The following is a 71,886-nucleotide window of genomic DNA, read 5'->3' as shown; positions in this document are numbered from 1 at the left end:
TCACAGGTTTCCTTGGTAGCCGACACTGCTGTTCCGAAGACGTACTTGCATTAGGGAACTGTTGGGAAGTTGGAGTTCTCCCCCTCTCCCTTCCCCCTCCAAACACTCCTCTAACTCAGTGAAAGCTGGTCACTTATAGTACAAGATAACTGGGGTTATCAGGCTTTTAGGACAATGTGTAAGAGCCAAATATGTTACTGTCACTATAAATAAGTAAAAGATTCAAACCAGTATGCCAGCTAACCTCTTGGTAAAATATAGCTTGGGCTGGCTTGTGACATGAATGCCTACAAGTAATGATGGGTCTCTAGGTCTTGGGAAGCCCCCTCTGTTTATAAATAGAAAGTTTAATCATTTGGCTATAAATACAATAAAAGACTTTGAGTGAATTAACACAGACCTAAGAAGGTAGCTTGCTTTTTCCTCCAGTTAAAGTTCTAAATTTTTTTTTTTTAAAGTTCCTGTCCATGGACAAGGAACTTATTGATTAGGTAGGAAGGACTCTAGGACAGAACTCAGAGGACAACAGCTCCAAATTAAATTAGGAAACCATGTGCTATGTGTTGAAATTTCCCACTCTCCCTCAAGGGTACAAAGACTAGATATTTCACATTGAGGCAGAAAAAGTTCAGGAACCAAATTCTGATTCTAAGCAACAGCCAAGCTATGAGAAATGTTACCTCTTCTACCTCTGGAAAGAGCTTATGGAATAAACAGATTCGTGGATCCAGAAGAGGCTTAAAATTCCAGGGCAGGATATGAACAAAATCATCTGTTCTGTTTACGTGGGACCCATGTGAGCATATGGGGTCCCCTAGAGTTAATGCTAGGACAGCAACATGGGGCTTACTTCCTTTCTAGGCTTGTTTATAATTGGGGGAGACCGAAGGAACATTGTGATCATGAAAGGATAGTAACAAGGAGTTTATTTAATAGGAAATAGAATTCACCCCCCCCCTTAGATCAAATAAAGAGATTTTAATGATGGTATGTATCAAAGATATGCATGTTCAGGGTGCAAATAAGGGGTGGTGACACCCAGAAACCTGCTGTCAGCAACACCCCTAGGCTCAACAGGACAAGGATAAGAAATTATGCTACTGCCTCAGACAGGAAAAGAAGGACCACAGCTCCAGCCAGAGACCATGTTCCAGAGCAGGGAAACATAGCTCAGCCTCTCTTTTCCCACTCTTAGATCTGCTGGAGCTCCCCATTGACTGACCACAACAGCTGGATGGCTAGTTGGGGGGCCCAGCAATGCCTTCTTCAGAGGTGAGCTTCCTGAGCCATAGAGCTGCCAGAGAAGGGAGCTGGAGAAGGTGGAAGGTAATCAGCACAATGTCACTATGAAAAGGAGGTCTTCGCCCTTCAGGGAGCAGCCATCACCAAATCTGTCTCTCCAGGTTGGCATTTAAATCCTATTTTTTGGCAAATTCTTTAGGCACATGCCAGTTCCTTGGTCTGGTTCTCCCTCTCTGAATTTCAGAAAATGACTGGAGCAGAATCAGCAGTAGGACAAGGAGCCGGCGCTGCTGGAGGGTGAACATCGCGTTCCAGACCCATGAGTCCTGGACCTCTTCAGTAAGCACTATGTTAATTCCAAAATTAGAACAATCTCTTAGGCACCTGGTGTTCAGAAACAGCTAGGTGCTTTTTTACAGCATCCTCATGACCTACTGGTGACAGAAAGTTGTTTAGGATTCCACAGAACCTACTTCCTCTGTTTCCCCTTTTGTTTGTGCATACAGCCAGTCCCCCTAGGCACAAGCTGTGTTTGGTTTTACATGGTTATGTTGTTCATAGGAATAATATTCGGTCTACACTCATCCAGTTAGTTCTCCATTCTGGAGGTGTACAAGCAGAGACTCAAGGACCAAAAGCAAGAGGGGCTGTGGAGAGATTGATCTGGGCAGTAAAATCTGACCTAGATAATATCTAATGTCCTTTACCACCCTGCAATTCTATGTTTAGATGTTTGTGGTGTTCTGATCCCAGGGGATTTCCTTCCCACTCTGCTCCTCCCAACCCCTGCCAGGCTCTATATGAACGTGGTTCTCATCTAGTAAGTAACCATAGGAGCTCACTTCTCGCATGATCGCAGGAAGAGATCTGTGGATTGACTCCCCAACAACACCGATTAACTTTTTTTTGATGAGTCATTTTTTTTCCAGATTTATTCAGGTGTAAGTACCAAAATTTTAACACATTTACACTGTACAGCATGGTAATTGGATATACATACATACATTATGAAATGATTCCCACAGTCAAGTTAATTGACACATCAATTACCATTATATAGATCATTATATAGATAATATTTTTTAGTGAATTACTCAACGTCAACTCTTTTAGCAAGTATCAAGTACACAATATTTTTAACTACAGTTCCCAATCTGTACACTCGATATTTTTTTTAAGTATAGTTGACACAGAAGATTTTTTTTTTTTAAAGAAACACTTAAAGCCCCTGGAAAAGGTTGAATGTGCATGCATCAAGTGAAGAGTCAAGAAAATCTTTTAAACTTGTTAAGATCAGTGAGAATCTGTGGTATTTTCACTCTTCTCCCTCCCTTCCCAGCTCAGTGAGAGAGACCTCCATTCCAGACAGAGAGCTAGGAACACAGAGCCCTTTCTCTCCACAGGTAAGAGGAGAGACTTCCATTGTTCATCCTGCCCCCAGCCACATGCTTTTGCCACTAAATTCTGGCAAGTGTGTCTAGGAAGTGGGGTTCAAGTGGGGTTCAAGTTGGGTTCCATTCTTTCACCCAGCCCCACTTGTATGGGACAGAGACTCTTTGAGACACCTTGAGCTCTGCACCAAGAAGGATTTGAAGCCCTGAACACCTTTCCCCTAGCTAGCCAGGAGAGGCAAGCCAAAAGGACCTGAGGCTACAGCCTCCCCTTCAACTAACACTCACCAGCTAAAGCAAAGAGGGCACTTTAGAGAGGAGCCCACAATTTCCCCCGCCCCCAGCTACAGAGCCAAGCCTCAGAGATTTTGCCCAGGGCAAGAAGCAGGCTACAGAACCAAGAGCTTCAAATTCCTCACCAAAGTACTGACTTCATTTGCAACAGTGTAAAGAAGTTCAAGTCTAAAGGTACTCTCAAAAAACCGTGAAGCTTGTAATGAAAAGCAACTGGGAGAAGACGGGTAGGTTGGGCTAAACTTTAGGCAGCCAGCTTGGAAAAGGAAGAAGTAAAACTCACCCTGTTAACAGATAACATGATCTTATATATACAAAATCCTGAGGACTCCACTAAAAAATGATTAGACCTAATAAAAAGAGTTCCGCAAAATTTTAGGATATAAGACCAATATTAAAAAAAAAAAAAACCCTGCATTTCTATATACTTGCCATGAACATTTGAAAGTGAAATTAAGAAAAACAATTCCACTTATCATAACATCAGAAAGAATTAAATACTTAGGAATAAATTTAATAGAAGTACAAAACTTACGCTCTGAAAATGACAACACATTGTTGAAAGAAATTAGAGAACTAAATAAATGGAAAAATCTCTCATGTTCATTGACTAGAAAACTTAACAGTATTAAAATATTGATACTTTCCAAATTGATCTACAGATTCAAGGCAAAACTTATTAGAATCCCCGCTGACTTCTTTGTAGAAATTGATGAGCTGATTCTAAAATTCATAGGGAATTACAAGGAGCCCCCAATAATCAAAATACTGAAAAAGAGAAAGTTGGAGGACTCACACTTCCCAATGATGAAATTTAAAAGCAACAATAATTAAAATAATGTGGTACTGGCATAAGGATAGATATATAGGTCAATAGAATTGAGAGTCTAGAAATAAATCTATACTTTTATAGTCAGCTGATTTTTAGCTTGGGTTTGAAAGAATATTTAAAGGAAAGAAAGGATAGTTTCCTCAACAATGCTGGGAAAACTGGACACCCACCTTAAAAGAATGAAGTCAGACTCTTCCCTCACACCATATACAAAAATTAACTTAAGGGGTGCCTGGGTGGCTCAGTTGGTTAAGTGTCTGCCTTTGCTCAGATCATGATCCCAGGATCTTGGGATTGAGCCGCACATCTGGGTTCCTGCTCAGCAGGGAGTCTGCTTGTCCGTCTCCCTCTGCCCCTCCCTCAATCATGCCCTCTCTCAAATAAATAAATAAAATCATTTTTAAATAACTAACTAATCGGGGTGCCTGGGTGGCTCAGTTAGTTAAGCATCCAACGATTCTTGGTTTCAGCTCTGCTCATGATCTCACAGTCATGGGACTGAACTCTGCATCCAGCTCTGAGCTCAACTTGGAGTCTGCTTCAGATTCTTTCTCTGTCTCCCTCCTGCTCACTCTCTCTCTCTTTCAAATAAATAAATAAAATCATTTTTTAATTAATTAATTAATTAATTTAAGAAGTGAACTCAAAACAGGTCAGATATCTAAATGTAAGCAGAAAAACATAAAAGTCTTAGAAGAAAACATAGGAGCAAATCTTCACGATCTTGAATTAGGCAATAGGTTCTTAGATATGACCCCAAAAGCACAAGCAATAAAAGAAAAACAAAAGAGAGACAAATTGGACTTCCTCAGAACTGAAAACTTTGTGTATCAAGAAAGTTAAAAGATAATTCACCAAATGGGAGTAAATATATGCAAATCATGTATCTGATAAAGTATTACATTTTGAATATATAAAGAACTCTTATAACTCAATAATAATAAAAAAAGACAACCCAATTTTACCATGGTGAGAGGATCTGAAGAGGCATTTCTCTAAAGAAATTACACTGATGACCAATAAACATATGAGACATCATTAAGTATCAGAGATCAACATCTCTGATGCAAATCAAAGTCACAAGGAGATACCACTTCACACCCAGTAGAACAAGAAGAATCAAAAAGTCAGATAATAAAAGTATTGGCAAGGATGTGGAGAATCAGAACCCTATACACTGCTCTTGGGAATGTAAAATGCAGCCACTTTGGGAAACAACCCAGCAGTTCCTTAACATGTCCACATTCAGTTACCATATGACCCAGCGTTTCCCCTCCTCGCTATATACTCGAGAAACGATTGCCTATGTCCACGCAAAAACCGGTACGTGAACGCTTGCTGCAGCACTATCCAAAATAACCAGAGGGTAGGAACAGCCCCAACGTACACCAAATGATGAGTAGATAAACAAAATGGGTTAGCACTACCCAGTGGGGTATTACTGAGTCATTAAAAAAAAAACGGAGTATTGATACATGCTACAACATGAAGGAATGTTGAAAACATTGCGCAGAGGTAAAAAAGCCAGTCACCAAAGACCCCATATCATTTGATTCCATGTATGTGAAATTCCATAATAAGCATATCAGTAGAGACAGAAAGGAAATTACCGGTTGTTCAGGGTCAAGGGGAGGGACGGGGGGGGGGGGGTAGAGGGAGTGACAGCTTAGGAATAGGAGGTTTCTTTTTCACAGAATGAAAATGTTCTAAAAGCAATTGTGGCAGTTGCTGTGTATATCAGTAAATATGCTTAAAACCCCTGACTTGTACATCTTAAATGGGTGGATTGTTTGGTATATGAATCTCATCTTAATAAAACTTTTTAAAAATAATGGTAATAGTACTCTTTGTCCTCTTCATATCCCAAAGGGTGGTTGCGAACTTCAAATGAGAGAGTTTATTTGAAAATACTTGGTAGTCTATGGCCATACCACACTGAATGCGCCCGATCTCGTCTGAAAATACGTGGTACTCTATGCTGTTTTATACAAATGCAGCCCATTATATTCCTGAATGGGACCAATCAGCTTTTCCACCTGCACCTGTCAGTGCAGAACTCACAGGCTGCCATTTCTAAAAGTACCTTCGCCCCCAATTAGATTTCCTTTTCTTCCGTCATTGACAAATTCATCCATTTCACCCTTGAAATAGCTCTGCATAATAGTTGCTTGTGCAATGCTTCTTACCATCACAGCCTTTTTAAAAGAGGAAATAACATTTCTTTTATATGTTTTCCTAAAATTCAGCTCAAGTGTTGCATAATTACCACACATACCAAGTTCCTCGCTGCATCAACCATGAAGTGCCCATGGTGTGTATAATACTGTGCTAACCGGTAATCATTCCTTTCCTCTCAAGTTCCCAAACCGCTCATTATATCCTGGCCATCGCTATGCTCTCCAGAGCCGCGGTGAGCAGCAGTCTGAATAGGCAAAAGGAGATGAGAAAGACATTTGCTCAAAGCGGGGAGATTGAGAACAATATTGAAAGCATCTGGTTCTTGGCCAGGTGAGCCTATGAAGGCAGCAGCGGCGCACCATTTTCAGACAGAAGGAGGGAGAAATCAAGTGACCCTTTCTGGTGGCATTTTCTTTACTTGGTTGACTGGGCCAATCCTGCAGTCTAAATAACCTTAGCTTTTTCATCCAATTATACAGTCTTGGACCCCAGCCACGTTTCATCTGGCTTGCAAGCTGCCGATGCCCTCTTGATCTCTTTTTTACATTTTGCAAATAGTATCTAATGGTAAGAGCTTTTTTGTAAAGCTCTGTGTACCTGGCATGGTGCCAAGAAGTGCTATGTTCCTTATCATGACTGCCTTATAAGGCAGATGGCAAAACTGAGGCCCTGAGAGACTTAGTCACTGGACAAAGTCACGCAGCTGGTGGATGTGGCACCAGGGCTCAAACCCTGATGCCGTTTGAACAGCAGAGCCCATGCTCTTCATCATTGTTCTGTGGGGCACGTGGGAAACTAGTGCACTCTAACGATTTCCAAATTGTTACACATCAAGGCATTTCCAGAATGTGTGAAGTTTTCCTACCTCTGCTTTTGCATATTAGCCTGGGTCTGGGAGTATGTATTCCCCTCTCTCCCAGAGACTTCCCTTGGTTGAGCCTCCAAAACAAAGGGAGCCTAGACATCCTTGGTTGCAGACAGCAGATTTTATAGAGGAAGTGTGGAGTAACAGCGCCCCCAGGTGGCCATTTTTATTTTCTCATGTGGCCCTTAGGTAAGAAGTGGGAAGAAGAAAGCTGTACGGCTGTTGTGGTATGCACCCAGGGGATCTGGCTGTGGACCCGGGCAGATTCCAGGCCTGGACTATCCCACCGTGGCTGAAACCAGAAGTGCAAAGTCCCGACGGAGGTTTGAAGATCCATGCAGACCCACAGGAAATCTGAAGGCCTCGTGGCCTTCAGGGGACAGGGGACAACACCCCCTGTCACTCACTCTTGGTCCCACACCTGCATCTCCTCCAATGAAGCACCAGCGCTAGCTAAGCTTTGTTCCCTTGCTTGGGAAAAAAAAAAAAAAAAATCACCAACCCTGGAGTAGGGGTGAGAGCGGGAACACTTTAATTCATAGTCGTTTTTCCCAAATTCATGTGAAATATGTCCATCCGGTCTATCCCTGATAACAGGTGTTTCAAGGAAAAGAGAAGAACCTAGGGATGCTGAGAATCAGGAGTATTGGGGAAGGCAAGAAATAGAGAAAGGAAGAGGAATCAAAGAGAGGAGAAAAGGGGGAGGGAGAAGGGGAGACAGGAAGTGCCCAAGAAGAGAGGAGGGGGGTAGCCCAGACCTCTCTGCAGTCTGGCTCAGTCCCCCTTGCCCCAGGCTTCAGAAGCAGGAGAAGCCTGCAAAGACAGTGTGTCCAATACACAAGATATCTCAATGGCTTCCCACTGGCCTCCCATCTGGCTTCACGTATAGCCTGGGCTCTCCAGAGAAGCAGAATGAATAGGTCAGAGAGGTGGGTAGGCAGATAGACTTACTACAAGGAATTGGTTCATGAGATTTTGGAGCCTAAGAACTCACGATCTGCAGCCAGTAAGCTGGAGACTCAAGAGCACCAGTGGTACAGTTCCAGTTCAAGGCTGAGGGCCTGAGAACCAGGCCCCTGGATGGTGCAAGTTTCTGCGTCCAAACCTGAAGCCAGGAGAAGACTGGTGTCCCAGAACAAAGAGGCGGAGAGAGAGAAAATTCTCTGTTAGTCAGCTTTGTTATTCTTCTTGGGCCCCTCATGTGGGACAAGGTACACCCACACTGGGAAGAGCAACCTCCCTAACTCAGTCCATGATTCAAATGTTAATCTCATCCAGAAACATCCTCACAAACACCCTGAAATAATATTCAACCAAATATCTGGGCACCCCATGGCAGCACAGTCAAGTTCACACATAAAGTGATCCATCCCACTTGGCAAGAATCCCTTGGCACACCACTTTTTCGTTGGTTGTGTCCAGGCTGTTCTCAACCAAGACAGTAGAGGCTAAGGACAGAAACAGCCTTTTCCAGCATTATACCCTCAGCATCTGATACAGTAAGTGCTCAGGATGTTTGAAAAGTCTAAAAATAGATAAATGAACAAATTTACAGATTTGGAAACAATATAAAGAATATACAGTACTCCTCTCATTACAGAGCTGTGCCCTCTCTAGAGGGAGGTAAGCTCTTAGTTCCGGGCTGTGTGTGTCATCCCATTCCCAGTGCTTAGCATGGTGTTTGACACACAGAGGTGCTCAATAAATGTTTGGTGACCCAGGGACCACTGAGTGATTCCCTTCTTAGAGATGGGGCTGGCCTTGCGTTTCCCTTGGAGCTGACTGAAAACCACTCTCACTTTTCATCAGAGTCTGAGAATAGGCTTTAGCGAATCATTTCCACTCACTATTTCAGAAGCCTTTGTTTGCAAAATCCCAGCCTTCCATGCTGTCACTACAGCGAGGAGAAACCATCAGAGTGCCATCGGGCCCCTTCGGGGAAAGCTAGGAAGACTACAATTAGCTCTGTCCGTGAGCAGCCTGCAACAGCACTGTGGGCCCTTCCAGGGGAGAAGGAAAATCCTGATTAAATGGAGCCACTCACAGCCCAGGAGCCTGCTGAGCTACAGGAGAGTTGCCCTAACGTTGTGAGATAGGTTTCCAGAAGAATTTCGAAAAGGATAAAGAGATCCAGTCTAAGTTCATCTTCCTTTCTGGAAGTCTCTGCTGTTCAGGAAAAGCAAGAAAGAGAACTCTATCTTTGGGGCTTCTGTGTCTTCGTTTTATTTGCGGAAAACCGTGACAGGGGTCGCAGAGAGTCACAGAAGTATGAGACTTTGTCAACTCCCAGCTCCTCAGGGAGGTCGGGCTCAAGGAAAACCAAACCGCCAGTTAGTCGTCACTTCCGGCCACTCACAGAGGTTATGATGGGGTGGTAGTGAAGTGAGCTCTGGAATCAGAACTGCCCTCCGATGGAGGCACCATCATCTGCTGGCTTGGGCCTTTATAGCTTAGCCACCCACGATCTCCATCAGGCCTCAAGCTGTTCCAGATGAAGACCATAACCATTGTTGTCATGAACAGTTGAAATAGTCTCCATCTTATGTGATTATAAGCGTTTAGGAAAATGTTGCATTTTTGTTGTTGGTGGTGGTGGTATAAATGAGCTAAGTTAACACGATGTGCTTTTTTTTTTTTTTAAGATTTTATTTATTTATTTGACAGAGAAAGATCACAAGTAGGCATAGAGGCAGGCAGAGAGAGAGAGAGAGGAGGAAGCAGGCTCCCTGCTGAGCAGAGAGCCCGATGCGGGACATGATCCCCTGAGATCATGACCTGAGCCGAAGGCAGCGGCTTAACCCACTGAGCCACCCAGGGGCCCCAACACGGTGTGCTTTTTATACAAACACAGCTTCAAGACAAATCCCTTATCAGTCCCCACAACATTCCAAACCAGGTCACTACCCTAAGTCCCTCCGATAGTTAAAATTCTGGAGTCAACCCTTGCAAAGCAGTTGCTTTCAGTAAGACCCAGTTTCCTCCTCTGTTAAGACAATAAAAGTTGGTATAGTTATTGAGTGCTTTCTGTTTTCCAGGCACTGAACTAGCCATTTCTTTTAATTTTTTTATTAACGTATAATGTATTATTTGTTTCAGGGGTACAGATCTGTGAATCATCAGTCTTACACAATTCACAGTGCTCACCATAGTCCATACCTTCCCCAATGTCCATCACCCAGCCACCTGATCCCTCCCACCCCCTCCACTCCAGCAGCCCTCAGTTTGTTTCCTGAGATTAAGAGTCTCTTATGGTTTGTCTCTCTTTCTGGTTTCATTTTGTTCATTTCGCCCCCCCCCCTTCCCCTATGATCCTCTGTCTTGTTTCTCAAATTCCTCACATCAGTGAGAGCATATGATAATTGTCTTTCTCTGATTGGCTTATTTCGATTAGCATAATACCCTCTACTTCCATCCACATCGTTGCAAATGGCAAGATTTTGGTTTTTTGATGGCTGCACAATATTCTGTTGTATATATAAACCACATCTTCTTTATCCTTTCATCTGTCGATGGACATCTAGGTTCTTTCCATCGTTTGGCTATTGTGGACACTGCGGCTATAAACATTCGGGTGCACGTGCCCCTTCATATCTCTATATCCCTCTTGAGCAACTTTCTTCTCAGACAGACTCCTCTTCACTGAGTTGCTGTAAACCCAATTAATTATCGGCAAAACTTTGTATAATGTTGTTCCCAGTATTTAAAAGAAAATCATCACGTTCTATGAGTCTGCACCATATGAGTCTCTCTCTGTTTTATCACTGTCTTCGGCAAGTATTCTCCTTTTCCTTTTGCTAAATCCTTTCATTAATCTTAATGTTTCCCCAGCGCCTCCTAAATATTTCAGGTGTTATCTGACACCAGAGTTGGTGTCAGATAAGTCGTTCAGCCTCCCAAAGGTTCAAATGCTTCTTTTATAAAAATGGTATTACACCTCCCACGTAGGTCATTAGGAGAATTTTATTATGTATGTTCCTATTCCGTGCATTTGTAAGATATTGAAGGTTCTCAATAAATGGAACTTTTCTTCCACCCTTGTCAGGCCTGCCCCAGAAAACCCCAAAGAGACATACAAGGAAAAAAATCTAGCCCTGGTGTGCCCACCCAGATTCAAAGAGATGCCCCAGCACCAGCATAGCAGGACTTTCAAGGCCCAAGACCTGAGCCCCGGGTCACGAGATCTGCTCTGTGGCAGTGTGTTGCCTCACTCAGGAGTGGAAGTGATTCTTGGAAGCTGAAGCTGTTGGAGATATAAAAGACAATAATCTCACACCTTTATGAGCTTTCAACATGGCAGATACCTCTGAGACCACCAAACATAACTGTGAGGTACATAGCCAAGCACACTTGTTGGGGGGCGGGGAGCACATGGGGGCGTGTCCCGGGCATCTCCCCTCCCTGACCCACGTCTAATTCACCTGCTACCTCCGTCTCTCCAGCCCCTTTATTTTTTCCATTCTTCCTCCTCTTGTCATCCTTTCCTGTAAATGAAGATCATATTAATACAATGAGGTTAAGTACATCAAAGTAGATGTGCCTAACAGTGCTTTGTTAACTGTAAGGTGCTGTACAGAATGTATGTTTCATTGTTCTTATTTTTTGGGGCAGGAACTCCTCTCTATGTGTCACGTACCATCCGTTAAAAGGCCTGGTTTTATTTTGGGGAAGGAGGGGATGTTTGTTTAGTTTTAGATCTTTGGGGGTTTTTGTTTGTTTGTTTTAGTTCTGATTTCTGCACACATTCCAATTCATACGGGAATTTAGTGACATTTTGAAAACCCAGCTGGCCTCCCAGCATAGCTGAGATGGAGATACGGCTCTCTGGAGAAAGAATTCTCACCACCCTGCAGCTGGCTACATAGCCTTGCTCAGGCGAGAAGGGGCTCAACTCCAAACTCACTCCCAGCGCTCAGCTGAGTGTCAGTCCTTGTGACCTCTGATTTGCGGCTTGGATCAGAAACTACAATATTTCCTTTGTGCTAACATATAAGACTTGTCTCTCTCCAAATTGCCAGGTGCTCAGGCTTCTGGCTGAGTGTCAAATACAGCAGCTCCAGAGGACCTTTTGAGGTTCCCTGAAGGACCCCGTTGGGGGCTCAGTAACAATGTTTTCCTTCCCAGCCTGAGTTCTCAACCCATTGAGAAATAAGGCAAAAGACCAAATAGTTAGAGACCAAAAATGTCTCTCTCTCTTTTTTTTTTTCCTGGTAGAGGTTAGGTTGGAAAATCTAACTCATATTGGTTGGCAAATGGAACCTCACCTTTAGGCTGGAGCCTGTTAAAGGAGTGCTGGCCCAGAGAGAGCCTCCCCTGCCAGGGAGTGGAACTGAGCCCATCTGGAAGAGCTGAGGCAAGCACGTGCTCACAACAGAGGAACTTGCTCCCAACGGGAAAAAGTGAGGCACTGAGCCAAGCTCCCTGTTTTCTTCCCAAGTCCACCAAGTAGAAGGAACTCTCTGCCCTAGATTAATCCTAGCCAAGGATGATTCTTTGCTCTCAAAGTCTCGTTGAGGCAAATGTTTACAGAATGGCAATTTCCTTCAAGAGGGACATCTGGTTTACCCTATGATCTATTCTCTCCTGACATAGTAATTAACACACCTCCATTGAATGCTCCTTTTGGTGTTTACCACAAACCCCAGTTGTGTTCTGGCATTCACACCTCCCACCACTGCAGTCACTTCTTCCGTTTACCTAACACCCAACACCTACTCACCGCCAGCTGTAGTCTAAAGGCTCACATGACAGAGTGGCCCGAGTTAGCGTTTCCTCTTAAACCGTTCAAATGATACAACCTGTCCCTCTTTTGTCCTTACATAGGCACATTCTGTTGGCGGTCTCCATATTTTTGGAGTCCAGTGTCTTTCGTGTTACATGAACCCACAAAAACAATAAATGGAAACCCTAATCATTGAGAGGTTTTTTTGTTTAAGTCTGTTCCATTCAAATGAGTCATATCATTAAGTAAATACACAGTTTCCTTTAAACACCTCATCTGTTACACAAGTACCAAAGAGTTCACTCTGACCCTGTGTTGTGTTACAGCTTTTCCCTTGTTCTGTAAAACTTTCATTCTTGGATTATAAATTTTCAGGGACGACTGCCAATCCCTCCTTTCTCCTCTGTCCTCCTCTGAGCATTGCGCGTGTGCGTGTTTTCCTGTCAGCTTCCTAGTCCTGCAAATAAAAGCCCCCTTTCCTGTGTTTTCAGCAAACTGAATCAATTCCAATTTTCTTCTGGGCTTCCGTATGTTCAGTGTGCATGCTTTGCTGGACTGTTCCATTCAACTTCCCACTCTGTTTCAAAGGCATCTAAGATAAAGTGCAATATGCTGGAAAGGAATTGAACTTTCTGAGTTCAGAGCCTCCTCCTTCAGGACTGCAACAGCTGGGCAGGTGTCTAAGGGGACGTGGCATGTAGTTGCCTCCTCCCTTGGGCTTCCATATCTTCCCAACAACCCTTTATACTTCCTCCAGCCGTGTACCCACCATCTGTATTTTTATGACTTGCTCCTCTTTCTCCTTACCTATGCTGCGAATCCACCAAAGCAAAATCTTGTCTTATTTTTTGGATCTCCTCCAGCTAGCTCCTGACTCCTAGTAGGGGGGGGGACCTCAGTTACTATTTGAGGAAAAGGCAAGGAAAAGAAAGAAGTGAGGAGCTCAAGAGAGGCCAGTGTCCGTAACACCCACGCATATGGTAGTACCCCTCTCCAGAAAGCTGTCCCCACACTACAATTTCTCATGGCCAGCTCTTTCCCTTCTGTCACTCCCATGTCTGCTCAGGGTCACCTCCTCAGAGTGTCTGCATCCTTCCTAAAGGAATCACCGAATGGACACACATGAACACACACACACACGCACGCACGCACACGCACACACACAGTCATTTTCTATCTTCCTTCCCTGTTTTATCTATTTCTGACTCTTTGCTATCTGAAATTATTTTAGCTGCAGATTTAGTGATTGTCTGTCTCCAACCATTACAAGGTAAGCGTCAGAAGGTACCTTCGCTAGAAGGTATCTTAAATGTGCCTGACACGTGGTAAGTACCTAGAGAGTTTCAATGGAATGAATAAATGAAGAAAGAGAGGGAGGAAGGAAGGGTGTGTCTCCTCGTCCCCCCATGCCCCATTCAATCAACTTTTATTTATTTATTTATTTGACAGAGAGAGAGACACACACTGAGAGAGGGAACACAAGCAGGGGCAGAAGGAGAGGGAGAACTAGGCTTCCCGTCGATCAGGGAGCCCAATGCAGGGCTCGATCCCAGGTCCCTGGCAGGCAGATGCTTAACGACTGAGCCACCCAGGCACCCCTCAATCAACTTTTTTAAAATGTAGAGCAATGAGAACTTCCAGGGAGAAAAAGGAAACTGTTCTTCTGCCCTTTGCTGACCTGTCCCCCTGGCTCTTCAGTGTGGGCAGCAGGGTCCACAAAACATCTGGGTGGGAGGACAGGTGAGGGAAATGAGAGATGTGTCAAGCCATGTATCCTTCAAGATGCAGGGGAAGAATGCTCTAAGGCATGTGGCGGACCAGAGATTTGGAGCCGTCCTGGAGAGGGTTCCAGCCACACTGCCCATGTGCGGTAAGGGACCCGCTGAGCTTCAGAAAATGGGAACACGGTTTGCACAGGCTCCCACAGGCAGTTTAGATAGCTCAGGGCACCCATGAAGAGGTGGCACAGTGAGGCCTCAGAAGGGCCTGGAGTCAGCCCTGAAAAGCCAGGAGCCAGAGGCTGCAACGTCACTGCTTGGCCGGCTACACTGTGGTCTCTCTGTGGTTCTGCCTGTCCGCTTCCTTCTCTCACGGCGACCTCTCACAGGAGCCAAATATGGCTGCTCGACAGTCCCACACACCCAGGTCCCGGTTCCAAGGCGAGAATCTGATGGCACAGCTTGGGTCAAGTGTCCACAATCCTTCTCATCAGCGGTGGGCTGGGGTCACTTTGTAGGGGCGTGGCAGTCAGTGGGGTTCAGAGAACAAACTATGTGGCTGAGAATCACCCCAGAGGACATTTACCATCTTTACCTTAGCCAAGAGGTGGTGTATGTACTCCAGACTGATAACATCTGAGAATGTTATCGTCATTTCTTTTCAAATATCCAGATATTTTCCATTTGTTTTCTCTGTCATTCACCTGTCATCACCTAACACTGGGAGCATACAATAGAAAAGGCACCCTGTGAAATGTGTGTTGGGTCACTAGGGCATGAAACACTTGTTCCAGGGTTTGTGGATCTGAAGCAGCCATCATGAGTCATTCACAGAAATGTTTACCGCCCTCAGTTAGCCTAAAAAAGCTAAATATGACAGAATTCCTGTGGGCAACTTTCCATCTTCCTCTTTCATTGATTCTGGGCCTGAGAAAATAATGTATATGTATACTTAATGTATATGTATAAAATAATGTAATGTATACTTGGAATGTATCCACTGAGTCCAACCCACTCAAAAGAGCAAGATGGTGTATCCTGAATGCACCCAAAACACACTCTTTTTTTTTTCCCTAAGATTTTATTTATTTATTTATTTGACAGACAGAGAGCACAAGTAGGCAGAGGTGGGGGGTGGGGGGTGGAGCAGGCTCCCTGCCAAGCAGAGAGCCTGATGCAGGGCTCGATCCCAGGACCCTGAGCTGAAGGCAGAGGCTTAACCCACTGAGCCACCCAGGCACCCCCAAAACATACTCTTCTATGGGTAATTAGGAGGCCAGCTCACACAGCCTTATTCCTTTTTCACTGACTACTTCTGACTCATTGAAATGGCTTGCTGGCTAGTGAGCCCAGGTATATGCAGGTGTGTGCCCAGCACTGCCCTGGCTTGTGAAGAGGTTTGGGGCCAGTTCTGTTTGGTTCCACAGGACTGTTTCCCCAGGTACGACCCCATGAAGACGATCTAGGTGATCAAGGTTTTGATCCCGGAGATTTGAAATGTTCTGAACTACTGGAAGTGGGGCAGCTGAAGGAAATCCTGGGGCACAAGTCATTGCTTTCACCCAGCTAATCATCACGGTGACTGTAGCCAATGAGCCTTCCTCACCGCAGGTGAACAGGACACCTAATCTAGGTCTGTAGGACTGGTGGAGGTCTCCGGGTTTGTGAGCTGCTGGGCCAACGGCCATGTTCCAGTGGAGCACAGCTCTCTCTCTTTCTGTCATTGAGGTCCTTCCTCTCTGCACAACCACCCCTCCCCCCACTCTCCCGCAGCCCCCCACCCCTCAATGCCATCTATGGAATCTTTAGTCTGGGGGCAGAGCTCTTTCTGTCTCACACCTGTACCCGTGACTTTTTTTTTTTTTTTTTTAAGAGATCGGTTATATTTATCCAATTGTTCCAAACCATCCCTGGCTGACACTCCCTGGGGGAGTGTTAAGTTCCTGGTACTTCTGGCTGCCATGTGCAGAGCAGAGGGTGCTTCCAAGCTACTAGGTAGGGGCCCGTAAGTCACAGTGGGTGCTGAGACACTCTGTGGGGGTACACTCCCTCATTTCTACCTCCCGTAAGAATGGCCGTCCTAACTAACAAACCCCACCTCCCCAGACAGGAGGGTTTCACTCATGCTTATCCTCAGAATTTCGGTCTGACTCACCCCAGGGAAAAGGAGAAGCTATTTGCTTATTTTCTCCCCTTCACTCAGCTCTAGGTCAGCTTACCCAAAAATGATCCAAAGGACACCCTTTAAGGGAAAAACATACCTTCATTGTTGGCCATGAGGTCTGGCATGATGGTCTTCAAAAACCAAAGGAAGTAAAGCCTCGTATCAGTACATTTCTCAAGATCTAGTCCCTTAGTCAACTCTGCAGCAGGACCCACGCAGGTCAGCCTGCGCTGTGTAGCACCAAGTCAACGCCAGCTGATTTTCCTGCTTTCCCCTCTGGGTAAGGTCCCCTTGTCTGTTGTGCAGCCCTGCAGGAAACCCCGTGAGCAAGAACACAAAACTTCATAGTAACCAGCATCGTATTATGGGCACAATGCCTAATCCAAATAGAATGGGATAATATTTTCAGGAATCATTTCTGTGTTCTCACTCACCCCTCAACACCCACCATCCTTCCAACTCTGCACTCTCTGATTTTCTCCACCTGCACCTTGAAGCTCTTCCTCCAAGGCCAGAAAACTAGATGAGTCATGCAGTGCTGCTAGGAGAAGGATATTCCTCTTGAGGCAGAGAATAAAGGAGGCGAATTAGTAACGTTTAAGTTCAAAAGTCACGGGTACAGGGACACCTGGGCGGCTCAGTTGGTTGAGCAGCTGCCTTCGGCTCAGATCATGATCCCGGCGTCCTGGGATCGAGTCCCACATCCGGCTCCTTGCTCGGCAGGGAACCTACTTCTCCCTCTGCCTCTGCCTGCCACTCTGTCTGCCTGTGCTCGCTCTCACTCTCTCTCTCTCTCTGACAAATAAATAAAATCTTCAATCCTCAAGACAATTCTGAGGTATGTCCTACACCATCATTGTCCAATAGAAATAGAAGGTCAGTCATTGCAATCATCACATTAAATCCTCATGTAATTTTACATTTTCTTTGTAGACACATTTTAAAAAGTAATAAGAGGCAGGTGAAAGGAATTTTAATAAAATATTTTGTTTAACCCATAGATCTAAAATACTATCATATCAACATATAATCAGCATAAAAATTGCCAATGAAATAGTTTACTTTTTTGGTACTTTTTTTTTTTTTTTTGGTATGTTAGAAATCCAACATGTATTTTACATTTCGAGCACAGCTCAATTCTGATTAGATACATTTTAAATGCTCGGCAGCCACATGTGACTGGCCAGGCCATTGCTATACGGTCTCTCGAAGTTGCTGAGCACGATTGAGCCCCAGTTGCCTGCGGTGGTAAATCTTCATATTGATGCAGCCTACTTAGACTTCCTTCCCTTCCCCGAATGACTTCTGCAGTCCTTAACATGCTGTCTGAGATCGCCTGCCACATACTACTTGTGTCCATATCTGTGCCTCTGAGTCAGCTTCTGGGGACCACAACCTGAGACACAACGGATCTAAACCTCTAAGCTCTAAGGATAGCCACACTCATGTTAGCTGTGGAGCTGTTCTCAACTTTGAACTTCCCTTCTGCTATTTTTATAAGAGGGTAAATACTTGCTTAAAGTTACAGCAAAGTGTGTTCTATGCTGTGACAACCTGAGGGAAGGGTCTGTGTGTTCTTGAGCCTTGAGAATAAAGGACAGAAGAGTGTCCCCTCCCCTGAGGCCAAAGTGGAGGTAGCAGTAGCAGGACCTATGGAAATAGCCATGCCCAGAAGGGGTCAATTTCATGAAGGTCACCAGCAACAATGTAGGCTGGGGCAGAAGAACACACAGGATTCATCTGCTCTCACACGAGTTGGTGGTAGAGACCCTCACACAGGCCAGAGGATGGTTTCTAGGCCCCAAACCAAGGGGAGGGTGTACCAGGTATCACAATTTTATATTTAAAGATTTTTTTATTCATTTGACCGACAGAGATCACAAGTAGGCAGAGAGGCAGGCAGAGGGAGAGAGAGAAACAGGCTCCCTGCTGAGCGGAGAGCCCAATTCAGGGTTCGACCCCAGGATCCTGAGATCATGACTTGAGCAGAAGGCAGAGGCTTTAACCCACTGAGCCACCCAGGTGCCCCACACTTTCATATTTAAAATGAAATTTAAATTTCTGTAGGCATGGATGGTAAAGACTGGACACCCGATGGCTTGTCAGTTAAGTCTCAGTTTGCTTCTTCAGTCATGATGACTTCAGAGAATCCTCCATCCATACCTTGGAAAGAAAAACAATGGTAGGTTGAGATGTAGATTGACTGAAGCACTGTTTATAAATTCCTCTGGGAGAGGTGCTTCTTTCTAGAATAGGTACATGCTTCTAGGAGTTAGAGCATGACTTCTAATTATGTCAAACAGCACTGAACATGTAGAACAGCTCTATCAAGGGGGCACCTGGGTGACTCAGTTAAATGTCTGCCTTCAACTCAGGTCATGATCCCAGGGTCCTGGGATCAAGCCCCAGGTCGGACCCCTCCTTAGCAGGGAGCCTGCTTCTCCCTCTTCCTCTACCTGCTTCTTCCCCTTGCCTGTGCTCGCTCTCTCTCTCTCTGTCAAATAAATAAATAAAATCTTGAGTGAGAGAGAGAGAGAGAGAGAGATTGAGAACTGTTCTATCAGGGCACGGAGCCAGGATGAGAGAACAATTTTATGTCAGCAAGCACTAAACTATCCTTAGAAGAAACCTGATCCCCAAATGTCCATATGTATTAACAAAATATTTTGGTTTGTATTGACCTAATAAAAATGGAAAATTCCTTCTTGCTTATCTGTACATCTCCAATCCTCTTAAGCAGAATGGAACTAGCTCTTTTTCCTGGCATATTTTTTTTTTTCTCAAGCCATCATCTTCACCAAATATAAGCCAATATATGTTGACTTCCATGAGCCAGACATTAGAAATGAACAAAATATCTCACAGAAGTCTAGTTTAAAGCTGCAACTTTATATCCTTACCTTCTAAAACCAGGTAGCCTTCACTACCTTTTCCAAAAAGTGAATTTAAAATGATAACAGCAACATTTAATTTTAGCATCCACAACACACTATTGAAATTACTCTCTCTAAGGTCACCAGTGAGCTCCTGTCCTAATAAACCTAGCCAGGGATATCCCTACATTCTCATTCTACTTGAATTTTTTCTGTAACGTTCAACATATTGAACAACACTTTCTTTGTTTACTCCATGTGAATAAGCATTTGCTTATCACTATAAACTGAGTACTGTTATAAACACCTTAGATACATCAGAGAATAAGAAAAGGACTTGTACCATCCTGGAGATCACATTACAGTATGGGCAGACATCATTAAACCTCTGTTACTGAAAGTTTTTAGAAGTTGGACACCACACTGTCCTTTCTGAACAACCAAGGAAAGGTCTTAGGCTTTGGAGCCTGGAGAATGTGAGTCAGAGGCTGGAAGACGAGAGAAAACTGTGGGGTAATGTGTGATTTTCACCTAAAGTATCCCCAAACAGTCAATAAATTCGTAAGCATCACAAGACGCCAAGTGTAATTGGATTTCTTATGGAAAACAGAGCTGGGGTGTTGCTTATATCTGGGTCTGGCAACTCCGCTGGTTCTCTCAAGCCCACACCCTCTTTCCCACTCCTGGCACCATTTTATGAGTTTAAGGCCTCAACCTTCAAGGTGCTCTCCTTCCCGAGCTCTAGTCTTACTCTTCTCTACCTCCAACCCCCATGTTGCTGCCTGGGTGATCATTCCCCTAACATACAAATAAAATCCTGTCAATGCCTTTTTCCTGAATCAGGCCTTCTGAAATTAGTAATATATTTACCAAAGATCCCTTGATAAAATATACACCAAGAGACACAGGTTCATTTGTCAATAGAATCATACTTAGAAAAACACACTGGAGTAGTTTTTTTTCTTTCTTTCTTTCAAAACAAGAGTGAAATGCTCTTCCCATTTAAAAATGGTTGGCATGCTTCTCACTGCCATAGGAACGATCTGTAGTTAAACAGCAAAAGATTCTGAGAAACTGTGATGGTTGCTAGAGCTAAGCTAATCTTGACCCAGGTAATCCCAAGTGGCGGTTTGGAGGTTTGGAGAGCTGACACCTAGCAGTTTAAGGCATGTGAAGCTGGTTCATTGCCCAGACTTTCAGGAGCTGCAGGTTAATCTTCACATCCAGCAGCCTGACATGACTGAAGGTAGGTGTCCAATGTCCAATCAGAAAGATGGGATTAAGTTTTGCTTCTGCTCTGAAAGTAGGTCCAGACGGTGTGGGTTCTGCTCAGGGAGAACCAACAGCTGGAGATGCAGTCTAGGGGCTGAGTTTCCTCAAGGCAGCATAGTTGTGGGAGAAACAGCAAGGTGGCTGAGGGGACTCAAGGTCATCATCAAGAAGAAGGTGCTGACAAGCATCAGATCTGAAGGATGACTTAATAATGACAATAAGTCTCAAGAATAACAAAAGCGAGTAATTGCTAACATCTACTTCCCACTTGGTATATCTGAGGAATTAAGCATGTAACATGCATTCAGTCTATGAGATGAGTGATTGCTATTTCTCATCCTTTATATGTTACTATTTCCCAACATTCCGCCTTTATTCCTGCTCTCCTCACATATTCAAACTTTTTTCCTGGGTGGATGAGAAACCTCGGGCATATAGCAGTTAGGAAACTTGCCTGAACTTGAACAGTAAGTGGTTAAGGAATGACTCAAGGCCAAGTGAAGTAAAGCTGAAAACCAGACAGCGAGGTGTGAGTCAGAGACCACAAGATGGAGGTCAGGATGGAGCACAGGCAAGGAATGGGTCGAGGCAAGTGGGTTAGAGCTAAGGTCAGGACAAATTATAGAACTGAATTCTCCTTTAGCTGCGTCCTGGTATGTCACAGAAGTGAGAATTGCTCCGGAGAAGAACCATGCAGGACTGGATGGGGATAATGGAAAAAGCATGCCAGAGTACAGAAGAATGATTATTTTATTTTACTTTCTTTCATTCCGTTGTGGTAAGAACACTTAATGTGGCATCTACCCTCCGAACAAAATTTTAGGTGCACGATACAGTATTGTTAACTACAGGCACAGGAACTGTACAAAAGGTCTCTAGAACATATTCATGTTGATTAACTGAAACTTTTTTAAAGAGATTTGTTTCTTTCTTTTAGAGACAGAGAGCACAAGTCAGGGGTGGGGCAGGGAAAGGAAAAGAGAATCTCAAGCAGACTCCACACTGAATGTGAGGCTCGATCTCACGACCCTGAGATCATGACCTGAGCCTAAACCAAGAGTCGGGTACTTAACTGACTACACCACCCAGGTGCCTCCATAACTGAAACTTTATATGTACTGAATAGTTAGCCAGTCATTCAACATGTATTCATTGAACACCTAGTGACTTAGTCCATGGAGGCAGCTATAACAGATTACCATTGGCCAACTGGCTTACAAACACATTGGAAATTTATTTCTCACAGTTCTAGAAGATGTAAGACTGAGATCAGGGTGCCAACATGGTCCAGTTCTGGCGGGAGCCCTCCTCCAGGTGGCAGACTGCCAACTTCTTGTTACATCTTCGTGTGGCAGGAAGAGCAAGGAAGCTCTCTGGGTCTCCTTCACAAGGGCACTAATCCCATTCAGGAGGGCTCTCCCCTCATGACCTAATCCCCTCTCATAGGCCCCACCTCCTCATACGCATGATGGGGATTAGGATTCCAACATGTGAGTTTTCGGGAGACACATTCATCTCAAAAACCTACCCTATAACAGACACGGTTATAGGGTTACATTGAAAAAGTAGATAAGGGGCGCCTGGGTGGCTCAGTGGGTTAAGCCGCTGCCTTCGGCTCAGGTCATGATCTCAGGGTCCTGGGATCGAGTCCCGCATCGGGCTCTCTGCTCGGCAGGGAGCCTGCTTCCTTCTCTCTCTCTCTCTGCCTGCCTCTCAGTGTGCTTGTAATTTCTCTCTCTGTCAAATAAATAAATAAAATCTTTAAAAAAAAAAAAAGAAAAAGTAGATAAAACTCTGTCCTTACTGAAGTTACAATTTAGCTGAATAACAATAGATTGAATATTAAACAATAAAAACAGTAAATCTGATCTGTTGTGCTGTCACAACCAGCTCTTTCCAAAGAAAAATCCTGGTGGAACTGAATTTTTTAAATTAGGGGTAAGATGAAGAGAAAAATGACTTCCTATCGTGCAGGCCAACCCCCTTCCTTAAGCACAGATTCCAAGGTCCACGTGGCTCCGGCAATCTGAACATGGTCTACCTGAAGCTTAGGGTTAGAAGCAGTATCAGAATTACTGGGGCTAGGGTGCCTGGATGGTTCAGTCATTAAGCTTCTGCCTTTGGCTCAGGTCATGATCCCAGGGTACTGGGATCAAGCCCCGCATCGGGCTCCCTGCTCAGTGGGAAGCCTGCTTCTCCTTCTCCCATCCACCCCTGCTTGTGTCTGCTCTCTCACTGTGTCTCTCTCTGTCAAATAAATTTTTAAAATATTTTTTAAAAAATCACTGGGGCGAACCACCTTGCCTTTTACCGTCCTGTTTGTGAATTCCCTCATAGAAAAAGTTATCTGCGATATGCTTAAATACCTTGCAGGAAAGAAAACTTCATGTTTTTCAACTCAGGCCACTCCAGAGAAGTTCAGCTTTGGTTTGGTTTAGTTTGGTTTGGCTCATCCTATACTGATCCCCATTAGAGTTCCTGTTAACCCTGAGTCCAGCATTGAAAGTATTTTATGTTCTCAGTGTTGGATTACCCACAAATTGATTGGGTTAAATGCCTTCTGGATCACTGCTTTTCACACAATGCCCTGGGAAACCCTGGGTATTGTTTCACTCTGGGCATTTATAAACTATGCCTTCAAAATTCCTTCCCAAATTAAGCCTCCGGAGGAGGCCCGCTTGGAGTTTGCAAGAATAGCCTTCTTTCTCCTTCTATGACCTGTATTTAACTCCCCTCACTGTTTCACACAGATCGTCACGCCTTGTGGATCTTCAGCAGGATCAGGCATTCTTGTTTCCAAGATTCCTTCTGTATACTCTAAGAGGCCATCTGACAGAACCATGCCCTCTGAGCTCTGTTTTGTTACCATCACCATCTCTTCATTCACCAGAGGAGAGAGTCCCAGTGTAGAAACTCGCTACAGACTAAGAAGTCCCTCGGCAGGATGCTCTTGGAAGGCAGCAATTAATTCGGGGTCTACCAAAACCGGAGGGCTCTCTTTCCGGCCAATCTTGGGATGTTCTCTTTCACATTGAGGGAATTGGGCAATCCCAAAATAAGTTTTTTAGCTTTTCTTTTTCCTACCTCAGGCACAGAGAACAGACCTGAATGCCTTAGATCTTTGCCCTTGCTCCAGGGAATGTTCTTAGCTCCTCTGAATCACAGGGCATCCTGAAGCAGTTACCTAAGTCTGCAGCTAGTAGCTCAGTACACGGGCTTGTAATCAAACAATGCTGAGTTGGAATCCTGATTCTGCTGGTTGGTAAAGGAGTGGCCTTGGGCAAATAATATTTTCTAAGCCTCAGAACTCTCAGCTGTGAAGTGAGTAAAATAAAGCCTACCTGGAATTTCTACTGTCAGTATTAAATTGCAAGAGCAGAGGAATTGTGATTGGTTCAGGCTAGCTGAAACAAATCCCTAGGGATTATTTCTTCCAAGGCATTTGTATGACTGGGAGATCTAACCCCGCCATCAAGATCTCCCGGCTGGTGGGGTGCCTGGGTGGCTCAGTGGGTTAAAGCCTCTGCCTTCGGCTCAGGTCATGATCTCAGGGTCCTGGGATCGAGCCCCACATAGGGCTCTCTGCTCAGCAGGGAGCCTGCTTCCTCCTCTCTCTCTGCCTGCCTCTTTGCCTACTTGTGATCTCTGTCTGTCAAATAAATAAATAAAATCTTAAAAAAAAAAAAAAAAAAAAAAAGATCTCCCGGCTGGTATAGACGTCAGCGCCTGTTCTCCACTATATTTAAGATAGTTTGTCCCATAATCATGCAAGCCTCTATTACCAAATTCCAGTCTTCACTTTCCAAACAAACCTCCTAGGGGCAAGGCAGAGAGACTGATCTCTTCCCTCAAGTTTCCTCAACAACCCCAACAATGTCCTAGTCTTGGGGTATACTTGTGAATGTCCTCCAAGTTTGTGTTCAGGACCATGCTTACCTTCCTAAAAATGGGGAGCCACTCCTGCGACAGATTACTTGGAAAATTCACGAAGTTCCTGAGTGGAACTGTCTGAATTCCACCCATCTTGTCTGGTCATGAAAACCTCGGAGTGTCTGGGTCGGAACTGGCCACTTTTTCCCTCCAACTATTTACAGGAAATTCATAATTCACAATCACTTGGAATAGAATTCATTGCTCAACACACCACCTGGTATTTGGTAGGAAGTGTTGGAAATAAATCATTACATAGCAGCTCAAGTACCACCTATTAAAGACTTCTGGTCCATTTTAAATACAGCTCTTTCACAGTGCCGGGGTGGCTCAGTCAGTTAAACATCTGCCTTCAGCTCAGGTCATGATCCCAGGGTCCTGGGATTGAGCCCCCCATCAGGCTCTCTGCTCAACGAGGAGCCTGCTTCTCCCTCTCATTCTGCTCCCTGCTTGTGCTCTCTGTCTCTCTCTCTCTCGAATAAATAAAATCTTAGAAAAAAAATCTAAATATACTCTTTCATGTTGTCTTGTCAGTCAGAAATGCTTTCCTCTTCTCTCCCACTGCATCCCTATAATAGCTGTCTTTATTGAATGCTTATTAGTTGTTCCCAGGTCATATAGCTGATAATTAGCAAAACTAGAATGCAACTGTACTGAGTTAAATAGTGTCTTCACAAAATCTATGTCCCCTGGAACATGGGAATGTGAACTTATTTGAAAACAATGTCTTCATAGTTGCATTTGAGTTAAGATACTTAGAGTGGGCTTAAGTCCAATCATTAGTGAGTTATAAGAAGAGGGAAATTTGGAGACAAAGAGACAGTAGGAAAACAGAGAAGGCCAGGTAAACATGGATGCAGAGATTAGAGTCATGTTTCCAAAGCCAAGGGACGCTAAGGATTTCTGGCAACCACCAGAAGCTATGAAGACGGAAGGAAACAGTCCTTCCCAGAGTCTTCAGAGGAGACATGGCCCTGCCAGTTTTTAACTTTTAGCCTCTAGCACTGTGCGAGAATACATTTCTGTTGTTTGAAGTCACCCAGTTTGTTGTCATTTGTTACAGCGGCTCTAGGAAACTAACACACCAGCCTAAGTCTGTCAGATGCCAACCATCTTCACATTTAGCCACTATGATATGCTGTCTTGTGTTTGTAGCACCTAAACTCTATCTTTCGTGGAACATTTATCAGATGCCCTGTATTTCATGGTAGGAGACAGATGGTTCACCCTAGAACTTGAGGCAGGAATGGAGGTGGGTGGGGAAAGGTCAAATTATTGCAAGGTAGAGAATGGATAAGGCTGTTTCTCGACGAGGTACTCAATCCTTTACAATTACGGTCTGACCGTGTGGATTAGCAGAGAAGGGGAAATGTGTCTGCTTATGAAGGAAGTACCATGCACTAGAAAGAAAACAGGACTGGGAACTGCGAGGTCTCTCATGAAACAGCTCTGTGATTAGACACGATGTTGAGATGCTCTGATACAGACTATCGACATGGGAACCTTGAGACATCAAAAGCGAAAGAGTAACCTCTCAGCTTTAAAAAATTCCTAATCTCTTCACTCAGTCCCTCTCAATCTCTGATCCTCTCTCCATAACTCCCACTTCTGACACATAGTGTACACTTAACTTTTTAGTTAAGTGTAAATGAGTAAAGAACTGCACACTGAGGACAGAAGGAGGTTGGAGGTGTCAGAAACGAGATAATGGTCAACAATAAGGAAAAAGTCAGATGGATAACAAGAGTCATGAAAAAAGCCTTAAGAATCAGAGATGAGGGGCACCTGGGTGGCTCAGTGGGTTAGGCCGCTGCCTTCGGCTCGGGTCATGATCTCAGGGTCCTGGGATCGGGTCCCGCGTCGGGCTTTCTGCTCAGCGGGGAGCCTGCTTCCCTCTCTCTCTCTGCCTGCCTCTCTGTCTGCTGTGATCTCTGTCAAATAAACAAATAAAATCTTTAAAAAAAAAAAAAAAAGAATCAGAGATGAGATGTCTGCCAGTAACACTGGGTAACCAATAGTGGTAACACAAGGCAATGTGGCAAAATAGCAATATTCATCATATCTTGGTAGTAAATATAGATGTTTGTAATATTTTTCTTTATAGTTTGGTGTGCTTTAAATGTTTTGTTTAAAAAAGAACAACAGGGGTGCCTGGGTGATTTAGTGGGTTAAACATCCAACTCTTGATAAATAATAGATAAATAATAATAATAGATAAATAATAATAGATAAATAATAATAGAATAATAGAACAATAACCATCTCCTAATGATTGTATCACAATTCAGGTGTCACACTGGTATCATTCAAATCACTTTACTTTGATGGATGCTGAATCCACTCCTTCATGAACAGACCTTGTATGGTTGTGGCCAAACAGTTCATTTCCACGTGCAAATGGACCAATACTTTGGAGAGAAGCTGTGGAAATATATAAGAAAATATGTCTCCCTGGGCTCTGTACTCCTGCTCCTGAGAATTTATGGAAAGGAAATGATAATTCAGAAGAAAAAAATGATGGAGAATACATAGATGAAAAATTGCAAGACAAACTGTTTACAACAATGACAAACGGGGAATAACTTAGGGTAACCATGGGGGGAATGCTCACCACTACTCCCACTCTGGTCACGCCACTCTCCTCTTTCCCTAGATCCCTGGGGTAACCTCCAGTTGTCTCTGTGTCCACCCTTACATCCACAGTCTACTCTCAGCAGCTGGGGTCACCCTTTTGAAAGGAAATGAAATCACGTCCCTACTTCTCTTCCAAAGGTTCCCACCACCCTCGCTGTTATTAACCCTGACCTAAGCCACCACCTCCTGTGGGCTGGATTTTTCCCTGGGCTTTTTGGGGGAGACAGGCTGTTTTGGAAACAGCCTGTCTCCCCTTTTCCATCTTCTTTCCCCTCAAGACAACAGTGAAAGTGTTCCTTTTTCAAATCATAAATCGGATCATGTCACTCCCCTGCTCAGAACCCTCCAGGGGCTTCCCGTTTGACTCAGAGTACACCCATATGACTCAGAGTAAAGTCAGAGTACACATTTATAGCAGCACATAAGGACCTCAGCTCCTTCCCAGTCCCACTGGATATTTTTCGTAGGCTGTTGCCTCTACTCCTAATGTTTTTTCTCTGTATGTCCACATGACTCATTCCTTCATTTCCTTCAAGTGGTAACTTAAATCTCCCCTTCTCTGTAAGATCCTCACTAACCACCCTGATTTAAATGTTACCACTCCAGCACTGAGTGCCGAGTAATGTACAGAATTGTTAAATCATTATACTGTACATCTGAAACTAATAGAACACTGTACTTTAACTATATGTAAATCAAAAAAATTTAATGTTAAGATTCTATATACCCTCGTCCTACTTTCTTGTTTTGTATTTTCTCTTAGCATTTATCATCTTCTAACATAATAACTTTATATCTCATTTTCCAAATGTCTATTGGCCCTGCTCCAAAACACATGTATGCTAGAATTTAAACTCCAGAAAGAAAGGAATTTTTATCTATTTTATTCATAGCTCTTTCCTCAGCACCTAGAACAGTGTCTGGTACATGGTTGGCATTCAGTAAATATTTGTGAAATGAAAGCACAATGGTTAAGTAAATTGGGTTATACCAAGATGAGGGAAGATTAAACAATCAGAAAAAACTGGACTCGGACTGTGTATCAACATAGGAAAAGACATATGATGTAATGTAAATGTTAGAAGCTTATGATGCAACCTGATCAAAACTACATTGGTGTGACTTTGGCAACATTGTTCTTTTCTGGTTCTTTTGCTTTCCCTTTCCTTTAAATGTTAGAGTTCCCAAGAGGTGTCACACTGGCTGACTCAGGGGGCTGAGCATACAACTCTTGATACTGGGTTGTGAGTTTGAGCCTCACGTTGGGGGTAGAGTTTTCTTTAAAAAAATAAAAATAAAAAAGTTGGCGTTCCTAAGTTTGTCTTTGTTCTTCTTATCATTTCTGTCACCACTTCAGACGCCATCCAGTTTATTTATCATATTGTTCAAACATGTCTTGTGCCCAGGCTGTGTTTTGAATTTCTTACCCACGTTATTCATTATTCATGCTGTTTTGTATACACCTCTATCAAGAGTTAGATACCATTCTGGAAATAGCTGCCTGTTCATCAGTCTCCCCCCATAAAAATAGAACTCTTCCAGGATAAGATAGCTAGAACAGATTAGTAAGGGCTCAATAAATGTTTGAGTCATACAAGGTAATAAATTGAGTTCATACTGTGTGCCAAGTACCTCTAAGAACTTACATATATAGTATCATTTGATTCTCACAGTAGCCGTTGTGAGAGGCGTAAGCTAGACCTATCTTCATCACACAGATGAACAAATGAGGAAACAGGATTATGAAAAAGTGACCAAAAAGGTATGCAGACGTTAAAATAGGTATTAAAACGAGCGGATTATAGGTGGTTTTTCTTACAAAAATTTCTTTAATATTGTAATTAAGCGGCGTGTGTGCCTCGTGTGCACACGCGCTGGTACCTGCACGCGAGCAAAGAGCCTAACAACTCACTGAGTTCGCTCAGCACCCGGAAATTGTAGGGCAGGATCTGGGAAAAGGGGCGGAACCCAGATGTACTGACAGGCTGAGACCCGTCTCCACCCCTGAGCAGCCTGCGAAGGCGGGGCGTGCGGCGGGAGGAGCAACGGGCCACACCCACGGAAACGATCCTGACTGGGAGGCCTACCGACTGCTCCTCGCAAATGCCGCGTGAGGGCTGTGGGCGGAGCCACTCCTGATAGGGTCCGGCCGGGGGGCAGGGACAGGCTTGGCCCACGGGCCGTCACCGATTGGCTCCCTCTGAGATGGGGCGGGTTCTAAGACTGGCCCCGGTTCGTCGGGGGGGGCGGAGCCTGCGCCTAAGTCTCCGGGAGAGGAAGGAAAGCTGCACGGAACCTGGCTTTGGGACAGCTAGGTCTGCGGCGCCCTCGGCCCCAGAGGCGGAGCCGGAAGCTCTGCGGTTTCATTCCTGCGCCCCTCCGTTGTCTAGAGGGCAGTTCTCTTCCTCTCGACCCGGTCCGCCTTCCCTTCTCCCCCTTCACCCGCGGGCCCAGGTCCCCAGCCTGGCCGGGCGGTGTTGCCGGAGCTCCCGGACCCGGAAGAAGCACTTACTCCTTCCTCCGCCATGGAGCCCACCGCGCCGTCCCTCACCGAGGAGGACCTGACAGAAGTGAAGAAGGACGTGAGTAGCACCACCTTGCCCAGGCGCCGTCCAGGGCCGGGGGTCGAGGGTGGACTGGGGCAGGCTGCGGACGGGAGGGCGAGGAAAGCGGAAACCCGGAGTGGGAGTCGGAGTCGGAAGAGCAGGCTTCGGGTGGAAGAAGCGGAAGGTCCAGGCACCGCAGGACGGCACCCGAGGGATCTTAGTGGCAGTGACCCCTTGTGACCTGTTAATCCACGTTTAAAATCGCTAAAAGCAGGGCTTGGATTCCTGAAACCTTGTCCACTGGAGCGTTTCTTCGCAGTCAGCTTCTTGCCCGCTCTTCTCTGGTGATTTTTACCCCCACTGCGCTGTGGAGCGGTGTTGCTGGGAATCGACTGCCCAGGTTCATCTTGAGCCAGAATCCTTAGGCAGATGGCTCAACCTGGAGCGAAAGCTGGACCAGTTGAAGGATTCCAAGCAGTGGAGCAAATATGTGAAACTCTTTTTATAAGGGGGGTTGGGGGAAGCTCAACAGCTGAAAGCACAACCTGGAATTCCCCTAGTAAGCACACGCCCACGTATTTAAATTGGGGGGTGGGGGGACGTGTAGCCAAAAATTAATTCACAGGTAAATGCTGAAAATATTCAGTACCGAAATTAGGGTCTTTTGCTTGGACGCTGCAGAACTGCCCAAATCTTGATACTTAACACTTACTGGTTAAGGTATTTCTTGTCTTTTGCTTTTAATTACTTGTTTTGCTGAATGAGACCTATATGGGTACCACTGACATAACTTCATGTCATTTCAAATTAAACACACAAACTCAAGAGAAAATGAGTTCCAGTTTAACACTTTAGTACTTATACAGAATCATATTTATGAACTGGACAAGACAGCATACTTTTAAATGTTCATTTACCCTAAAATTTTCCCCTTTCCCTACCTTGAAAAGTTTAGTACACTGCACTCATGATTACATAATTACAATTGGCGTGACTCATTAGTAAAAGGAAACTGGCTGGGTATGACTGGGATTTGTACCTTAGCTTCCTCATTCAGCAGATTTTTGTGGAGCACTGAGTATATGGAAGGTACTCTTCTTGGGTCTAGAAAGATACAAAAAAAAGACAGTCTGGCCTCTTCTTTATAGTCTATTTGAGATAAAACTGGGACATTGGTAACTACCATAGAATATATGAGTGTTGTCTTATATAAGATTTGTGCCAGTGGACCCATGAACTTTAAGAGCTAGGCCTGTGGTGTTCCAGATTCTTTGTCACACAAATTGCAGTGTTCCCATTTAGTCTTTACAGCAGCCTCTAAGGGAAATAATTGTCATTCCCATTTTGCAGTTGATAACAAATGGCTGTGAAAGGTTACATAAATATAAAACCTGGACACAGACAGAATTGTGAAGTGTCTTCCAGGTCTTTATTCATTTTTTTCCTATCAGTTCATCGATATTATCCATCTCCATGATTTCAATTTACAGCTGTATCAGAAATTCATAACCTTGGGGAATCACAAGTGGATTTCAGGAGGTCTATGGGAAAAAAAGTATGTGCACATTTTTTTCCTTAAAATTTTTTTTCATGCTATTTTCAAAATGGTTGATGACCTCAGAAGGCTTTAAAATGATCATAAACGTATTTGGACTCCCTTCTTTGTCAGCTCTAGGTCCTTATTTCCAAATATCTACTGGAAATCCACTTTTGTATTTTGCACACGTCCTTGTCTTGTCAAAAACTGAACTTTTTATCATCCCTTCCCCAAAGCAGCTTACTGTCCATAGCAGTATTCTCTGTCTTGATGGATAGTATACCACCATCACCCATCCTCCTAGAAAGTCCTACTTTTTCACTATGATCTCCGCCCACCCCCTCTAGTTGTTTACCTCATCTTTTGAGTTGAATTTTGTTCAGTTTCATAAATAAGGATTACACGCTGCTATGAGGCATGCATGATTCTAAGAGGGCAAAAATTAAAGACTAAGACAAATCCCAGTTTGAAAAGAGCTTGATTTCTTGGGAGGAGGTAGACAGACATGAATTAATAATTTCAAATGACAGTATAAGTGCAGTGAATTTTTCATTCATCTGAAACTATCTACTTGACACTCTGCTAAGTGCAGGATATACAGAATTGAACAAAACATGCCTGGCTTTTGCCTGCTTCAGACATACAGGTCATTAAGGTTGAAAACAAATATATAATTACAAATTATGGTTAAGTACTATAAAGGAGACAGATAGGCACTGAGACGTAGCAGGGGAAATCTACTTGACATAGGATGGTCAGGGAAGGTTACTTTTAAACTGGTTGCTGAAGAATATGACAGAACTGGGGGAATAATATTGTAGGCAAAATAGAATTTGCAAAGGACCTAAAACAGGCAAGACCTTGGTGACTTGGGGAAATTGGAAACACAGGCAGAGGGTGCCCTGGGATGAAGTTCTGAAGGTGAGCTACGGCCAGTTCTTGAAGGGTCTTACAGATGGCAATAAAGTGTTAGGATTTTTTTCTCCCCAAGTGTAGAATTGAAGAATTATGTTATATTTTTTAATTCCTCTACCTATTGTATGGACTTAGGAGAGCAAAAGTAAGAAGAGGGAAACCAGGGGCACCTGGGTGGCTCAATTGGTTAAGCTGCTGCCTTTGGCTCAGGTCATGATCCCAGGGTCCTGGGATTGAGCCCTGCGTGGGGCTTCTTGCTCAGGGGGGAGCCTGCTTCTCCCTCTGCCTGCGCTCTCTCTTTCACTCTTTCTCTCTGTGTCAAATAAATAAATAAAATCTTTAAAAAAAAAAAAAAGAAAGAAAGAAAAGGGGAAACCCGTGAGGAGATTGTTGGAATTTACATAGTTGAGAGCTGATGGTGATTTAGATCAGGGTGAAAGCAGTGGAAATGGATGGAACAAGCAAATTCCGGTTGCATTTTTGAAATAGAAATGATAGGACTTGGTGATGGATTAAGTTTAGAAAGATCAGACTGGTAAGTAAAATTGTCAAATCAGCAATTAGACCTACAAGTCTGAAGATCAGCAAGGAGATCTGCGCTAGAAATACAAGTGTAGGATTGAATGAGTTCACCTTGGAAGTTGAGAGCTAGAAGGGAAAAGGGAGATCATAGGGGAGTTTTAAAAAGTGAAAGGTTATAGCCTCAAAGGTGGGAATAAAGCCAGGGGAACGTAATATTCATATAGGGCAAGAAAGCAGTATTTCAAGGAAGGAGTGAGTGGTCAGCTGTGTCCATACTGCTGAGAGGTAAGATGAAGACTAACAAGTATGAGATTTGACAGTGAGGAGGTTATTGGTAGCTGAAAAGAGTAGTGACACAGAGTGGAAGTGAATTGGGAGATAAGAAGTGGAGTAGTGATATATAGACAAGTGAAATAAACACACAGGGTGCCGTGAGGACAGAGGAGATGGGTGCCTAAGTCCTTCTGGAGAGTTTAAGCAAAGCTTCGTAAAGGAGGTGGCCACTGTGCCACATCATAAATGAAAAATAGGGACTTGGGGTATGAAAAGAGAAAAACAAAGTAATAACACAAAGAACTAGGGAGTGATGGGCAGCAGTTTTTAGGTAGAACATAAAGTACCAGGACAGGTAGAGGAGGTGATAGATTAAGCTCCAGAGGTAGGCAGGAGCCATATTACAAAGTACCCTGTCTCCCATGATCAAACAGCTGTTATTTATTGAGTACTTACTGTGTATCAGAGACTGTCTCAAGTCTTCATATTCATTGTCCTACTTAGACCTTCCAGCAGTCCTGCAGGGTAAGTGTTTATCACTATTTTATAAATAACCCAAAGTTTAGGTTACTTGTCCCAGCTCTTACAGGAATATATGGCAGATTTAAGATCTGAACTGAAGTTGGCCTGATCAAGCGCCCCACTCCTGACCTCTCAACTGTTCTGCCAAAGGGAAGGACTTTATCTTTTAAGTTAGTGGAAAAAAACCAAGTTTTAAATTTTTACAAAATTCACTGATAGCATTTCAATATTAGCAGAATTCACGTAACACTCCAGATTTCCATTTTCTCTTGAAAATTTGGAAGATCTAATAGATGTGTGAAGAAGAAATTTGAGCAGGAGGAAAGAAATAGGAAGTACAACTAGGTGTCTTGTTTGTTAATAGTCCATGCAACATCTGACGAAGACCTGAGCTAAGGCAATGCTAATAATAGAAATGAAGTAAAGGGGCAGATTAGATAAATGTAAGATAGAAATATAAAATTAGATTAAATGTAAGATACTTACATTAGATAAATGTAAGTATCTATAAATTAGATAAATGTATTAGATAAATGTAAGATAAATTGACAGGACTTGGTGGGTAGGTGATCAGATGTGGCAAGTGAGCAGAAGAGAGGAAGTGGAGGATGAGTGGTAGGTTTATTGCATGATTGGATGGACGGAGGTACTCCCCAATGAGTTAAGAATATCAGAGGAAAAGGACAGGCAAAGATAACAAGTTTGGTTTTGGACAAGTTGAATTTGAAGTATCTGGGCTAAGTCTAGAAAGTCTTGATCACATCCACAAACTTGGCGATCATCAGCATATAAGTCATAGAGATGACAACAGAAGAGGTTTTTTTCGAGGAGTTCAGCTTTGAAATCTATTCTCTCTCTCCATCCGCACAGCTTAAATTCATGCACTCAGCATGGCTTATGGAAAACATTGCAGCAGTCTCCTTACAGTTCTCCCAGTTTTTGCTCCCCCCCAGTCCTCTGCAAAAGTTTTTTAATTGCTTCTATTTATAAGCCTTTGATGATTCTTGTGGCTACAGTGAATTGTATGTTCCTCAATGTATTATAAAAATTCTTCCATGATCCAGCCTGTTTCCTTTTCAGCTTAGTTTCTTACCACTGTTTCATGTGCACCCTGCATCCCAGCTACCCCCAGACTTGTTCATATTCCCCTCTGTGCACCTTCATGCTACAAACATAGCCTCTGTAAATTTCCCATATCATGGAGGTATGCTTAGTTGTTTACTCTGTGCTTCCCCAGTACTTGTGGGGTGTTTTGTTTTTGTTTTTGTTTTCGTTTTCTGGGTCATACCACATTATAATTATTGGCTTGTGTTTGATACTACTCTCCAACTAGACCATGTGACCGTTGTGTACAGGATTCAAATCTTGTTCATCTTTGTACACTCAGCCCTTGGCATATTAGGTGTTTAGATATTTGAAATGTTTTCTGTGTGAATAAATAAATGAACGTGGAAGTTCAGTGGACTGAGAACTATGGGAACCCTTCACCCAGCCTACTTTCCTGCCACCATGTACTGGGATACTTGCAAGGTCTTCCATTGCCTTTAGCTAGCTCGTTATATGGAAGTCAAATTAGTCATAACATTTGTTGACAACTCACTATGTACCGGGCACTTTTCTAAGTACTTTACATTTATTATTTTATTCCTCATAATACTCAGATGAGGAAACTGAGGCACGGAGGAGTAGTTAAGTTACTTACCCAAGATCACATATCTAGTAAATGCAAGAAGAGCTAGAATACAGTTGCTGGCATCAAATTATTAATGCTTTTTATTGGGACCCACATCAGCTTTCTGCTAATTAAGTTCCCTGAGGTACTGCTCAGATCTCAGCCTGTTTTCTGTGATTTCCTTTTCTTCATTTCTTTAATTTCGTCCAACATTCACTATTTCTTTAGCATACTCCTCCAGTCCTGTGCCAACTTCCCTTCTACCAGCTGACTCACTGAGTTAGGGTATGGTCTTTCCAACTGATTCCAAAGATAGACACATTGTGGACTCTTACGGTTTTACTCTAGGAAAGACACTCTTACTCTAGGATAGAAACTCTTACGGTTTTACTTCAGGAAAGTGGAAAATTTACAAACGTGAGAAAGTTATAAATTATGAGGCCTCACTAAGTTATCCTTTTTGGTCCTGACTAATCCTGGATTCCTTGTTCAATGGTAACTAACATGGAAGCCTCTGCTCTTATCTTTACCCCGGAAGATGGAGGCCCTGAGCATACCTCCCTATGTCCACAGACACAGGCCCTTTAGATTCAGCCAGTTTCCTCCTCATAGTAGCCTGGTCTTGGTTTATAGCTGTGAGATTAAATTAAAGCAAGACAGAAGCTGCAAGGAATGTTTAGTTTAGGACCTACTTCTGTTTACTTGGCCCTTCTCTTAATAACATGGATTTTAGTAGGCCTGAGCCTCCTGACTTCAGTATGTTTTCTCCCACCAGTGAAGATTTCTAACTAATAATGTCACCTATGTGATTTCCTCAAGTGTTGGGGAAAAAAAACACACTGAAGCACAGTTTTATGTCTTTTAGGCTTTAGAAAATCTGCGTGTATACCTGTGTGAAAAAATCATAGCTGAGAGACATTTTGATCATCTACGCGCAAAAAAAATACTCAGCAGAGAAGACACTGAAGAAATTTCCTGCCGAACATCAAGTAGAAAAAGGGCTGGAAAATTGTTAGACTACTTACAAGAAAACCCCAAAGGACTGGATACACTGGTTGAATCTATTCGGCGAGAAAAAACACAGAACTTCCTGATTCAGAAGATTACAGATGAAGTGTTGAAACTTAGAAATATAAAACTAGAACATCTGAAAGGTAAGATATGTTGGTGTCCAAGAAATCATTTAAATATGACAATGCTTTTAAAAATAAAATACAAAACAAAGAAACCCAGAAATGATTGTTTTGTTTTTATTCAGAAAGTTTCAGCTTCAGAATTACATTTGATTTACATTTTTTTTTTTACCTTATGTCATTTCATTGGAAGAATGGATTATCACTCAGTGTTCTGTTTTTATATTCATTTAACAATACCATTTATACAAAACTTCAAGAAAATCCTGGTATACACATGCGTTTGCTTCTGAAGTCTGCAGAATGTAAGATCGCTATTCAGAAGTAACCCCTGAAAATGCACATCACACATGAAGAACAATATATAGGCAAAGTATTTTTAAGTCCAGCTCTGATAGTTCTTCTTCCACCAGTTGATCACAGAATGAAGTGGTTGGGATATGCTTGTAAGAGTCATGTCCTGTAAGCTATCCATAACCTTAAACACTAGAGTCACACTCAGTCTGGCATGAGGAGAGAGGCGTGGGAATGGAAATTGATAAATGGCATAGCAAATTCACTTCCTGTGTTTCTCCCTCACTCTGGAGCACACATCAGTAATTGGAATACCACAGAGAATTTCCTGCACTATTTAAATCTCCTCTCCCCACGAACCCCATCTCTCTCTCTCCCTGTGCCTTTCTGTAGCACCCTTAAATAAGTAAATGTGCATGTGATATAGCTGTCCTCCAGCTGTTCTAGGCACGCGGGATATAGAGAAGAGTAATCTAGGGCTCTGCCCTTAAGAAATTCTGTAAGTCCATTTGGGGCACATTGGAAGTCTCCTCTCCTAAGCCATATTTTAGAAAAAAGTTTCTATAGCATGGAATAGAAATGCTGAATGTATTGTGAGGTTGAAGAGCTAGTGGGGAAAAAAGTGACATATGAATATACTTTATAGACATCACAGATTTGACATAAAATTTGTCAATTCAGGAGGATCTGTGTCTCCAGACGGTTAAGTTAAATATTTGCTAAGACTAACAGAAAGATAAAATTAGTGTGTGTTTATTCTTTCATCCTGAGGCTAATTGTTAGCTATACCCATTGGATGTGGTAAAATTCTTTGATCAGAGCAACCATTGTCATTTAAGTAAAGTGTTAAGTTGAGAACCAGGACATTATTTGATGTGAAGAGGAGACCTGGGTTATAGTTCTCGCTTTCCCATGAGGTAATTCTGGAATGTTGGGCATTACTTAATCCTGGGGCCTCTATTTTTTCATCTCTACTGGTAGAAGTTATGCCAGGGGACCTCTGAAATCCCTCCTACTTCTAACACCCTGTGATTCAAGAATCCATAATTTATATTAATTAACTCAGAATTTTAGCATATGCTCTGTTTAAAGTTTTTTTTTTTATTGGTTAATACATTTTGTGCCAGAATGCTAAAGAATATTAGTTGTGACAGCTTTTCTTATTTTATGAAAAATTTTAGGGGCTACTTAATTTTTTCCAGGTCATTCAGTGGTTAAGCATATAAGGATACAAATTAAATGTGAGTTATAGCATGTCATTTAGTTTTCTTGAGACTATTTCCTTATCTAGGAAATAAACATAATGATATACTTCATAGTTGTTGGGAAAAGTAAATGAAACGTGAAATGGATTATGGCAGAATTTATAAATTGCTCTTTAAATCATGGTTGTGTGGTAACTAGCTTGTAATCTTTAAAAACTTACAAGATGGGTATGGGCTCAATTTTTTAAGTTACTTTTTTCATTTACATCTAAATAATTTTATTGTAGGACTGAAATGTAGCAGCTGTGAGCCTTTCCCAGGTGGAGCCACAAACAACTTCTCTAGATCAAATTCAGATGAGAGTAATTTCTCTGAAAAACTGAGAGCATCCACTGTCATATACCATCCTGAAGGAGAATCCAGCACTGCCCCCTTTTTTTCTACTGAGTCTTCTCTGAATTTGCCTGTTCTCGAAGTTGGCAGAACTGAAAATCCCACCTTCTCTTCAACTACACTTCCCAGACCTGGGGACCCTGGGGCTCCTCCTTTGCCACCGGAGCTGCAGTTAGAAGAAGAAGGAACTTGTGGAAACTCTAGTGAGATGTTTCTTCCCTTGAGATCACGTGCTGTTTCCCATCAATGACAGTTTACAGCCTTTTATTTTTTTTAATAACAACAAAAAATATTTGAAAGTGTATCAGTCTTTTTATAAAATTGCTGTAATGATATTTGATATATGTCTTTTAAAATGCAGTGGAAGCATACTTTGTAATTAGACTCTTTTTAGGAGGAAAGAAGCATACTTTTGAGATAGCTAAAAAAATCATGTTGATCATGTGCTTTTCAGTGTTTTCTGTTCTTTCCGTTTTTGAGGTTTCGAGTGTTTTCACATTTTTTATGTGAAAGACTAATTTTTTATGTAAAGACTAACTTTAATAGGGAACATTTCTCTATTTGAGAATAGAGTATAAGGCTGGGTATAATGTCTCAGTGCATTTGTACTAAAATTTTCACAGTCTCATAATCCTTTCCAACTGTTCAGCAGTAAATTTGCAGGTTAAGCTACATCTATATGGTAATAAAGCCAATCACTAACAGAAAAACTGCTAGTGTACTGAAAAGAATCCCCTAGTCTCTTGGGCTTAGGGACACTTACACAGTCCCCCTCAGATGCGGATGTATCTACCAGTGTAATCTAAGGGAGTTTGAGCCACCTAGGATCTCAGTGTGCCAATATACATTTCTTATTAACCTTACTAATCAATACTGTTTTCTTAGGATTTTCACAACCTTTGCTTTTTCATTCCTACAGAAAAGTCTCGGCAAAAGCCCGCAATGATGTGTAATTTGGTGAGATTTTAAAAATAGTTTTCTGTACTTTTCATTCTCTTTTAAAATGAGGACCACTGTACAAGCTGAAAGAACTAGGGCAAAATGTTGTATGTGTGTATCTATGTGCCAGTTCTGTCTTTAATACTTTTTGGAACAAGTAGGCCATTGGCCTGATGTGTCTTTTTATTATAACAGAGTTTGGCTAATTTTACATCTTTATAAATTTTATGCTGTCATTGTTTTTATTTAAATTATAATTCTGCCTATTTCCTGATATATGTCTCAAATATTTTCATTACTTTTAAAAAGCAGAGATGAAGATATGCTTTTAACAATAAAAGTTTTTCAATTATAGTGCTATATTTTTTGGAAGTTTCAGGTATTTCCATAGGAAGTAAATACCTAAAATGCTTTTTTTTATATGTGCCAATTTTTATAGAAACATTACTTCAAGTTGTGAAATCAAGTTGCATTTCAGGATAGACTCTTGCCTTTATCAGTCACGAAGAAGATTGGCATATTCTTCAGATAAATTTTTTTCAAGCCTGAGTGGTTTTTTGTAGTGTAACATTTTCTAAAGGTTATCGGAAGCATGTTTCACCGTCAGTGAGGCATAAGAAAATAGTGGCATTACATTCAAAGAAGTCTCGTTAAAAAGCAGAAGCAGGCTTTCATTTCATTAATAAAATAAAATTTGAGGGGCACCTGGGGTGACTTAAGCCTCTGCATTCAGCTCAGGTCATGGTCCCAGGGTCCTGGGATCGAGCCCCCACATCGGGCTCAAGCCTGCTTCCCCCTCTCTCTCTGCCTGCCTGCCTCTCTCTCTGCCTGCCTGCCTCTCTGCCTACTTATGATCTTTGTCAAATAAATAAATAAAGTCTTTAGATAAATAAATAAATAAATAAAATTTGATATGTGGTTACTTTAAATAGATTTTACTCAAAATCAAAAAGAATTTAGATATGCTGTATCACTTACATTTATAGTTTATAACACAGAGTTCTCTTTCAGACTGTTATCTATTCAGACAATAAAATTAAGGTTTAAGAAACTTAGCCTTTTGGGTTTTCTGAATCCTATGGAGTCAATTTTTGTTTTCCTTTAAACACTGAAAACCACCCCTTGCTGAAAATACATAAACTAGAAGGTCAAACTGACAGGTTCGTGAATGCAGGGTGCTGCATTATTACAGGTGCCATATTATCACTTCATAGAAAAACAGTTGTGAGCTCACTTTTAAAACTTTATCTTAATTAATAGACTTTATTTTTTTAATTAATAGACTTTATTTTTTTTAATTAATAGACTTTATTTTTTAGCATGATTTTAGGTAGAAAAATTGAGCAGAAAATACAGTGTTCCCATTTACCCCCTCTTCCTCTGTTTTCCATTTCACATCTTGCATTAGTGTGGTACATTTGTTAGAATTGATGAAACCTTACCAACAAAAGTTAATAGTTTACATTAGGAGTCACTCTGTGCTGTGCAGTTCTACAGATTTGTTTGTTTAAGAATTTATATATTTATTTGGATAGTGCGTGTGCTTAGCACAGAGAGAGGCAGAGGGAGAGAATCCTCCAGCAGACTCCCCACTGGGCATGGAGTCAGATGCACAGCTCAGTCTCATGACCTTGAGATTGTGACCCGAGCCGAAATCAAGAGTTGGACACTTAACTGACAGTGCCATTCAGGTACCCTGGTTCTATAGGTTTTAATAAAATCATAAAGTCATGTATCCACCACTGTAATATCATACAGGACAGTTTTACTGCCCTAAAAATGTCCTTTGTTGCACTTACTCATCTCTTCCTCTTCCCTTCCCCTTCCAGCCCTAGCAGCCACTGATCTTTTATTGTTTCTGTACTGCTTTTTTCCAGAATGTCACATAGTTGGAATCATATGTAGCCTAAGCACTATGAAACGTAAGTTTTCTCCATGGTAAGCACACCTTTTCATGAGGTGATTTAACATCTTTGGTCAGCATGTTGCTCTTCATCCAAGGTCAAACATTGGCAAATTAGGAACAAGCCAAAATAATGGCAAATTCTAGTTTTGTTTCAGTTTTTTTTTAAGAAGTGTTTTGTTCTGTTTGAGAGATTTGGGATTTGTTTATTTTGATAAACAGACTTTTTTTTTTTTAAGATTTTATTTATTGTTTTGACGGAGAGAGTGAACACACAAGTGGGGGTGGGGGGGAGTGGCAGGCAGAGGAAGAGGGAGAAGTCAGCCTCCACACTGAGCGGGGACTCAAATGGGGACTCGATCCCAGGACCCTGAGATCATGACCTGAGCCAAAGGCAGATGCTTAAAAGGCTGAGCCATGCAGGTACCCCAGTCTTTATTTCAATTAAATAATTAAGTAATCTAATTTCTCAATCTTTTCTTTTGTGGTTAGTGATTTCTAGCTCCTGTTTTAGAAATCTGCTTGTCTCAATGTCATAATGATATTCTATGTTTTTTCTTGGAGTCTTAGTTGTTTTAATTTCACAATTGGCCATATAATTCATTATAAAGTGATTTCTGTGTATGGTATAAGGTAGAAGCTTTTTTTTTTTTTAAGATTTTATTTATTTATTTGAGAGATGGCATGATGGGGGGATGGACAGAGGGAGAAGCAGGCTCCCCGCTGAGCAGGGGACTCGATCCTGGGACTCCAGGATCATGACCCTGAGCTGAAGGCAGTCACTTAATTAACTGAGCCACCCAGGCACCCAGTAGAATTCAGTCTTACAGGTACTGTCTTTTAAAGCAATATAAAAGGGAGCAGAAAGTTCTAGGCTCTGGTTATCTTGTTTCAATGGATAAATATACACACTTTGGACTTTGGGGGAAAAAACAAACCAAGAAGCAAATCTGTCTATAGTTGTTAAATATAATCTTATGAAGGCTGTCTGAGAGCAGAGCTCAAACAAACTCAGAATAAAGTGAATGACTCAACATCACACAACTGTTTAGAATAAAAATCCAGGACTGTTTGGCTCCACAGTCAATGTTCTTTCCACAAATTCATGCTCTTAGTATTTCTTAAATAACCGAAAGTTAAGAGTGGAGATAATGTATTCTTTTCACTCATTAATTCAGTAATTTTTCATTGAGTCCCTATTTTCTAGGTGCTGGAGACAGAGTGATAAAACAAAACCTGTGTTCTCAAAGAATTCACATTGCAGTTGGGGGAGGTAAAATATAAGTAGGGGAACCTGGGTAATTCTAGTTACCATGGATATAAAATAGGGCATGTGTGAGTTAAAACATAACTTGAGAAAGAGTTTAGATAGCATCATCAGGGAACTCGTCTCAGAGCAGGTGACAATTGAACTGAGACATGTCCAAAAGGCACAGAAACCAGCTTAAAGGGGCTCCCACAGGCCAAATCAGGAATAATTTCAACATCAAAATAAATACTAATAATAATAGATCATAAATCATTGGATAAAATAAGAACCCATGAGTTAATGCTAATGTAATGGACAAATAATCTGATGAAGAATGGGATATTGACACAGTCTCAAATATCTCCCTACAAAACACTTACTAATTACAAAGGAGGAAAAAAGTAACTTGATAGTAGAAAACCCTGCCAGATACTACCTTAAACAAAAAATCAGGGGTGCCTGACTGGCCCAGCTTGTAGAACATATGACTCGATCTTGGGGTTTGAGTTTGAGCCCCACCTTGGGTGCAGAGATTACCTAAAAATAAAATCTTTATTAAAAAGTTAAAAATCATTAGTACCAAAGCAAATGAAACCACATGCCTCCTGATAGAATGCAATGAGAAGAACACAACACCACATTTGTGATATTCTTTTTTTTTCTTTGTTATTTGACAGAGCACAAGTAGGCTGAACGGCAGGCAGAGACAGAGAGAGAGAAGCAGGCTCCCTGCTGAGCAAGGAGCCTGATACAGGATGTGGAACTCTACCCCAGGACCCTGGGATCATGACCTGAGCCCAAGGCAGCCACCTAACTGACTGAGCCACCCACATGTCCCCTTTCATGATATTCTTAACAAAGATTTGTAACCTGAATTTATCACTAGGACAAATAGAGGCATCTTTTACAAAATAACTATAGTCTAGATATCAAAGTCATGAAATTTAAAAACAGAAAACCATTAAAGATTAAAAGAGAGAGACACAGCCACTAAATGTAATGCATGAATCTAAACCAATTTAAAGATTATTAAATGTTAAGAAAATTAGCAGGAAACAAAAAAGAAATGTAGTTGAGGTAGAATCGGTAATAAGTGTTTGGACTTGGACTATATTTTAAATTTGAAATGATAACATTTGCTGACTTGTGACCTGAGCACCTGGATTAATAATGCTGCAATTTGGGGTGCCTGGCTGACTTAGTCCATAGAGCATGTCAGTCTTGATCTCAGGGTCCTGAGTTCAAGCACCACGTTTGGTATAGAGATTACTCAAAAATAATGGTAATGCTGTAATTTAAAGAGATGGGACAGATTATGGGAGGTGGAGAGTATTGAGGGTAGGAAATGAAGAGTTCAGTTTGGACATGTTTTCAGGTGTCTATTGCTGCATAACATACCTAAACTTAAAACACTTTAGAACACTAAACTTTTAAAACACTAACACTTAGTGGTTTAAAATAATGACCAGTTATTTGTTCTTGATTCTGCAAATTGGGCTAGACTTGGCTACATAGTTCTTATGATGCTCTATCCTGGGATCATTCTGAATTCTTATAAAGGCTCGGCTGGGATTGTATAAATTCACTCACAAATCTAGTGCTTTACCTGGGATGGATACACCAGCTGGGAGCTGACTGGGGTTCCTTATTCACAGTATCTCCAGCAGAGTAGCTGGATCTCTCTTTACATGGTGGCTCAGGGTTTCCCGGGGGCGGGGGATGGGGGAGACAATGGAGGCATCCTAGTCATCAGTGCAAGGCACAAGGCTAGCCCAGATCCAAAGGGAGAGGAAATATACCCCATGGTGGAAGGAACGGCATACAGCACTGACATGGCAGGAATTGTTGACTGCCATCTTCGTAGAAAATCTACTGCAAATATGTTAAGGTTGCAGTGCTTGTTAGACACTGAAGTTGGAAATTGGGTACAAGGATTTTGGTGTTCAGGGAATGCTTCTGGACTGGTTATATAAATGTGGGAGTTATTAGCATAAAATGGTATTTTAAACCATGAGACTTGATGAATTCACCTTTAAACAGAGGGTTCATAGAAAAGAAGGGCTATTCCAGGACTGAGCCTGAGGTGCTCTCACAACTAGAGGTGAGACGGAAGAAGGCAAGAGAGGAAACGGAAAAGAGCCCTGTGAAATAGGAAGAGAACTAAAGCATATGATTGGTAAAAAGCAAGAGAAAAAATTGTTTCAAGGCCTGTCTTAACTATCATATGATCTCCCTGATATGACGAAGTGGAGATGCAACAGGGGGGGTTAAGGGGGTAGGAGAAGAATCAATGAAACAAGATGGGATTGGGAGGGAGACAAACCATAAGTGACTCTTAATCTCACAAAACAAACTGAGGGTTGCTGGGGGGAGGGGGGTTGGGGGAAGGGGGGTGGGGTTATGGGAATTGGGGAGGGTATGTGCTATGGGGAGTGCTGTGAAGTGTGTAAACCTGGTGATTCACATACCTGTACCCTGGGGGATAAAAATATATGTTTATAAAAAATTAAAAATTAAAATAAATAAATAAATAAAATCTATTTGAAATAAGAAAAAAAAAAAAAAAAGGCCTGTCTTGTTAAGAGATGAAGTAAGAAGCAGCCCCCGGACTTTGTCACATGGGGGCTGTTGGTGGCTTTGATAACAGGGACTCATGACTCAAACTGTGTACCCAAACCTCAGAGGGACTCAACAAGGGGCCAGTTTTTTAAAGATTTTATTTATTTATTTGAGAGAGAGGGCACAAACAGGGAAGCAGCAGAGTGAGAGGGAGAAACAGACTCCCCACTGAGCAGGGAGCTTAATGGCACAGGGCTCAATCCCAGGACCCCAGGATCATGATCTGATCCAAAGGCAGACACCAACTGAGCCACCCAGACACTCTACAAACGACTTTTTCACTTTCATTTAGGGCCATTCCCTCTTAGATCACCAGGAGGAGTGAAAGATTTCTAGTTTTCTTGGTGACTAGGTTATATCATTTTCTAAGAGAGGGAGCACACACAGAAACAAGTCATATGAAAGGACAAGCTACTGTTCTAGTATATCGGTGTTTGAGGCCCCAGCAGTCCGTCCACATGAAAAGTTTAAGAGCCAAATGGAGGTCTGGTCCAGAGGTTGGATAGAGAGCTTGGGGTTGGAAACCCAGATTTGGGAGTCACAAGCATAAGATGGTTAATGCCATGGAAAGAAATGGGTTGGCCTGCAACGTTGTAATGCCCTCTACCTCTTGCGGAAAGATGGTGCAATAAATTGGGAAACACCGGCGTTTAAGGGCCAGACAGGGCAAAGCAAGAATGAAAAGAGGCTGACAATGAGAAGCCAGAGTGTGTGGAAGACCCACTGAGAGGTGAGATGCAATCCAAGAAGAATTTCATCAAAGACAGCTGTTCAGACCCCACTGGAATGAGGTCAAGCAGGAAAGGATTTAGCCTGTGACTGGATCAGTGCACCACCCATAGAGATCTTCCACGGTGACTGCGGGGAAACAACCATACTGAGAATAATTTTCAATTTGAAGAGGAGATGCAGTGAGATCAGGAAGAAATCCTGGTGTCTGGGCAATGGTTAAGGTGAGGCGGCCGTGAAAAACAAATTCTTATCTCGAGTATGCCTTTAATAAATTCTTACTGAATGTTGACAGTTTGTTTGGGACCACTACTTCAGGACTTGTCTCTTCTCAGGGATCCTCAGGAAGGAGCCTAAAGCAGCCCCGCTCGGCCAAGTGCGCTCCCCGCCTCCAGCCTCAGTCCGACCTCCAGCTGCAGCAGCCCCGCTGCCGTCAGGGGGCGCAGGGTCTGCGCTCTACCGCAATACTTGGGGCGGAGCCAACCGTGGGGCGGGCCCTGAGGCAGCTTCCGGCTTCCGGCGGAGCGCCCGGTTGTCGCGCGCAGCCGTCATGGCGGCCGAGGAGAAGGACCCCTTGAGCTATTTCGCGGCTTACGGCAGCAGCAGCTCAGGTTCCTCAGGCGAGGAGGATAACAGCGAGCCGGAGGAAACGAATCGCAGGACCCCAGATCCTGCGAAGCCGGCGGGCGGCTGTGGGAACAAGGCAGAGAAGCGGCTGCCAGGACCCGACGAATTGTTTCGGAGCGTGACTCGCCCGGCCTTTCTCTACAATCCGCTCAACAAACAGATAGACTGGGAGAGGCACGTCGTCAAGGCGCCTGAGGAGGTGAGGTTCCCGACCCGGTTTCCCGACCGTGGCCCCGGCCTCCGCCCCCTTCCTCCTGAGCCCTCTCCTGGGGACCGGCACTTCGTTCCCCCCACACGCAATCACCTCCTGCGGGTTACCGCACCACCCCTCCCATCTCCAGCCCTGGGGAGCCCGGGCCCCCTTCCCCAGCCTGGTGGGTGTCAGACTGGCCCGCAGCCCCCGCCCCCTTGTGAGGAGACCCAAACCTCCGCGCTCGGTGCCCCGACCCCGCGCTGCGAGGACTAACGGTGGTGACTCCCCCGCCCCCCCCCGCTGCAGCTTCTCCCCGAGACCCCTTCCCTTTGACGCCGAAGTGCCTGCGGTGCTGCCTCCAAGACAGTGTCTGCTGCAGCCTCCTGAAGGGGTCAGCCTTGGCGTAGTATCTCTGAGACTGGATTCTTCTTTGGTAACTAAAAGTTATTAGCTTTATTCGTATAGGGAACCCTTTGGCTTTTCACTTAACAGTATTGTGATTTTGATGGAAAAAAAAAAAAAAAAGATGTATCTTTAAACCTTTTTAAAAAAAAAAGTCATCCTGAACAATAAGCGAACGGCAGGGAGGTGCATGTGCCCATACAGATTGGAGGAACCTCGGTTCGTCACGGTGCTTTTTAATGTGTTTGCTTAACAGCCTCCAAAAGAATTCAAAATATGGAAGTCAAACTATGTACCACCTCCGGAGACCTACACTACTGAGAAGAAACCTCCCCCTCCAGAGCTGGATATGGCAATAAAGTGGTCTAACATATATGAGGACAATGGTGATGATGCCCCACAGAATGCTAAGAAAGCTAGGCTTCTACCAGAAGGGGAGGAGACAGTGGAATCAGGTAAGGCCAGTCAGAGTTCCTTGAATAAATACCTTTTGGCCCCTGTGATGGGTTTAAAAAGAAGGAGATACTTAATGAGTGAAATTTAAATCTGACGACTTAAGAAATTGATGATGGTGTGTAATTATTATTTTTGCCGTAGTTTTGAGAAAGATTGTATAAATTTGGCCTTGACGTGAAGTCTCTGGAAGCTCAACCAGTAGTATTTACCATGTTTTAGAAAAAGATCTTAAGTTCTTCAGGCATTAGAGTGAAATTTCTGCTATCTCAACCCGTCGTATATAGGATTTATAGTTTAAAACAGAGACATTTAATTCATGGATTCTTTCTTGTGATTGCAGCTTCGAAGAGCTGAAGGTTTCATTTTATATTAAAGCAGTTGTGGTTTAAAGCCAAAATTAGTGTGACAAAATGAAGTTAATTGAGTATTACTACATAGTAATAGGAAGATAATGACCTAGTTGAAATGTTTGTATCATAATTTCATCTCATATTTAGAGTATAAGTAACCACAGTAATCTCTGCTTACATACATTTACCCAAGCCCTCAATTCCATCCTTCACACTGCAGCTAGTGATCACTTTTTCTAAAAGTAATGTCTGATTATGAAACTCACCTGCTTAAAATCCTTCACCAAGAGCATAGTCAAAGCCTTCTGATAGGCCCAGCCTTTCTCTCTACCTTCATTTTAAATGGTGTCTTTTTCTACCACTTTAAGATCTTAAAATTGAAAACTGAATAGACCATGCTATATTATGGTTCCATGCCTTTCAGCGTATGTTGCTCCTTTTCCAGAATGTTCTTCCCTCCCTCTTCGGCCGGTAAACACATTCATCCTTCAAAATCTTACTCAAAGAAAAAAATGTCAGCACCTCCTTCAAATTATTTGCTCTTCTAAGCCTTGTGTGTGCTAATGCTATTGATTGTACTATCATCTTATATGAGATTATTTGTTGATAAGTTTGTCTTCTTTGTGAACATTAGTTCCTTTACAGTTTGTGGTACATTTTGACTATTCAGTAGGTATTGTTGAATTGAGCTAATATTTGGAAGTCATTTTTATGGAAGGTCATGCCAGTTAAACAGATTTTTGAAGTGCTCATGAATCCAGGGCTACTTCCCTTAGCTCCTTTTACAGCCATGCAGAGTTTTGTTTTAGGAGAAAAAATAACTAACTGGTAGGAGTTCTTCAGTTTTAATTTTACTTGGCTTTTCCATTTCTTTCACTGATTTTCCAGTGTGGATTAGAAGTCACTAATGAAGGCATATCATTCAGTAATAGCATCCTTTTAAATCAAAATACCTCATACTGTATAGTATTGTGTAATTAATAAAAAACCATTTTTGCATAAATAGTGTTTAATCCTGCACCTGGTGAAACCAGATAAGGAAATATGGAAATGAAAGCTTCATGTGACTTGTCTATGATCACAAAACTAGAAGATGCCAAGCTGTAAAATAGGTACTTCCACATAGTGACCTAGTAAAGAAGTGGTACAGATGCATTAGTAAAGTGAGATCACTCTTTTATAGACAAGATTACTCTTTTATAGACAAGGAAATAATCTCAGATTAAAGAATTGGCCTAAGTAAATTCACACAGCTAGGAAGAAGTGAAATTAGAATTCAGATTCAGGCCCTTAAGTGGAAATGATGTCTCTGTAAGCTGGGGTTTATTCTCTCAATGTTTTGCAAGCGGAAGTGCTTGAGAAATAGCTGTTCTGTAGGAAGTAAGACCACTAGAGCTGATACTCAAATTAAGATAGATTGGTGCTCTCTCTTTGTTTCTATATGGAAAAAGTGAGGATTCTCTACCAGGACAAACAACCAGAAAGAATTTTCTTCTTTCTAGCTTGCCTCCAAATACGTGGCAAATAATGTTGTTATTCTCCTCGGTAATTTCTGTTCTTTTGATTATATGATGGTCCTCCATCGAACGTGTACAGAAATAATATCAAACGACAGAAGGACCCAATGCTCAGTGGATCATAAAGTTAAAAGATAATCATAGAATCTTTAATTTGGACTCTAATGTTGGTTATTGACTATAACTATCTTCTTTTTTAGATACTTTCCTTTTTAGAAGTGATTTTTGTCATTTCAGAATCCCACAAAGTCAGTATAAAATTGATCATTTTTTAATTTGTTTTTATTAACTTACAAAATATCTCGTTTAAGAAATTTCATATTCTTGGGGCACCTGGGTGGCTCAGTTGTTAAGCCTTTGCCTTCAGCTCTGGTCATGATCCTGGGGTCCTGGGATGAGCCCCGTATCGGGCTCTCAGCTCAGCAGGAAGCCTGCTTCTCCCTCTGCTTGTGTTCTCTCTCTCACTGTCTCTGTCAATTAAATAAAATCTTTTTTTAAAAAAAAAGCAAAATTCCACACTCTTAAATTATCTGATTTTTAGACTATTAAATTATTTTTACTTTTCCTACTCATTTTTTGCACTTCGGTCTTTTTTGCCAGTTAAATTCTTTTAGGTTTATTATTATTTTTTCTTGTTTAGTAATTGTGAAATTCAGTTCAGTAAGGCTTAGATATTATTGACATGTACTTAGCCATGAAATCCCTACATAAGTAGTTAATGCTTTTTCTTTTTTTTAAAGAATTTTAGAAAGTTAGTTCATATTAACAGTGTTACTTATTTACCTCAGGCGGCATGAATTCCATAATAGAAAAATTTTTTCTTTACTAATGCATCTGTAATATATGGCACAGAGTAGAAACTCAATAATTTGATTAAATGAACATTTCAGGGTGGTTTTGTTTCATTTGTCCTGCTATGCTTTTCAAGGCAATGCCTTGTTATGTCACTAGATGGCAATAGCTTCTGTTCAATTTCCTATTGGAAATTATTTTTCCAACCCTAGTAATTTGTGTTTTTTAATTCAGTAAATTTATTTAAAATTGGCAGATTAATAGCAGAAATGTCTCACGATCTCTCTCTCTCTCTCTCTCTCTTTTTTTTTTTTTTTTTGAGAGAGCAGGCTCACTGCTCAGAGCCCAGTGCAGGACTCTATCCCAGACTCCAGGATTATGACCTGAGCTGAAGGCAGATGTTTAACCAACTTAGCCACCCAGGCACCCACAGTCATCTTTTTAATGAGATGTAAACAGTGGATTTTATAATAGTTAGAAAGTAATTTCAGTTTTTATACTGTGAAGATAATCTCAAAGTCTAGCTATGACATTAATAAAACTCCAGTTAAAAAACAAAGATCTTGGCTTATTTGAGCTCTGTGACATATCAGTTGGTTTATACATTACTTTTGTGTATGCATGATAAACTGTTGATTAAAACTCTGGTCTATAATTCCTAGGATGATTTGTTGATCTGAATTTTATCTTATCTTGCTGCTTATCTAAACCCATAAGTGCTTTCTGAAATACATAAATAATACTGCCATACTGTGCTTAAAGATGAATGAAGATGAATGAATCTTCTGTTAATTTTAATTATTCTCTTCATCAATGAAGGAGATACTCTGAGTATGGTACAGTTAGCAGAAGGGAACTGAAGGCTTAGGCTGTAAATGTATTTCCTCTATAAGGAGTTATGGTGTGATATAAGCAGTTTTTCCCCAACTTTTTATTTTTATTATAATTTTTTTTTTATTAAGTAAGCTCCACACCCAGCATGGGGCTTGAATTCACCACCCGAAGATCAAGAGGCTCATGTTCTACTACTTACTGAGCCAGCCAGGCACTGCAGCTTCCCAGTTTTTTTAATATGAAGACCCCTTTCAATATCAGAATATTTTATAGATCACCACGTGATAGTTGTTGAACTTGGGCATCTGTTTTGATTGAGAAGGTAAAGCCAAAAATGCAATGAATCCAGTAATGTGCTTAACATAAATTTGTATTTTAAAATTTATAACTTTTGTATGTTAGTCTGTCTATATGGAGTTCTTAACAAAGCCACACACATGTTCAGAGAGAATACAGTTTTGGTGAAACTTTTACCTGTGAGTGCTTTTTAAATTTCAAAGTAAAAGGACAAGGGTTATAAATAGGAAAGGGAGTTGCTTTGCGGGGAGAGAAAGTAGATTGGAAGGGAAAGAACAGCCAATGGCTACTTTAAATAATGTCATGTTTAGATTGGTAGTCTTTGGTTAAAAAAAAAATAGAATGTGTTCTGTTTTTTACAACATGTAGATTATTTAAATACACACAAAGTATATACTGTGGAATATATGGGAATAGCTTTTTTTCAGAACAAGTCTGTTACTCTCAGTTTAAAACTACCTTAATATAGCACTAAAAGGTCAATCTGAATTCTGCATGACACTACAATTTAAAAATTTCTACTTTTACTTGGCACTTTAAAATCAGAGTTCTAAATTTAACTTTTGGTTTTTATTAGGAAACCAGAAGAAACACAAGCTGGGAATAATGATTTTGGTCTGAAGTCAATGAAATATTTATACTTAACTTTTCTTTTAAAATTACTGATTAAAACTTTTCCTTTCCTGTTTAAAGATGATGAAAAAGATGAACATACTTCTAAAAAGCGCAAAGTAGAACCAGGAGAGCCAACAAAGAAGAAAAAGTAGAAAACAACAAATTACAAGAATTTCTGGACTGCGAAACTTGTTGAAACGGTTTTTTTGGGCAGATTAAGTTGATGTTTTAAATTATTGTGAAACAACATCTCCATGAAAGTACATGTTAATTAACTAATAATAAGTATTGCTGTGGGAACTTTCCACTGTAGAATTCATTTTTTATTTAAAACTTTATTTAAAACTCAAGTGGTGATTTGTGATTGTGAAAATGACAACACATGGAAGCATTCTTGCTGTCACAGAATTTGTGACATGATTTGAGAGTTTTGTCACATGCCGACATGCCAATGTTCTATGAACCTTTTATAAAGGAATATATTTTTAAATATATTGTAATGTACTGTGAACTCGTAGGGTGCTTTTCAACAGTGTTTGTACAGTGTAAATAGATCATGGAAATAAAAATTACTTATTCAATATTACTATTGCATAACATTAACATTTGAATATTTGTCTGTGGCAAGTACCCTCTTTGCCATGTGATGTTTTTAATAGTAGGTATTACCATCTAGGAGTGCCTTCTGTGTTCCAGGTGCTTTGTGGATACTTTTTCACTGATCCTCAAACAGCCTTGGTAAAGCAGGTCCTAGAGGCTTCATTTTATAATAAAGAGAGATTAACTTACCCGAGGTTCCACAGTGAGTGAGCAGTGATTTGGGGATTTAACTAAGGATACTTGAACTCCAGAATCATCACTCTGAACCACCTACCCACCAGTCAGACTTTCGTGATCCTCGAGGGACTGCAGTTGTCATAGCTTCGGGTACTCTCTGTGGTAAGCAGGGAGATCTTCCCTGATTGTTACTGTGCTTTATCATGTAAACCTTAGGGGATGGTTATTCATTAATTTCCCTGGTAAATAGTTTGCTGAAGATAAGAATTCTCTACAAAGAACTGCCAGATGTAGCAAATAGAAGTAGAGGACACCCAATTAAATTTGAATTTTAGATGAACAAATAATGTTTTATATGTGCAATATGTGGGACCTACTTAACACTAAAAATTTGTTTATCTGAGACTCAGATTTCACTGACCATTTTGTGTTGTTTTGTTTTTGTGCATGGCTCCTATTTTAAGGCTTCATATAGTAATAGTCAAATTCAGCAAGGGGTAGTAAGGAAATTAATCACATTTGATTTTATTTCTTTAGTCCATAATGGCAGTTAGTTATTTATAGTATTTTGAACTATAAAAAGGAGATGCTATACGTTGTATCAATCATTCCATGCATCTTAATGCCTTTCAGAGCCAAGAGTTAATTACAGGACACTGCACCTCTATAGTGTATAAGAAGAATTAAAGACATTTGTCTTTGCATTTAAAAAAAAAAAAAATCCTCAGTTTAGTTGTTTTTCTTCAGTACTGGAAATCAGTATTTGAAAAGCTATAAAATTTGTTTAATTGGAAACATGGATCAAGTAGATTAAGATTTGCAAAAGGCATTAAAATGATGGTGCTACCATGGTGTTTTGTAGAATGAGGAAAGAATAGAAACAGTATGATAGCTTCCAGTACATCTCAAACTTGCAAAAAATAATTCTGTGGCTGTTTGTTTGTTTTCGTTTTTTTTTTTCCAGGATTTTATTTATTCATTTGACAGAGATAGCGAGAGAGAGCACAAGCAGGAGGAGCAGCATATGGAGAGGAAGAAGCAGGCTTCCTGCTGAGCAGGGAGCCCAATGTGGTTGGATCCCAGGACCCTGAGATATGACCTGAGCTAAAGGCAGATGCTAAACCAATTGAGCCACCCAGGTGCTCCCTATAGCTGCTTTGTCCTCTGTGCTTATAGATACATGATTCCCAAAATTGAAGTAATTGTAAAGCAAGGAACTTTTTATTTAAAGCCTTTGTATATGAATAATTTCGAGGGCTAGAATATCGTATTAGGGAGTGGCATGAAAAAGCATGAGTTCAGTGTGACACCAGACTAAACAAATGGAATTATAATTTTGAGTCTGTGATTCCTAAATCTAGAGAAATCTGTTGTCTGGATACATGTATTAGAGGAGCAGATATTTCAAGAAGTTACTGAACTATTACAAGATTTAAAAATTAGCATGAAGGCAAAACTCATACAATAAAAAAACAACCCAAGGGGCGCCTGAGTGGCTCAGTCCTTAAGCATCTGCCTTCAGCTCAGGTCATGGTCCCAGGATCCAGCCCCACATCGGGCTCCCTGCTTGGTGGGAAGCATGTTTCTCCCTCTCCTACTCCCCTTGCTTGTGTTTCCTCGCTGTGTCTCTGTCAAATGAATACATAAAAACTTAAAAAAAAAAAAAAAACCAGCAAGCCACTGTCTGGAAATCTAACCTCTTTTTATCACCCATTGGTTCAATTTCCAACTTAAATCAGTTAGTTTATGATAGAACAAAAGCTAACTAGATCAGCCTCTAGTGATGGCTTTCAGCCCGCTCCCCCTTCTAGAAGGTAACAGAATGGGAATGGCGGGGAGGAATAAATACTGTTTTTCTAGAAGGGGTGTTGATATTTTAGGACATAGAGTGGCTAAACTTGTGAGCTCATTATGCCCCTTCTGGGAGATGTTCACCTACTTTGAATAGTTCTAATGTAGGAGGGGAAAGAGAAGGAGACTAAATATTTTAGAGCAGTCTGATTCTGCCATTTGTATTTCACGGGGGTTCTTTTCAAAATATGACCAAAAAACAAAAGGGGAAAGGGATCTTTATCCAGGTTGTTTCTCTTTTAGACAAGTCACTTGATACTTGACTCTTTCTTCATCTTTAAGGAAGTTAGACCACATCAGGTGTAAATGACTTTCTTCTGTGCAAGGATAAAATTTGGGAACTAAGCATCTGTGGGCCATATTTTAAAATTCAAAGTGTAAATAGCATATGGAGTTTTGTGAAAAATGTTCTATCCGGAATCAAAGAACATTACTGAGAAAATTGACACTGATTTTTAGCCATTAAAATACTCATATTATCTGAACTTAATTGCAAACTTTCAACTTTCTAGTCTAGATCCTTAATGCTGTGTAGTACTTTTGCATTCACAAAGTTCAATCATATAGTATTTTAGTTTCCAAAAATCTAACGAGGTAGGCTTTATCATTTCCAAATTAGAGAAATAGAAAACAGGCCCAGCCAGATAAAACAATATGCCCACAAATATGTGAGTTAGCTACAGAGCTCAGGCTAGAATCTGTAATTGCATTCCATGTAAAGTTTATGGAGTACCTATTGGTGCAAAGTACTGTTAGGAAAAGAAGACCCATTTTTATTTTAGCAAAGTCACGTTGGTAGCCATAAGAAGAAAAGACATGTAAGGACTGATTCAGAAAGACTGGTTGCAGTAGTTCAGTAGAGCAGTAAGTAATGAACTAAGGCATTGGAGAGGAGACTGGGGTATGAGAAACTGGTAGTCCTTATTTGGATGTAATGGCCCTGGTTTTCTTTTATTGCAAACTATATATATATATATATATGGTGAGGGTTTTTTTAATTGCAAACTACATACATATGGTTTGTAGTGTGTGTGTGTGTGTGTGTGTGTGTGTGTAATTAAAATGTAAGTGGGCTAGTGCAGGTTTGGACATGGCCTGCATGTAAAACATATTACCACACCATTTAGACACACAACCCTACTAGACACATTTTAAAAATACAAATATTTTTACAGGTATCTGCATGAACTCAACAACTGATTAAAACCACAGCTGGACTTTAGTGTCATTGGTGGTATTTCAGGTTTTAGCCTTTTGTGTCCATACCGAACTGCTTCCCTATTTCACTTACTACAGAAGTTCCAGACATTCTTACAAGAAAATCCCAGCAAGTGTTTTGGACTTTTCATTATATTCTAAACCTTTCTCTCTTCCCTTTACATAATTTTCCCAATTTAAAACATTGCATTGCATTGTAATGCAAATATATATATATACATATATATATATATATACACATATATATATATATATATGTATATATATATATACCTATTTGTATGTACAGTCCACGGAGGAGGACCTCTGCCTGTTCATTTTCTAGAACCATGCCTGGCACATAAAAGATATTCAGTAGAACTCCTGATTGTTGATGGTGAACTGAATTTTTTCCAATTGGTTTGGGAGTGATCCTCCAGAGGCTTGTGTCTCCAGTTATATGGGCCAATAAATCTTGACAGTTTAAATCAGTTTGAGTTCAGTTTTCTGTCATTTTCTATCAAAAACATCCTAACTGATGTGAAACTTTTTACTGCCTTGGTTTCTTGCGAGGCCCCACGTTATCCTGGTTCTCTTCTCTATTTCTCCTCTCCGGCTCCTTCTCTGCCAGCTACCCTGGAAGGCCAAGTAGCCTATGTTTTTGCCTTCTGGTTCTCTACACTGGTTCTTGATGATTTCAGCAGAGTTCACGGCTACCACAATCAGTAACATTCTGATGGTTCCCTGCACTGTATGGCTTACCAGAATGTTACCAGAATGTTCTCGTAAAACCCCAGATTTGTGTGTCCAGTTATACGTCTCTTCTTGAGTCTAAAGGCCCACACATACCGAATGTGCAAAACCCACACTGTGGCAATCCCCATAGCACCTCCTGTATTTTGTTCCTGGTTAATTGCATCACCATCAACCCAAAAACCTGCCCTCTGTCTCACTCCTCACCACATGGGTTTAGTTACTAAATCCTAAGGGTTCTCTCCACTCATGCTCACACACTTATTAATCCAGCTCTAATGAATCATTTATAATTCCCCAGATACGCTAGTTTGATAGTTCTGTGTTTTTGCTTGGCCTGGCCTTTCTACTTTGTGAACTCCCTCTTACCCTTCTCTTACGCACTTTGGTCTTTAATTTCCATGCTGCACCTGTCCGTTGCTTTCCCTGTGCTCAGTACAAAATAGCCAAGGTTTGCTGAGTATTTACTGAAACCGGTAACCAAAGGGTTAATGGGGCTACTCACAGCTACAGACTATGCAGCTGCAACTTTTTACCCAGACTTCTTCCAGATGCCTTTACATGTCCCTGATACTCCCTCAAGAGGTGGATTTGAGGCTTGCCCTTTTATCTCCTTGTTTGGCCGCCTCTGGAGTAAACCCTCTTGTTGCTGCACACTTGTCAGTGATAGTCTTTGCTGTGAACTGGGTGGATGAACTTGGATTTGGTTACATTACTATGTGCCAGGCATTGTTCTTGGTGCTTTGCAGGTATTAACTCATTTAATTTGATGAGGTAGCTACTCCCCACTCCCTCCACCGCTACCCCCCCCAACCCTGGGGAGAAAAGGGAGGTGCAGAGAGGTTGATTTGCTCCAAGTGGTAAAGCTGGGAAGGCAGGTTGCCTGGCTCCTGACCCAGGGCACTCCTTCACTGCACTGGCGAGGAAGAAGGAGCGCCCAAATCAACCCATAGATTGATTTACTAGTTCATGTGTGTTTTGTTTAAAGGATGTCTTATCCCTAGAAGGCAACTCAATACAAATATTTGGAGAATTAACTTAAAACCAGTTCACTAACCAGAGGCACATTTGTTGAATGCTATGGAAAGCATAGTCTATACAGAAGTGTTGTAGGAAGATTAATGCATATTTCAGTGATTTAGTACCTTCTTGATCACATATTTGGAGTATTTTTCAGTGAAAAGCCTTAAAGCAGGAGGTCTGAGAATATACTACGCTCCCTCCAAAAATATATTTTAGTTTCTCACATGTTTTTCAAAGTCTACAGTTTCTAAAGCAACATGAAATAGCTTTAAGTCATAAATTCGGCCTCAGATTTCACTGGCTTTTTTCTAACCTTTCAAATGATGGCTTGAGTTTAGAATCCTAGCACCAGGGCATGGGAAGTCCCCCAGAGGTCCTCTGGTACAGCCTTGCCAGAATGTAGGAATGTCTTCTCTGTGATCTTTGTCTCTCTTTTCTAGGTTCACAGATGAGCCCACAAAATGAGAGGTTTACAGGCTGGATTTGAAAAGCCATTTCCTGTATGTCTGTAATATTTTGGTTCCCAGGGTCTGGAACTCCTGTTCCTTTCCCTGTGTTTACCATTTTCTGAAAAAGAAGAAACAGAGTATTTGGTGCATATTACTGAGGTAAAAGTGCAGCTCTATTCCTGGCAAAATTACCTGTCTCTGTTTCCACATGGGACCAAAATTCTAGCAACCTTCTCTGGCACATTGGGGGGGTGGTTTGTGTTAACAGTTTAAATTTAGAATTCCTGAGAGAAACGGCAATGGAATAAGAAAACAATCACTTCCAACTAAGGAGGGGACTCGCCAGCAAGCAAAGCTATAAGCAAGCCAACTCAGAAATAACTCCTCTGAGGCTCCCGTGCGGGGGTGGGGTGGGAGGGTGCTGGGGGACACTACGCTTAAGACCCTTTTGCTAGTTTTCAGTTAATAAACACAGACACATACACCCTGAGGATTTCCCAAGCAATAGGACCTTCCTCCTTCCTCTCCTCTTTTCCCAAGCTCTGCCTCAGGCTTCGTCCTCCAATCCTCTCAACTACAAAAAGTGGCCTAAAAAGCCTTAGCAGGGGCACCTGGGTGGCTTAGTGGGTTAAAGCCTCTGCCTTCAGCTCAGGTCATGGTCCCAGGGTCCTGGGATTGAGGCCCGCATTGGGCTCTCTGCTCAGCAGGGAGCCTGTTTCCTCCTCTCTCTCTGCCTGCCTCTCTGCCTACTTGTGATCTCTCTGTCAAATAAATAAATTACTTTTTTAAAAAAAGCCTTAGCAGTAACATTTCTTCCATAACATCTGGAATCCATATGTCCAATATGGAAGGCATAAAACCTATTGTTTTTTCCTTTTAATTTAGGCTTAATTACTTGAGCTCAAAATCCTGCAGGTCCCTGCATCCCTCCATACCGAACTAATTAGAACAATCATCTGAGCCATCCAGGGCTCCAGATCTGTTAAAGCCTGTTATTGAGGTTAACAAATGAGAGGGTTAATTTCTCCAGATTGCTCCATAGTTGGCGAAGAAAGATAACAAGACTTTTACATTAGTACGGTGCTTTTGAGATTTCAAGGTATTTTTTCTCAACACCAAACTGCCACCCAGGAGAAGAGCTCACTTTGGGGTTCCAGCCTGTCTGAGGTAAGTGACTTAATTTTGAACTAAAGCCCTTGGGATTCACTACTACAGGTGGAAGAGGGCCTCCTGGCCTTGCTGCTTCAACTGCGTAGAAAAGATTTTGATACTTTTTAAAAAGAAATGGGATTACCTGTGGGGCCAACTTGGTGATGTTGACTTAAAACCTTAAACAGTAAGTGGCTTTTTCTAGATAATTAGCCCAGGGCCCTGTATATTTTTAACTTAAATTCATCCAGTCACTTTGGCTAATTATAAACTACCTAGGTTTTTCTATTCTTTTTCCATGTTTGTGTCCCCTGTAACAGTAGCAAGGCTATCCTATGTCCATCTTGCTGGGTAGCTAAACTGGAGTTCCTAATTTAATCGTTTTTGTCCTAGAGGGTTTTTGTTTTCTTTTTTTTTTTTTAAGATAGCTTAGCCTAGCATTGAGTTTTGTTTTGTTTTTAAAGCCCAAGAGAGTTAGTTAAAAAAGGATTTGAGTTTCTTAGCATTACCATGATTTCAAATTTTCCAACAGAGATATGTGGAAATGTGATAAAAAGTGATGGGAAACAGGTTTTCAATGGTCTCACCGAAAGGCCAAAAGTAAGAAAAAAAAAAAAAATGCTTATGTCACAGAAATGCAGAAAACAAAAACTTGTGTTTCCTTTCCTACAAATATATTTTGTCTTTTTCAAGGACAGGGTCAAAATTTATGCCAAAAACACAGTAACAATTTGTTACTTTCAAGTCACATCGTTATAATTAAGTCTCAACATTAATGTTCTATATATAAATTATTTATAATAGTAATACTCATTTAAAAATACTGGGGCGATGGGGCGCCTGGGTGGCTCAGTGGGTTAGGCCGCTGCCTTCGGCTCGGGTCGTGATCTCGGAGTCCTGGAATCGAGTCCCGTATCGGGCTCTCTGCTCAGCAGAGAGCCTGCTTCCCTCTCTCTCTCTCTGCCTGCCTCTCCATCTACTTGTGGTTTCTCTCTGTCAAATAAATAAATGAAATCTTAAAAAAAATAATAATAATAAAAAATAAAAAAAATAAAAATAAAAATACTGGGGCGCCTGGGTGGCTAAATGGGTTGAGCCTCTGCCTTCGGCTCATGTCATGATCTCATGGTCCCCTGATTGAGCCTCGAATCGGGCTCTTGCTCAGTGGGGAGTCTGCTTCCCTCTCTCTGCCTGCCTCTCTGCCTACTTGTGATCTCTGTCTGTCAAATAAATAAAATAAAATCTTTAAAAAATATAAATATTTCTGGGGGCACCTGGGTGGCTCAGTGGGTTAAACATCTGCCTTCAGCTCGGATCATGATCCCAGGGTCCTGGGATGGAGTCTCGCGTCGGACTCCCAGCTCAGTGGGAAGCCTGCTTCTCCCTCTCCCTCTCCCCTCCCACGGCTTGTGCTCGCTTGCTCTTTGAAATAAATAAAATCTTTCAAGAAAAGTAAAAATTCTGATTATGGGGGTGCCTCAGTGGCACAGTCAGTTAAGTGGCCAAGGCTTGGTTTCGACTCAGGTCAAGATCTCAGGATCTTGTGACTGAGCCCCATGTTAGGAGGCTCTGTGATCAAAGTCAGCTTGAGACTCTCTCTCTCTCTGCCTTTGCCCCTCCCCCCAGTTGCACACTCTCTCTAAAATAAATAAATCTTTAAAAATATTTCTGATTATGAAAATGATACATGTTCATTGTAGAAGTTGTGGGTAAAAAACGAAATAAAGTAGAAATCACATTTAGTAGAGAAATCCACTGGTAATATTTTGATATAGACTATTAGAGAGTTTTTCCTATGCAGGTATTCTGAACAGTATAGATATTCCATATTCTACTTTACATTAAGCATCATTAATCCCATTAAGAGTTCCTCAAACACCTTTTTAAATTTTCATTTATCTATTGGACTTTGAAATCATTTCCACATTTTTTACCACTATAAATAACGCTAAGATGAACATCTGTAATTTAGTATTTGGTTGTAGAATTTGATTATAGAACTGCTTTTGAGAGTAGGAATTTAAGACAGAATCCTATGTAAAGTTGATCTAGTTTGCTTGACTTAATGCTCCTAACTTCTTGAGACCACATCTAAACAAATATTTTAAAAGTTTTCATACTTCTTTTTGACCTCCTATATGTTAAGTCCTTTTCCAGAAACCAGCTCTTTGTAACAACTATCTGGTATTTCTTTTTTAAAAGATTTTATTTATTTGACGGAGAGAGAGAGAGAGCACAAGCAAGGGGAGCAGCAGGCAGAAGGAGGGAGAAGCAGCTCCCACGGAGCAAGGAGTCCAATATCAGGGCTCCATCCCAGGACCCTGGGATCATGACCTGAGCCAGAGTCAGATGCCTAACCAACTGAGCCACCCAGGCGCCCCAGCAATCTGGTATTTCTAGTATGTCCTTTTTAGCTGCTCTGAAAAACCATGTTGTTTTTTTTAGACTGCTCCAAAAAACTACTCAGATTCCAAAAAGCCATTCCCCAGTGCTCAAATTGAGAACCTGGTTATTTTGCCTTCAGCAAAAGGAATCTGTGGCCACTCTGAACTAAAGACAGATTCGAAGGTGGAAAGTGGACAGAGGGAAAAAAAATAAAGCAGACTGGACTTCCCCCACCCCACCCCACCCCACCCCACCTCTACGTTATTGACAATATAATTGCAATTAACAGAGAGGAACCTTAGGTGGAGCCAGAGGCTGCCGAAGAAATCCCCTTGGCGTTCAGGCTTCCCCAATGCGGCTAGGTGGCCTTGCCCTGGGCGTCTGGAGCCAGCCGGCCAAGACGGGAGAGTGCCAGGGAGCACCCCCTCTTAAAGAAAGGAAAGACAAAAATGCCTCCTTATCATGGTTTGTGGAATTGGGGAAATTCCACAACCAGAGCTCCCAGTAAAGTTTTACCTGAGGGTTTACAAAGCAGACTCCCAGGAGAGGAGCCCCCTGGGCAAAGTAACTTTATCCCCACTCTCATCTTGTCACTTAATCACACTTATATTGTTACCTCTCTGCTCAGCAAATCTTATCTTCCTAACTGGATTTGGAGCTGCTGGAGAGTCAGCAGGGCCTTACATGTCTCACGGAATAAACTCTCCGACCCAGCCCAAAGCAATAAAATTAGAAGTTGTTTGATAATTATTTGTACAGATGAACCAACACTTAGCATCTTAGAGCAAATGAGTCTTCAGGTCCTTCCCTGTTGGTCTATTTTCGGTGGGGGACTAAGCAAAGCAACCTGGGGAGGAGGGGCAGGGAAGAGTGGTTTACCAGCATCCATTTCCCTGGGCTGGCCCTCAAGAAAGCTAACCAAGTCCAATTCTGATTCTTGTCCCTCAGTTAATCCAGCTGTTAATAACCTTCAGTTAGGGGCGCCTGGGTGGCTCAGTGGGTTAAGCCACTGCCTTCGGCTCAGGTCATGATCTCGGGGTCCTGAGATCGAGTCCTGCGTCGGGCTCTCTGCTCAGCAGGGAGTCTGCTTCTCTCTCTCTCTCTCTCTGCCTGCCTCTCTGTCTACTTGTGATCTCTCTGTCCAATAAATAAATAAATAAATCTTTAAAAAAAAAAAAATAACCTTCAGTTAACTGAGATACTCCTCCACTTCCTCAATTTTTAGGGAAAAAATTGTAAGAAAACAAGAGGGATTTTTATTTCTTAAAAAACAAGTAAAACTACTTCCTGAGGGTTGGCCATGTGCTAGGTAAAAATCCAACTCAGTCTCCTCAACGTTCTCCATCAGTGTTTCCAGAAATATGTTCCAAGAAAACTGCTTGCAGATGCTCTGAGGAAAGGTTTCCATTGACAAGTCTAGGATATTCCCTTCTAGATATTCAGAATGAACATGAGAGTTACAGGGGTTCTGAGGAGTCATTCAGTAAAATAGCCTCTACCTTCTTGGCCCCAGTGTCTCAAACTTACCTGAGCACAGAATTCTTCTGAGGAAGAGCTGGCAAGTATTTGTGGAATGCAATTGCAGACATTCCACTCTCCACCATACAGGTTGACAACACTCATTTGGGTTTACACTAGGGGGTGCAGGGAGAGTTGATCATCGATTACTCAAGGATTATCTTTAGTTGAGTCTATTTGCTAATTCATTTTTCAAAAGAGTTTTTGAATCAAAGATTTTTTTTTTTAAAGATTGATTTATTTGAGAGAGAGAGAGTGCTGAGTGAGCAAGAAAGCAAGGGTGGAGGGGCAGAGGGAGATGGAGAAGTCCCCCCCACCCCCACTCTGAGTAGGGATCCCCCCTGCAGGGCTCAATTCCAGGACCCTGGGATCATGACCTGAGCCACACGCAGATGTTTAACTGACTGAACCACCAGGTGCTCCCCCGCCCCTTTTTCTAATCAAAGATATTTCTAAGAGAAATGCAAATTAATCCTCCTAAGGGATACTATTTCTCCCTAAGTAGATTAGAAAAATGACACTTGACAACACATTCTGGTGAAGATACGGAGACACAACATTCTCCTACAATGCAAGTAGGAAGGCAAAATGGAGAACAATCTGGCAAAAACTACAGAAATTACAAACACATTTAGCTGTTGACCCAGCAATCTCACTTCTGGGAATTTATCCTGTAGGTATGCCGATACATGTACAAAATGATATATGTGTAAAACAGTTGTTTATGAAACTATCATAGCAAAATACTGGAATGTATTCAAGTGACATAGGGGACTAGTTAAAATAACTATAGTTTATCCGCACAATGGAATAGTCTTCAGAGCCAAAAATATGGGAAAAAAGTAGTTATCTGGATGGATATGGAAAGATATCCAGCATATACCATAAAAGAAAAAAGGTAATTGCAGAAAGCATATATACTTTGCTACTGTTTACTTTTTGTGTAAGAAAGGGGCTGATAAAAAAAATATATTTACCAGATAATGGAATATTAGTTAGCACTAAAAAGAAATGAATTATCAAGCATTGAAAACATGGAAAAAACTTAAGTGCATAAATGAAGGAAGCCAGTTTGAAAAGGCAACATACTGTGTGATTCCATCTCTATGACATTCTGGCAAAGGTAAAAGTATGAGGGTACCTGGGGGTGGGGAATCTGCCTCTCCCTCTCCCTCTGCCCCTCCTCCCCACTCATTTGCATTCTCTCTCTCTCCTTCTCTCTCCCAAAAAAATAAATACAATCTTAAATAGAAAAAAAAAAAAAGGAGGTAAAACCATGAAGACTGTAAGAAGATCAGTGGTTGCCAGGAGTTGGGGTGAGTGGGAGGGATGAATGGGTGGAACACAGAGGAATCTTAAGGCAGTGAAAATACTCTGTAATACTCTGTATGGTACTATGATGTTGACAACATGTTATCCATTTGTCCACACCCATAGTAGAACACACAACACCAAAAGTGAGTTGTAATGTAAACTGTGGGCTCTGGGTGATTATGTTGGCTTGATGTAGCTTCATCAGTGGTAATAAATGTACTACTCTGTGGGGGACATGGATAATTGGGAGGGTGGTTGGTATGTGGGGACAGGAGATATATGGAAAAAATCCGTACCTTCCTCTCAATTTTGCTGTGAACTTAAACCCGCTCTTAAAAAAAAACAAAAAACAAACAAACAAACAAAAACTTTTAAAAGTATACAGAGCCATGTTTGTGTAAGATGAAACTGAAGCTGCACCGAAGAAACCAATAAAAGTAGCCACCTATAGAGGACAGGGGAAGTTTGGTATAAATAGTGACAATGTCAAACTTTACCTAAGCCCTGTGATCCAGAAAACCGTGAAGGCTAAGAAATCTGCTGACCCTTTTGTGTCCTAGGAAATAGCAAAGGAACCTGCATCTATCTGAAATAAGACCCATTCTTCAGAAGAATGCCATAGGACTCCTGAGGATGACTCCCTCGTTGACCTGCTCCTTCCTTCTCTTTAAGAGATCCCTCATTCAGGGGTGCCTCAGTGGCTCCATGAGTTAGGCTTGGGTAATGATCTCAGGGTCCTGGGATCCAGCCCTGCATCGGGCTCTCTGCTCAGCAGGGAGCCTGATTCCCCCTCTCCCTCTGCCTGCCTCTGTGCCTACTTGTGATCTCTCTTTGTCAAATAAATAAATAAAATCTTTAAAAAAAAGAGAGAGAGAGAGATCCCTCATTCATGAATGCTCTCCCTTTTATAACAGGCAGAATAAAATTATCTCTTTTATGGTCCAGTGCATTTTCACAACAAGCATGAGGACAGAGGTTGAAGACTTCTTGGGGTAAACCGTTACATATCTTTTGATGTTCAAACCACAGGACTACCTTGTCCACTTTAAAATTTTTACTTTAATTTAAAATATGAAACAAGCCAAAGATGCCTTTGACAAAACAGGGGCTACCTTGAAAGTGCCATAACTAGACTACCTCAGGCCCGGCATCCCAGGTCACTGTTTCAGGATAGAGGAATGTCCCACTCTTCACCTTTCTCTGTTGACCAATGAGATGACCCCTCCGTGACCTTTCCAGGCTTTTCCTTCCTTACAAGTATACTTGTAATGAGAGAACATGGAGAGAAAGGAAAAAGAAGGAAAAGTCAGGAAGCAGCATTTTTTTAACCCGTGGCTGATAAAATTCCCTAGTTCAAACCCATAATCTTTCCTCCTACCACAGAAACAATAATTTTTTCTCTCTTCTTCCTCCACATGTTTCTACCCTTTGGATTCTTCTTTCCCCTTCCCCCTTCACTTTTCATTAGTGGTTTGGAAGCCTGAGCCTACGTGTACCTCATGCATGACTGCTTCCGCATAGTTGCTGGCTGGACCTTGGATGTGGTGGCCTGGCTTTGATGACTGGTCCTAAAAGAGGGCACAGCAGTTTCCTAGAAGGAACCTGGATCACTGAGTGACCAGAAGGAGCAACGCTGCCCTGAGGACCTGGACCATTCATATTAAAACCATTACATGAGAGAAAAAGAAACTTCTTTTGTAAACCACTGTATGGATTAACTTTATTCAAACCAGCAGCTTCTTTTCAAGGAAATTGCAAGGGTGGTATTAGATCATCTCTAAGAAGCTTCCCAGGGCTAACCTATGTGAATCAAAGCCGAATTTTGCCACCGTAAAGGACTATAGAGGCTTTGAACCGTAGCAGTGTTCATAGAGCGGGTCTTCACGCACAGCTGTGATGCGTTTGTTACTCTCTGGCCAGATGGATAAGACCCGGACTTTGGGTTCTGCCCTCATAAAACCAGTTCCTGGCCTTGCTCCTTACCACCTGTGACCTTGGACAAATTGCTTAAGCTGTCTGAGTCTCGCTTCCATATCTATAAAATTCAGATAACATTAGGAACTGTTTCACAACCGGAGGTAATCCAGGAGAAGTTCTTGACTAATAATAAACGCTCAATAAATTGTAGTTTTTTTTTTTTTAATCATTGGTGCTGTTAGTGTTATTGTGATCATGAACTTTGTTAAGAATATAAACCTCAACCATCATAATATTTCCACAGACCGATCCTACCCAAATTCTGATTATCTGCTTTGTATTATCATTTTAAAGAATGAATGGAGAAAGAAGCATCACAACAGATGAAAATCACTGCAAAGGGTGAGGTGGATGGATGTGGTAGAGGCATCTACTTTTTGCCAATGTGTGGTTCTCCTGTTTCCTGGGAATTTGGGAGACCATTTTCCCAGCCATTTTGCGGTTACACAAGACATCGTGACTCGTTCTTGTCAAGGGACGGTGAGTCAAAGTGCTGTATATGACAATGGTGCAAGGTATTTCAGAGCTGACGTGCATTCTCCATCATTTCTCTTTCCCTAAAGCCACTTGTTGAGCTGATACCGTCATACACTGATGGAGCCCCCATCGTGCTGGGTCCTTGAGTGACTATAAGGAGGGGTCCGCTTCTCACCCTCAACCTCTAACTAACCCACATTGGATATATGGAATAAGAAATAAACCCTGCAGTGTTGACATTGAATATGATATCACATTATAGGTGAATATGATATCACCTATATTTTTCTAATATAATGAGTAATGATCAAGTTGCCATTATATCCAGAAGACTTAAGCCTTTGTATTAAAAGGCCGAAGAGCTCACTGTTTGCCAACTGTGATGGCCCTTGTTGGTAATTTCCATGATTAAGATACCTGAAGGTGATTTAAAACATAGAATTTTTTATTTCATTAACAAAAGCATACCAATAAAATTTCCAGGAGTGATTAATACGGAAGTTCTATGATTAGAGCCCCTAGGACTATAGAGAAAAGCTCTTAACATTTTTTGCTGAGTGTATTGAAATGATCTTTTAAAAATATTATTTATTTCTTAGAGAAAGAGAGAGTGGGGTGTTGGGGGGCAGGGGAAAGAGACAAGTGGGACAAAGCTCAGAACTGGATCCCACCATCCCACGATCACGACCTGACCTAAAATCAAGAGTCGCTGCACAACCAACCAATCAACTGAGATACCCAGGTACCTCGAGATGATTTATTAAATAGTATTTTTAATTTTTTAAAAGATGTTGTTTATTTATTTGACAGAGAAAGAGCACAAGCAGGGGCAGTAGCAGGCAGAGGGAGAGGGAGATACAGGTTCCTGCTGAGCAAGGAACCCAATTTGGGACTCTATCCTAGGACCCCAGGACTATGACCTGATGCTTAATCGACTAAGCCACCCAGGCAGCCTTCCCCAGATGATTTTTAAATGTATATTTATTGCATAGTAGTTAAGAGTACCCTAACCCTGACTGCCTAGATTTGAATCTTAACTTCACTTCTTGTTTTGAGAAAGTTCTTGAATTTCTCTGGCCCTCAGTTTCCTCATGTATCTCATTTACACGGTTGTTCTAAGGATTAAGTGAGTTAACATATATAAAGTTCTTAGGCTGTACATGGCACATAGTAGGTCTTACACAAGTGTTAGCTCTTACTATACTGATGATTATTTCTAATAATCTTAATGATTTCTGAAATTGGGAATTATACCCTATGATCTTGTCATAAGAATAGATATATGATCTATGCCGTAAGAATAGACTGGTAAGTCTTTAACACCGAATAGAGAACCCAGAAATAGAGTCAAGGCAGGACAGCTATGGCCTTGGTTTGCGTGTTGTCCCTCCAGCAGTAATTTATAGACAGTGTCTGTTCTGCCTGATCTGTGTCTGTACTGCTTTTGGTATTTGTATTTTGAATAGACCCTTGGTCCCAGGCCATGGAAGTTTAGTACATGCAAAATGTGGTGCCTACAGGCACCCAGGGCTCAGTTGGTTGAGTGTCTGACTCTTGATTTTGGCTTGGGTCAGGATCTTGGGGTCCTGGGATCCAGGTTCACAATAGGCTCCACGCTCAGCAGGGAGTCTGTGTGGGATTCTCCTACTCCCTCTGCCCCTCTCCAACTCAAGCTCTCTCTCTCTCTCTCCACGTCTCTCTCTGTCTCTTTAATTTATTAATTAGAGAGAGAACAGGGAGGAGGAGGGGAGCAGCACAAGTGCAAGGAGACTCCCCAGTGAGTGCAGAGTTAGACCTGGAGCTCCACCCCAGGATCCTGAAATCTTGACCTGTACTGAAGTCAGATGCCTAATTGACTGAGCCACCCAGGCACCCCAATAAATAAATCTTTTTAAAACGTGGTGCTTTGAGTCAATGGTTACAGATGATTCATTCACATGTATTGCAGATAAACACCTTGCTATGCATCGGGTAAATGCAGTGAGACAGTTAGCTTATACTGTATAGACCTAAATTTCAGATGGATTTGAGTTTAAATGTAGGAAAAAATCTAACAATGGAAATTTAGCCCTAAATGTTGGAAAGACTTTCAGCAGGAAATTTAGAAGTTATAAAATAAAGATAGATATCTACTCAAATACAAAACAACATAGTGTGAAAAAATTTAAAAATTTTGAAAGATTTAAAAAAATATTAAAAATGCAGTGTAGAAAAAATACCACAAATTTAAAAGACAGCGATACATTGGGCAAATGATTTCTAACATTGCAAAAATTAAAGGGTTAAGTGTTCTACTATACAAAAAAAAAAAGTGTAACCTAACAGAAAAGAGACAAATATAAGTAAGCAATTCATATAAGAGCAAATCCAAGATTTGTGTTTGCCAGTAAACACAGAAGATGATGCCAAGATGCCTGCCTCACAAGGAGTCAGGGAATTGCAAATTAAAGTTATACAAGATAGCCTTTTACAGACACCAGATTGGCAGAAAGGAAAAAACCTACTGCTTTCAGAAATACGTGGAAAGGGTCACTCTCACACATTGTGAGATACGTAAGTATAAATAAATATAAAAAATATTTATAGGGATGCCTGGGTGGCTCAGTTGGTTAAGCAGCTGCCTTTGTCTCAGGTCATGATCCCAGCATCCTGGGATCGAGTCCCACATCGGGCTCCTTGCTCAGCAGGGAGCCTGCTTCTCCCTCTGCCTCTGCCTGCCACTCTGTCTGCCTGTGCTCGCTCTCTCCCCCTCTCTCTCTGATAAATAAATAAAATCTTTAAAAAAAATATTTATAAATACAAATAAATATATTATATGTAATATATAAAAATATATAAATCTATAAGATATATATATATATATCCTCTATAAAATATATATATATATCCTCTTCCTAGCACTCTTACTCATAGGAAGAATTTTCCTATTTAAATGAGAGCACCAGTATGAAAGAATATATGTAGAAAGATGCATCCTCACTTATCATTGGAAAAAAAAATCTTAAAAATTAGGCATTAGGTAGAAAAACTATGAATTAAATTATGGTTCATCCACACAATGAAAAAATTATGCAGTCATCAAAACAAGTGAGTTTGGAACTATACCAGCTCTCTTAAAGGGATCTCCATGATACCATTTAGATGAAACAGATGAAATGTGGAACTGTCAGTTGTAGACACACACACACAGACTCTTTCTCTCTCTCTCTCTCATATATATATAATATATATATATATGTATGTGTATATATATATATATATCTGAGTATATGAGTACGGGGAAAGAAAAGCATATATCCATAACATATTTTATACTGATTCCCTAGGATGAAAAAGCAACCAATCAAGCCATTTTTTTTTAAGAGTTTATTTATTTGACAGAAAGAGAGAGAGATCACAAGTAGGCAGAGAGGCAGCAGAGAGGGGGGAGGAAGCAGACTCCCTGCAGAGCAGAGAGGCCGATGTGGGGCTTGATCCCAGGACTCTGGGATCATGACCTGAGCTGAAGGCAGAAGCTTTAACCCACTGAGCCACCCAGGCGCCAAAATGTTTTGGGGCACCTGGGTGACTCAGGCAGTTGAGACTAGGCCTCTTGGTTTTGGCCCAGGTCGTGATCTCTAGGTGGGTGAGATGGATCCTACTTCAGGCTGGGCGCTCAGCAGGGAGTTAGCTTGAAGATTCTCTCCCTCTACCCCTCCTCTCACTCTCTCTTTCTCTAAAATAAATAAATAAATCTTTTAGGTGTTGGGGTGCCTGGGTGGCTCAGTCAGTTGAGTGTCTGCCTTCAGCTGGGATCATGATCTTGGGGTCCTGGGATGGGGCTTTGAGTTGGGCTCCCTGCTCAGCAGGGAACCTGCTTCTCCAGCTCCCTCTGCCCCTCCCTCCCCCTCCTGTCTGCATGTGCATATGCATTCTCTCTCTCTCTCTCTCACACTCTGTCTCTCAAATAAATAAATCAAATCTTTAAAAAAAATGTTTTGAGTGCCACAATAAAATAACACACAGGACATTCCATTTACATAACCAAAATGTTAACAGTAGTTATCTCAAGCAGGGTAAGGAGATTTCAGGTCATTTTAATTTTTTTACTTATACGTTCATCTATTGTTTTTAGAATTTTAAAAATGCATTATTAATATAATCAGGAAAACATAAAACTTTTCATTATGGGAAAAATAAATGAATGAAGAGCTTCAACAAACTTTTGGGTAAGTAGTTATTAATTTGGGGAGGAACTTAAAATGTTGACATTTTACCTAGACTTGGGTAATATTGAATGATTCATAGTTTTGTTAAATTTAACTTAAAACAAAAAAAAAATTTAAGTACCTTCTAAAGATCTTATTCTAGTTTTCTACCTGAGATTTTGTTATTGAGAAACTTTTCACTGTAATTCAAAAGAACAATATTAGCTAAAAGATGTATTTTCTTTTTATGATTTCAATAAAATCTTTCTTCAATGGCCCACATCCTATATCCTGATATTTACCTCATATTTGGAGACCTGTTACTTGGTGGTTTTGTTCCACTGCCCTGGCTCTTTAAATTTGATTGTACTTTGTGGTAATCAAATTCCTACAACAAACTTACTGCTGAGCACTTTGGTATGACCTCAACACAAAGAAGTCATAGTATTTTCAGTTACTATCTTGTGAGTCCATTCATATGTATGTGTAACTTCTTTTGCACAAGAAAAAGTGGTTTATAAAAGAAAAGTTAAATCCTAACCCTGGAAAGAACTCTCCCCCTTACAGAAAAAGTGGCATAATACAGAAGGGACAGTCAGCAGTGAAAGCCCTATCAGAACAAACTCAGGAGTGATTAGACTCAGTGAGACAGGGCACTGTTTCAAACCCCCTAACTAGATACATATACCACATTTTTCTCTTTTCTGGCTCCCTTGGGCTTCTACATTCCAGCCCACTTACCATTGTCTACCCACTTGGTCTTTTCCTTCTTTGAAACATCTTCATGGTTTTCTTGAGCATTATGTTCTAGTAACTTCTTTCACAATGAGAGGCTTATTGGTATCTGGTTTTAGTAAATGTATTCTCTCTTCAGTGACCATGGTTTTGAAAATCAAAAAGTATAGACCCAGCAGAATTTCTGGAACATTCTCTGGTCCTTGAGAAGGACATATGAATATGGAACCCTGGTCAGGTCAGCGCTAGATCTCTCAATTCCTAGTATGGCCAGAAGCCTCACTTTAGTATGGGTGGTGAGTAAGGCACTCCTTTGCTCCCTGGCCTAGCTCTGTTCTGCCTTTCTAGAGGCAAGAAAACTCATACTAAAATTTAAAAAGATGGGATCTGCAATACCTATCCAATAGGGAAGTTGTGAAACTTAACCCATGTTTTTATAGCACTTTCC

The 71,886-nt window shown here is 41.5% G+C and overlaps 2 protein-coding genes and 1 long non-coding RNA gene across 3 annotated transcripts; 2 read left to right on the top strand and 1 right to left on the bottom strand.

Moving 5' to 3' along the window:
• Nucleotides 1–18,297: 18,297 nt before the first annotated feature.
• On the bottom strand, nucleotides 18,298–29,713 carry LOC132001077 (uncharacterized). Its single transcript, XR_009399519.1, has 3 exons — nucleotides 29,625–29,713; nucleotides 26,264–26,409; nucleotides 18,298–18,566 (listed from the first exon to the last, which is right to left on the bottom strand). It is a non-coding gene; the product is annotated as an uncharacterized LOC132001077 (long non-coding RNA).
• BCL10 (BCL10 immune signaling adaptor) lies at nucleotides 29,094–39,423 on the top strand. The gene is made up of 3 exons (XM_059375290.1): nucleotides 29,094–29,694; nucleotides 35,965–36,253; nucleotides 38,019–39,423. The coding sequence occupies exons 1-3, from the start codon at nucleotides 29,638–29,640 to the stop codon at nucleotides 38,372–38,374; spliced, it is 702 nt and encodes a 233-aa protein (XP_059231273.1). The 5' UTR covers nucleotides 29,094–29,637; the 3' UTR covers nucleotides 38,375–39,423.
• A 6,648-nt stretch (nucleotides 39,424–46,071) lies between these two features.
• On the top strand, nucleotides 46,072–52,232 carry C14H1orf52 (chromosome 14 C1orf52 homolog). The gene is made up of 3 exons (XM_059375289.1): nucleotides 46,072–46,389; nucleotides 47,042–47,240; nucleotides 51,725–52,232. Exons 1-3 carry the CDS (start codon nucleotides 46,114–46,116, stop codon nucleotides 51,796–51,798), a joined length of 549 nt encoding a protein of 182 aa, XP_059231272.1. The 5' UTR covers nucleotides 46,072–46,113; the 3' UTR covers nucleotides 51,799–52,232.
• The last annotated feature ends 19,654 nt before the right edge of the window (nucleotides 52,233–71,886 follow it).

This window comes from Mustela nigripes, chromosome 14 (genome assembly GCF_022355385.1).
Source record: "Mustela nigripes isolate SB6536 chromosome 14, MUSNIG.SB6536, whole genome shotgun sequence".
Lineage (NCBI taxonomy): Eukaryota > Metazoa > Chordata > Mammalia > Carnivora > Mustelidae > Mustela > Mustela nigripes.
Note: the sequence above shows the minus strand (reverse complement) of the source record. Positions and strands in the feature narration are given on the sequence as shown.

Excerpts from the sequence above, each read along its gene's own strand:
- BCL10 (XM_059375290.1), top strand. The coding sequence starts at position 29,638 with ATGGAGCCCACCGCGCCGTCCCTCACCGAGGAGGACCTGACAGAAGTG. Across the intron at positions 29,695-35,964 it reads TGACAGAAGTGAAGAAGGAC|GCTTTAGAAAATCTGCGTGT; the intron begins GTGAGTAGCACC and ends TATGTCTTTTAG. Across the intron at positions 36,254-38,018 it reads AAAACTAGAACATCTGAAAG|GACTGAAATGTAGCAGCTGT; the intron begins GTAAGATATGTT and ends ATTTTATTGTAG.
- C14H1orf52 (XM_059375289.1), top strand. The coding sequence starts at position 46,114 with ATGGCGGCCGAGGAGAAGGACCCCTTGAGCTATTTCGCGGCTTACGGC. Across the intron at positions 46,390-47,041 it reads TCGTCAAGGCGCCTGAGGAG|CCTCCAAAAGAATTCAAAAT; the intron begins GTGAGGTTCCCG and ends TTTGCTTAACAG. Across the intron at positions 47,241-51,724 it reads GGAGGAGACAGTGGAATCAG|ATGATGAAAAAGATGAACAT; the intron begins GTAAGGCCAGTC and ends TCCTGTTTAAAG.